At 45.5% G+C, this 72,089-nt stretch overlaps 1 protein-coding gene across 2 annotated transcripts; it reads left to right on the top strand.

The window, feature by feature from the left end:
- Positions 1-8,829: 8,829 nt before the first annotated feature.
- LHX3 (LIM homeobox 3) lies at positions 8,830-30,784 on the top strand. Of its 2 annotated transcripts, none has more exons than XM_077835975.1 (6): positions 8,830-8,899; positions 21,044-21,215; positions 23,552-23,754; positions 26,891-27,042; positions 27,965-28,136; positions 30,366-30,784. In XM_077835975.1, exons 1-6 carry the CDS (start codon positions 8,830-8,832, stop codon positions 30,782-30,784), a joined length of 1,188 nt encoding a protein of 395 aa, XP_077692101.1. The 2 variants fall into 2 exon arrangements, with proteins under 2 accessions (XP_077692101.1, XP_077692100.1); XM_077835974.1 differs by lacking the exon at positions 8,830-8,899 and adding an exon at positions 14,283-14,376.
- Positions 30,785-72,089: the final 41,305 nt, after the last annotated feature.

The following is a 72,089-nucleotide window of genomic DNA, read 5'->3' on the forward strand; positions in this document are numbered from 1 at the left end:
ACTCTAATATTTGAGGCCCAATTTTCGTTTACAGAAGCTGAGCTGGTTTGTCCCTATGGTAACAAATACGTAACACTAGGTTTTAGAACTGTTTTAAATTTAAAGTTCTTGGAGCATGTCCACAAAACAGCAAAGGAGACTATCTTGACAAAATTGATTTGGACTTATAAAAGCCTTTGACAAAATACATAAGAGAATTAAGGAAACTAAATTCTCCTGGATCAGAAAACAGGAATAGGTGGTCAATTTTCATCAGGGTAGAAAATTAACAGTGGGTTGTCCCAAGGGACTTGTTTCATATGGACAGTGAGGTGGCTAAAATCACAAATACGATGTAAGTTAATCAAAACAAGAGAAGACTACGAGGACCTCCCAAAAGTGCTGTTATGGCTGAGGTGGGGTTGAGAGTGAGCTCCCACCACCTATTAAATGCCTCCAGAAAGCAGTAGGTGAGCGTATATTTGTATTGGACCAGCTTCTGTTGGCCAGAGCTCGGTGTAGCTCAAAAGCTTGTGTCTCTCTCACCCACCTCGTCTCTCTTGAATGTCCTGGGACAGACACGGCTACAGAAACCTGGCCTATAGTACGTGGGGGTCTAGAATAGCCTCTGACAGCCAAATTCCCCTTCACATGGCAGAGGTGGGGTATGAAAGGTGGGTTTCTGGCACGTTTCAAATCGCCAGATCGCTCAGAGTAGATGGGGCCCTTTAGCCCAGCAAGGATGGCCTAACTGGGAGAAGGAAAACTCTGATCGCAGACCCACCCCCATCCATGGGTTCAGTGAAAGCTGATGTTACCACCTGTTAGCAGTCCACTGGGTGCACATTTAATCTAACTGGGGAAAGGCCCTCTTCTTGCAGTGTGTCAGGGATGCCAACAAATACACTATAGTCCTTAGCATAAAGTGACGGTTGGAGCTAGCGCTTTCCTTCTTTTTCTAGCAAGTTACCAAAGGGCAGTAGTAGATACTGGTTATAAGGAGGGGTGAGGCTGGCCTGTATGCTTCTGCGCCAGCAACTACTGCTAACAGTGGGAGGGCATTTCAGCCCTAGCCCAGAAATTCACCCGCCTCAAGCAGGGCATCCCTGAGCCAGTAGGATTTCTGGCAGCCAGTGTCTGAACTGTCCTCTAGAGCAGCGGGTCTCAACCAGGGGTATGCAGAGGTCTTCCAAGGGGTACATCAGCTCATCTAGAGATTTGCCTAATTTTACAACAGGCCACATAAAAAGCATTAGCGAAGTCACTGAATCAATGTCATACAGACAATGAGAGAGTCAGCAATTTGTCAGTAAGGGTGTGCTGTGACACTTTTGTATTTTTATATCTGATTTTGTAAGCAAGTAGTTTTTAAGTGTGGTGAAACTTGGGGGTACGCAAGACAAATCAGACTCCTGAAAGGGGTACAGTCTTGAAAGCTTGAGACCCACTGCTCTAGTAGGGCAGGGGGACTAGCAGGCAGAGCAAAGCTAGATGAAAAGCAGTGCCCTTCACAGCCAAAAAAGCATCGTATCATGAAAGTAGCAACAGTGAATGTATCCAGTTTGTTGAATAAAAGTACCAAAATCACTGCTTCCCCATCCATCGGGTTTCCTGTACACCCACAACGCTGATCTGGAAAGGGCTGTTTTGGGGATCAGAGCACAGAGCTGGGAGTCGGGATCTGGCTTCTATTCTCCACCTTGGAACAAACTCACTGGATGACTTCAGGCAAGTTACTTCCCCGGTCTGGGCTTCAACTCCCCCCAGCACTAAGGTGTGAAATGATCCCTGGCTCCTGGGCTGGAAAGCGCAATGCAAGCAGCAGGGGTGTCTGAAGGCCTGTCTTCCCCACAGGTGTGGGGCGAGGACAGAGTTCCAGCCTCCGTCATGACCGTCTTGGTTGCTTTACTCTGCTCCACGCCAATTGCTGCTGAAGCCCCTTACTCAGAAAGCTCTGGCCCAGGGCAGAGTCATCGGTGTCATTCTTGGCCTGATTTGCTTGAGTAAGACCTGAAGTGCTCAGCATCTCTGAAAAACTCCCACAGATTGCAAGGAAACCAGCGAGCTACTCTCCAGTCCCATCACAGCAAACGCTGCTGGCCTTTGGGCTAATCGCTAGGCTGCCATGCAATCCTGTTCGCTCCTCCAGCCCTACATTAAAAACCCTTGGGGAGGAGGGCAGGAAGAGATGGTGGCAGGGGTTTAATGGACAAATGTAGGCCACTAGTGATGATGCTCTCAGTGCATCATGCCCTGGTTTGGTTGCCTTCTCTAAGGGAAGTAAGAGCCTAAAGGGCTTCACTGGCAAACTGTTGCAAAGAAGTTGGCACCCAGTTCCCCAAGCCTGGCATACAGCATGAGCACAGGGGGAGGGAGGGCACCGAACCAAGCAGTTCTTCCCACATGTGACTGTTCTCAAAGCTGCACGTGTGCTCAGGGCATTTCCCCGTGGCCACTTGCAGGGGCTCTAGCCTGCGGGACAGCTGGGCACACCACACTGCTCTTGCAAAGCCCCCTGGTGCCACTCCAGGTGGTACCCCCGCCACCAGTCCCTGAAGAGAAGCGGGTGCTTGTTACCTTTGGCATCTGCCCTTCTATCTCCAGTCTCCTCCTCACCCCCGAGAAGAAGAGGAGAGCAGCGATCCACAGGATCCCCGAGAGAGACAAAGCCAGCCAGCGGCTCGGCCGTCTCATTGCTCAAAAGTCCCACCTGGAGGCAAGGCACGGGGCAGAGGGGCTGGCACCCCCGTGGCGGGGGGAGCACTACCAGCGGGCTGCTTCCCTGCACGGGGCATGGCTGGAGCGGGGGCTGCTCCGAGCCTGGGCAGAGACAGAGAGCAGCAAGTCCCTGGCTGGTCGCTGCGCGGGGCGGGGGAGGAGGAGGAACTGGGGGTGGCGAAGGCTGGGGAGCAGGGAGGGAGAGGCTGGTTCAAAGCAGGAGCTTCAGCACCAGATGGTGTCAGACTCTCTGGGAGGCAGGAAGGTGTCGCTGTGTGTCTGGCTGTGTCACCCTAGGTGTTTCCCCTGCCGCTGCCAGCCACGGCGTCCCCCTGCCGGGAGCAACAGTGTAAAAAAAAATTGGGGGGCACTGCTTTTTGGCTCCCCCAAATCTTGGTGCCCTAGGTGGTTGCCTAGTGGTTACACCAGCCCTGGATGTTGGTGAGGAAATCCCAAAGTGCAGGATGGTAACTGCAACACAAACCCTTTGGGGCAAGGAGGGAACTAAGCTGAAATGAAACCAGATTAAAGTAGGGGAAGTTAAGGGGAAGTGCAGCAAAGAAGTTAGTGCAGTCAACACAGGATAAGTGCCTGGAAACAGATTTGGCACCGATTGAAGCGGAGCGGCACCACCTCAAAAGAATAGGGACTGTGGTGGCAGAAGAGATTTGTGGATGATGCAGGTAGGAAAAAACAAGTGAAAGAGAGAAGTGGAGGAGGACTGGCAAAGAGCAGGTATGCTGGGCCCTTCACTCACAGACTCAGCTAAGAGCCCTGGATGGATGCAGGGTTGGTAGAAATCCACTTTTACTTGAGCAGTAAGTAAGTGCACGAGGCCCAGCCTCCTTGTGTGTCTTGCAGGGTAAACTGCTAAAGATGGGCAGGATCACCCAAAAGGTATGTCAAGGGCCCTCCTTCGAGCCCTCTGATTTCTGCCCTGGGCACAAGAGCAGCACAGAGCATGTATCCTTTCAATCTTGTGAAGCTATTTACCAGGCAGTAATTTAATCAGCAAACATTTCCACCCCCAAGAATGACGGCTGGCCTTGAAGCATCTTTTCTGCTCAGCTCCTCACCTGCCTCATTACTCATCATTAATTTACTTACTAGGCTTCTGACTTACTAAACAGCTAATGTACTTTCACTGCCCAGGTTTTGTTCCTTAAATGGTGACATGCTGTACCACCGCTGAGGGCTGGGTTCCTTCCACCTGACCGCAGCAGAGCCGTTACCCACTCAGTTGCCCTCTACATCTTCTAGCCACCCTGCAAAGGCGGGGAGCCTTGCACCTGCCCGGCTGAGCGTGTTCTGTAGCGACCCACAGCCCAGTACTCAAAGCCACAATAAACATTTAAGACTGGGTTAGTGGAGGAGACAGCTGGAGTCAAAGTCAATGCAACCCTGACTTACTTTTGCAAGGGGGTGGGGAGAGGAGGGAAATAAATCTTCCTTAAGGTTGGGGGCTTCCCAGATTTGATATTTATCTGTGATCGTCCCAGGCACAAAAGCAGCTTGTTACTTTAAAAAAAAAATCTGATGTTTTCTTGGGGAAAAAAATCAACAAACCAATACAATGGAGATGTCCAAATTAAATCCAACCGTCATGATTCCTGGCCTCAAGACAAAGGCATGCAAACCTACAAGTCAGTTCGCTTTATGTTTCTGTTAGCTGTAATTTACCAAGGAATCATCACACTCCAGGTGCCTTTACATAGGTGCTGGAACTAGGGGCGTCGCTGCAGCCTCTGGCTTGCAGTGGTTTTCAGCATATGCAGGGTTTACAGTCTTGTTCGGTGGCTCTCAGCCCCCCCTGGGCCTTTACCTGACAAATTGTGAGCCAGCCTCCCCATTAGCTGGAGAAACACCTTCTCTTTGCTCGTCCTAGGTATCACCCTCAGAGCTTGTCTCGCTTCTATTTCCCCCCCCACACACACACACCCACACCCAGGTTACCCACCGCATCTGTGCATGACTCATTCATGTGACTAGAGCACCACTTGAGCGCAGCGGTTAGCTAGTGAATATTAACTCGGGGGCTGCTCGAAAAAAATTCTGAGCTTGACTTTTTTTTTTCTCCCCTATTAGCCTCTTTCCACTGGAAATCTAAACTGACCTGCCTCGTCTCTAATCTGTTTCCCGTGGGAATTATATTCACTATTTATTAGTTTATGTGGCGGGGTGGAAAACTGGAAGAAATTTGAGTCCTGCTCAGGGGAAGGCTGGACAGGCTGTTTAAAATGGAAAGTTGCCTACAGAAAAGCAGGCTGCAAACAAAGCAAGTGTCTGGTTTCGTAATGAATAATGAATGATAAAGGCCGGGAAAGTCTTTTTTATCCACTGAAATATGCACAGGGAGGGTGGCACGTCCCCGGAGGAGCTTTACCTGGTGAATTGCACCCAAGATGGAAGAGCCTCCGTGCAAAACCAGCCCTCTGCTGTGCGAACCTGCAAACGGACACGTGCCTCAGCCACAGGGCTCGCCGGGCAGCGTTTTCCGGCGGCGAATGCAGATTGGTCAAACCCCAAAGCTCGCGGGAAAGGATCCGGTTTGATTCAGTTCCCATTTAAAAAAATGTGACTATCTCGAAGCGGTCAGAACACACCCCTTGAGGAGCGACACTCCCTCAGCAAACACAGACAGACAGACAGGGTCATTTCTTCAGCTCAGGGCGACATTGTGGCGATTTTTAACAAATTCTGAAACCCACCTTTGAAAAGCTGGAATAGAAACTAAACGGGCTGCCATTAGCGGCCGTTCGAAGGCTCCCTTTTCGATTCGGATTCGATTTCGTTTCCCGCACACGACAAAGTTCAGGATTTCGGTTTTTTCTTCACGCTTTGGGAAACAATAAAAGGCCAAAAAGTCTCCCAGGACGGGAAACGTGTTTTTAATTAGCGGCCTGGCAGGTTCCTGGAGCTCGTGGGATACCTGTCCTGAGGCACCATGAAAAATGCCGAGACGTCCCTAACTAGCCCCTTTCTCTTTAAAAAAAACTTGCTTTCCTGTTGGTTGGTTTGGTGAGGAAAAGCAACATCCGCAGGGAAATGGCCCCTGCCCATCAGCCTTTTGGGGAACAAACTATTAATTTTAACTAGATTTGAGCACAACAGGGAATATCCCTTGCCACCTGGAACTTAAAACCCAGGGGCCAGCGCTGGGCCAGCAGCGTGTTCACATTCTTTGGGGCAGGTCTGGGGTTTGTCTACACAGCGCACAGAGCAGACCTGGCCGTGGGGGGGCTTTTCCCAGGGCAGTGCCCCTCTCTCTCGCTCAGGGACTGCCCCCCTCGGCGGTTGATCCCTGATTCCCTGAGAACAAATGTATCCACCTTTTGGCCTTCCTAACTGTGGGCAACTTCGGTGCCGTGAAACCCGGGCAGCCCAGCAGAGCCGCTCCCTTAGTCAAGGTGAATTCACTTTGATCCCTTTCTATTTCATTCGCTCTCCCCAGCTAATTAAAGCGGAACCCCGGGGGTGTTGATTTGCTGGGCTCGGCGGATGGGTTACAGCAACAGGGAAACTGGCCGCTTTGTCCCAGAAGATGAACTCGGTGGCTTTTTAGGCTGGATTTTCGCGACCCTTTGGATATTCGGAACCTTTCCGCGACTATAGAGCGAGACACCGAGAGCTCCTCCGCGTTTCCGATAATGGTTATTGCGCAGCTGGGGAGCGGGCTGTGGTCTCCCGCAAAGCTTCTTTCCTCCTTACAGCGGCCCCGCAGACCGCAAGCCCTCACCCAGCGCCCGACCTGGGCTTTTCATTTCCCCTCTGCCTGGGGGCACCTAGGAGAAACGAGATTCCTCGCGCGGGGGGCATCGCAGCGTGGTTCATCCTCGCCGACATACTTCGTGGGGGGAAATCGGAAATCTCTGGGGTTGGCCCCGCTCTTGTCCCCGGGTGTGACTTTGGAAAAGCAACGCGAACATATGCGCTTGCAGGCTGCCTGCCTCAAGCCGCTGTTATTAATTTGTAATCCTCTCAAAGCAGGAGGTAAAGGGATTCATTCAGATTAACTGGCTCACAGTAACAACCATAATTATCAGCCCCTGATGCTAGGGAGGAAACACACGCACACCAGGTGCTTGGGCTGCTTGTATTTTGGTTAAACACGACAGCCCAAGCGGAGAGGTGTGAAACACACCAGCCACGTGCCTGGGAAACCAGGGGAGATTCCCGAACAGAAGAGCACAGGCCAGGGGGGTCCCCATCGGTCCTGACCAGGCTCAGAGGAGCAGGAGAAATGCCTGTGACCTATATCCGCGGGGAGAGCAGAGTGACCCAGCTCCAGGCTGATGCTGGAAAACAAAACAAAAAACCCTCGAGTGAGCAGCGAGAGTCTCCTCGACCAAACTAAGGAAAGGGCGAGTCCACGGGGCTGTAGAATCGCCAGAAGAGCCATTTGCCCTGGGACCGATTTGCCTTGGACCCTTTGCAGCGTTTCCTTCCCGGATCTGTCCCCAGGGCCTTAGGCCTGTGCCGGCCTTGCGTGCTCACTTTCCTTCCCCGGGCCTCCGCTGGAAATTAAGCTAATTAAAGGGCCCCCAGCTCGAAAGCCCGAAGGGGGACTCAGGAGGGCCAGGCGCGAGTCTTCACACCAACACTTGGCTAAATCAGCGTTTCAAAGCGCATTAGCTTCCCAAATTCATTAACTAATTATAAAAACAAACCATCCACATTTAACCAGCAAAGCTGCGGCGGACTGCGGGGGAGGAGGGGAATTCCGGCTTCCGAGGGGGAAGGTTCGTCCAGGGAAATGGGAAAAGCAACTTTCCCTGGAGGCGGGGCAGATATTTTTGAATCAACCTTCGGAAAAGTAACGATTTTTTTTTTGGGGGGGGGGGGGTAAATAGCAGCTGGCCTGCGCTACTTAACGCGACGCTGGATTTCCTCTCGGTTTATAGATTCCTCCTGGCAAAGCCAGAGAAGGTCAGAAAGCGGGAAAGAGTGGGAGAAAAGAGTCTCTTTGATTTCTGTAGCCCAGTCAACCAAAAAACCCAGCATTTGCCCGCTCCTTACCCGCGCTACTTTTTGGCCTGGATGGTTACTGATGGCTCTTCCTTGAATGAATGTGGCTATTAACTTTGTCAAGGGATTATTTAGCCTCTTAATGTACAAGAAACATTTGCTTTTAAGCTGTTTGCCTTTAAAAATACATCTTTGATGGCTAGCTCGGAGGCCTGGCCCTGTAGCTGTCTCCGGGTGTCGTTAGGGAACAGAAGGAAATTGCACCCGAGCGGGTTTGAAGTTCCAAGGTGTGTTTTTAAAATGCAGCAAAGTGGGGTTTTGAAACCAACCAAATAACGCTTTGTATTTATGTGGCGTCGCGTTTCTGCTCGGGAAATGATTTATTTCAGGGCGCACGTGTGTGAAAATACAATAGATTCCCTCGGGTCGCACAGCGGGTTTCTTGGGTAGGAATCAGTTCGGAAAACCAGCCTCCCCACCCCTTTAAAACACGCTCGGATGCTGACATCTGACAACCAGCCCCCACCACAACCCCAGAGGAAGGAATCGCTCCTCCAGCGTGCCCCTGTGATCCGAGCAGGGGCGGAAACACCCGCAACCCAACAAATTCATGGCATGATGGACCGAGGGGGAGACTTTTGTGGCGGGACAAAGGCGATGCGTCTTAACGAAAAGGGAGATCTGCATAAAGACAATGAGCCGACGCTGGGGTCCGCCCAGCCCCTATTGTGTGGGCTGAAAGCTGGACACGTGTATGGGTATGTCGGGGGGGGGAGCGGGGGGGAGACCACACGCCTGGCTGGCTGGGCGTCCTGTGTCAGCACCATGGACAGCTCCCCCTCCCTTGCCAGTCGCTCGCTGGGCTTTGTTATGCTAAGCAGCACACCGGTGGCAACCGAGGGTCAACTGACGCCAGCCACTGCGAGGTGGGAAGCCAGCGCTGAGCCGGGCCCCCTTTCCCCAAGCCATTAGATTGAAGCTGCAGCATCTCCCAAGTGCGGGGAGGTGGCCGCCGGGCGCAGCGCTCCCGGGCAGGGCTCCCGCAGGAGAGGGAAGGCAGCTCAGTGCCAGGGGGTGAGAGAGAGTTGGCCTGTTTCTGCCCAGGCGACCCTAGCCCACCAAGTTCTGAAGTTAGCCCAGGTCGCTCCTTCCTCGCCCAGCCCCGAGATGCTGCTGGAAAGAGTCCGAGCTAGTTCAGAGAAGGCAGCTGAGATCTGCCCCTTCAGCAGGAGCCCAGGTAAGAGTCTCTCTCTTTCTCTCTCTCTTTGTTTTCTCTTCCCAATACTGGACAGCAACAACACCCCAGCTGTTCGTGGCGCGGGCGCGGGGGTCAGGAATTCCCACCCCACTCCGCATGGAATGGGTCCCCGGCCCAGCAAATGTCACCCTGGTCTCAGGAGGATCTAGTTAAGATACATTGCAGAGAGGAGGTCTCAGCTTGAACTAGCAGAGTGCTGGGGGGCGAGGGGGGGGGAAGACCCCCCCCTTTACATGTAACCGGGAAAGCAGGTGTTGGTAACATGTGGCTCGCCGATCTCTGGGGTGGCTACACCCCACTGTCAGTGACTTTCGGGGCTTGGGTCCCCGGCGCCTGGCTGCTGCAGGGTGGTAATATTTGGCGTGGCGTTTACATCATCTAGTTAGCAGATTTTCCCGTGCCTGGAGCTGTGTTCCCACGTGTTACTGTCCGAGCTGGGGAGGGGCTGGATCCATTGCAGGAGGCCTCTCCTGCTGGCTTTCTGCAAACAACGTTTAAAAAGGAAACAAAACGAAAAGAAAAGAAAACGTGTGCTGGGGGGGCCGGGGGGGAGCCTCGCTCGCTGTGTGGGGCTTTGCCTGCCACAGGCGTTGGGGACGGCTAATGAGCGGTATTGTTAGTGGCTGATCTGGACAGCTGTAGAGCGCGTGTCTGACCTGGGCTGTCCCAGCTCCTCCATCACTCGCGGCTGCCATCCCGCTCCCCTCCCGCAGCCCCCCACGCCTCGCCTAAGCCTCAGGCCCTTCTCCGGCCGGGCTCTGCCAGAGGGGTCCACAGGCGAGCTCCCTGTGCCCGCTCCTCGGGGATGTCAGCGCGCTCAGAGCAGCATCCTGTGTGTTGTTCCCCAGTCCGTGCCCCAAGCTGCGGGCAATCCACCAGCATGCGGGGGCTATTTCCGGGTACACTCCCCACCCGGGATAGGCTGGATCCCGTCTCATTGCAGTCCGCAGGAGAGGTCTGATATTGACTCACCCGGGAGCCGGATCGGGCCTTTCCGCTCCAAGGGCAGCGCTGGCGAGAAAGAGCCGCGTGTTAAGAGAAACTCGATTTATTAACACACCTTGCTTTGATAATAGGGCTTCTCATCCGCTTGTTGTGACCCAGCTGATGCTGTTAATCAGGTGGCAGCTCTGCCCTGGGATGACTCGAATATCTATTAACTGGGGGAGGGGGGGTGGGAAACCCTATTCTTCTGGAGTGAGAGAAATCAGACCACATTTGCCTTTAAATTAACTAGCCTGCCCGCTCTGAATAAGCAGCACAGGATTCGAGATACCGGATGCAGTGAATTATTATTCATTATTATTGACATTTTAGCTGGGGAGAATTTAATATAATAAGTAAGCAGCTAAAATTATGAAACAAGCAGCTGAACGCTGTCTAGATAGATCTCTCCTCTCCCCTCTTTACACATACCCCGCACACCAGCAGCCAATATGGCCTTCAGTCTATTTCACATGCTTCAGTTCTTTATCTATTCGGTTAAAAACTGTCTCACCCTTTAATAAATACCCAGCCCAGCTCCGATGCGTCCCGCTGCAGCCATCTCCCTTTGAATGGATTATCATCACCAGGGCACCGAGACAGAAGTCTAGCAGAGCCCCAACCGCTTAGCTCATTCAAATGCACATTGGCTCTGAGTTTTAACGAAAGGGTTTGGATATTTGTTCTGGTCCTTTTCTGTTGGAAGAAGCGTTCCCCAATGGGAGAAGTGGAATTCGAAGGGAAATCTTGTCAGACCTAAGGATTGGGTTTTTTAACTGTAGACACTTCAATACATCCCCGTCCCTGGACATGTGTGGACATAGCAAGAAGAAATCCCGCTTGATTGAGGAGTAAATAATCCAGGGAAATCCAGCTGATTTTTGCCGATTCCTCATCTGTTCGTTTGCTTGATTAACTCTTAGACTCGGGGGGATCTCTCTAGTTTTGTAACCTTTAAAACTCCTTCTTCCACTATGTCTAACGGATATTTGACTCCAAATAGTCTGATAGCTGCAATGTCCTTCCCGAAGAAGTGAATGTAGGTTAGCTAGCCTGGATGGTTAGGGACTGAAAGGGAAGCTTGGGTGAAATCCAGCAGGAATGTACTTGTTTAAAGGAACAGACTAAGATCTCGATATTACTTTCCTTTCTGCTTTCAGGGAATATACTTGGCTCTCTCCCGCCACCCTGGACTCTTTAGTCTGTTTCAGCAAGGAAAGAAAAATAATCTGGAATTTTAATCCTAAAAAAATGTACTTTATTATTTAGGGGTAGAAAAAATCACAGCTGCACAGGAGAGTGGAGATGTTAAGAAATCAATTGCTCAAACGTTCCTTGATGGTGCTTTATTAATAGAGAAGCCCTTTTAGACAAGAAATAAAATAGGGGTTTCCTGTATAAACAGAGACAAATAATGTACCGGTTCAGGAGAGCATCTAGAGTAAACCGCTAGCGGATTAAAATAGCATTTGCAGCCCTTCAGAACAGCTGTCACCCTGCAAAACCACTCGACTGGGTTTGGTTATTCGGTGTAAATCAAGCTGATGCCGCTGATCGAAAGCGCGAAGCCGCATTCATGGATGCCGGGGGATTGTCTGGGCTGGCGCCCGGCTGCCCTCTGAGCGGGCAGGTTGTTACACCCGCGGAAGAGCAATGGAGTTCCCGGGCTGGGGCTTTGTCAGAGGCTAGAAAATCAGAGACCCCGGGCAAAAAAGAATCGGAGCCTTTCCTTCCAGAGTAACCCATAAACCAGGAGCACAGGGTGCCCTCCCTGCGACAATTCCAGACCCCTGCATTGGTAGGAGATGTTAGTGCAACGCAAGATCCTAACAATGAAAAGTACAGCCCTCATCCCTCCCAGGTAACCCCCACGCCTGGGAGACAGAAAGCCCAACGAATACAGCTCCAGAGCCTGCAGTTAGCCGAAGGGGAAATGCTGCTCATGCAACACCAGATGCTCCAGACCTAAAAGTCTGTCCCTTGCAGCACATGCCTTGGCTCCACGATGGTGAATATAATTCCACACCAGTGTCCCTAGTTTAGGCATGAAAAGAATCACAACGCACTGCTTTGTGTAGATGTGAATTGTGCTTTAGAAGTTGGGTGGGTGCAAAAGCAGATCACACCCACCCACACCTTATACCCCTGCTCTTTGATAAAGCGTCATGGCTATCTGCAGCTATAGAGAGTATCACATGCCCTTTCTATCACGCCTCGGTCATAAGTGTTTCTCATTTGATACCATTAGTGTCGCCTGGCTCCTTCAGAGAAGGCGATCAATAGGACATAAAATTATTATTAAAGCTTAAAAGTTGGAAGTAACATTGAAGCATCGCACACCTTTCACCAAAATGCGTTTCATATCCTCGGAAAATGCAGGCAAATGGGGCATTGATTTTGAATTCATCTGCAGGGTACAGCAGGATCACTACGCCTGATTTCCCCAGACACCTTTTGCCTCTAAAGATCAGTGTCAATAAAATTTATCAGGGTGTTGTCGCACTTAACATTTGATTGAGCTGCCGATCTCGCCCAAAGTAAACAGTTGTCTTAAAAAAAACATAAAACTGGGGGGACGGGACTGGACACCCTTATTAGAAAGGCTTCTTCTGTTCCCCACGCCCGGGAAATGTTAGACTGGCTTGGCCAAGTCCTGCGATCCTGTGACACGGCGGGAAGTGGGAGGAGAAAGAGACAGGTTTCTCCAGCAGGTCTGCCTCCAGCTGCTCCCAAAATTCCGAGCGTGGCAGGCAACTTTGCAAGCTCAGAGTCAAGGGAGCTGTTCCGTGCAATTCCTGAAGAGCTTGGTTTGCCACGGAAGCCAATGGGAGCCTTTCCATAGGACTTTGGAAAGGGCTCGGATTTAAAGGGGGGGGGGGGAATAGATGAATAGAAATAATGATAAAAATCAGATTCCCATTGACTCAACTTCCCCCCCCCCATCCCCACTTGTCCCTCTGAGACCAACGTGGTCCAAAAGAAGAGGCGATGTAATCCTCCCAAAAGATCTTTTATCATTTTGCAGGTAGTTCCTATGAATTAATGATCTGGCCCATTTACTTTCAACTTTGGGACTTGATTCCCCCCTCCCCCCGCCGCCTTCCTGGGCAAAACCCTCTTCCTTAAAAAGAGAGGTTGTTTCACAGAGAGGGAGGGCGGTGGGATGCTCATGGATAAGAAGCTTTCCCAATATTTCGGCATTACTGAGGACAGTCCATCCAAACACGACCCTGCCCTTGGTTCTAGGGCTGATTGAAGAGTTCAACCCAGTTTGCAGCGCGCGTTGATCTGATTTTCCTGACCCCTGCGTGGGAGCGCAGACTGCAGGAGTCCATGCTCCAGCGTGGGCTCGGCCGCAGAGTCTGCGCGCTGTGCTAGGGCATGATCCTTCCCGGGGGAAATGTGAGCTTTTCGATCGGACAAGTAGACATTTAGCTCTCCCCCCTCACACGAGGCCGGTTTCCTCAGCTGAGGACGGTAGAAATATCTTCCACCTGTGGCCACAGTGGGACAGGAGAGGAACTTCAGGGGGGTGTCACTAGTGTATTTGCCAAATGAGGGGGGGTAAATACATGAAATGCAAAGCAATTTCCTGGGGGGTCTTAATTTTATACTTCCAGATTCGATGGGACCTCGCCCCCCAGCCAAATCCCAGCTTCACCTGGAAAGTAGGCCCCGGGCTTTGCTTTCACTAGTGATTTTGCAAGGAAAGTGATGCCCCTTGTGCTAACAAACTGCAGGAGGCTGCAAATTACTTTCTGAGAAATAGAATCAAACAATCTCAGCGCCGCTCCCCCTTCTCCAGCTGCTCTCCGCTTCCCTCTTCCGCCTGGCCTCCCTCTGCCCGCAAACCCACTGGGACAACCACAGGGCCCAGCAAAGCCAGCCTCAGATAAAACAATCCCTGGGAAGCCCCATTAAAGTATTTTCAGCGACGATCAGGCCGTATTCATTCCCCCCCACACACACATAAAAAATGACGAATGGTTCCCCTTGCCTCCGCCGGCCCCCCGAGCCCAGTCGAGACCTGCAGCCTCCCACTCGCCGGCGGTGATGCTATTCCACCCTCCTTTGCATGGGGTGAACTTTAAGGCAGCAGGGTTACTCCTCAGCCCTGTTTGCTCCTGTGTGCAACTCCCTCTTCTGCACTGCAAGCGCACGACACCTCCAGCGGGGTGTGGGTGTGTGTTGTGTGGACCCTGGATGGACTGGGGGGGGGGGTTCTGTGCCGAGCAGGCGTGTGGTCCGCTTGCTCGGGGAGGCCAGGGAGCGCCGGAGGGGAGAGGGCGGGCAGACCAGGGCCACATTTGGCTCTGAGACCCCGGAGCGGGCTGCAGCGCCCCATTTGTGCGGAGTTTGTGGCGGAAGGCGACGCAAGATGGATGCTCTTAAGGAACTGAGCGCGGGCAAGGACTGCTCCAATACAGAGATGCTCTTCGCTTTGCTGGCGCAGAATGAGGACGTGCGCAAAGGTACTGGGATTTTTTGGGGGTGGGGGTGGGGGTGGGGGGAAGCCGGCTTCTCAATGGGTCTGCAGACAGGGGATGGTTCTGGGGGGTCTTAGGACAGGTGCAGCTGGCACGAGCTCAGAGCATGGCGCAGGGTAGGAAGAGGAGTCAGGGCAAATGCGCACCCCTGGATTTGTACGATTAATTATAACTAATTATTACCTCGTTTATTTGAATGCACTTTTTTTTTTTTTGAGCCTCTGAACTTCTGACAACTGTAGGAGCCGGAGAAATGGAGAGCAGCCCCTCCGCCATTTATTTATTACAGATCGAGTTAATTGTACGTCTGTCGTCATAAATCAGGGGAGATCTTTTGCTGAAAAACGCAAAACAGCCTAAGGCGAATTAATGGTAGAAAGAGCTGCATGAAAATGTCATTTATCTGTAGTCCCGGGCGACCATGAATAATATTTCGGCTGCCCTGGACCAACTCCTTGCAAATGACGCCGGCGCCCTCGGTAGACGTATGTCCCTTGCCTCTGCTGATCATCGTTCCTCCGGGCAGGGATCGGTCTGAAACTTCTCGGGGTGCTCTGCTGGGAGACGCGCATCTACAGCGGAGCTCTGCAAAATCCAACCCGGGGAGGCAAACGAAATCTTCCCCTGCGAGTTCGCCCCAAAGGAGGCGCGATCGGCCCTGCTGCCATCAGTCAGGGGGCTGGGGGATCATACTGTCCCCCTCAGGGTGGGGAGTTCCTGCTCCCTGAAATGGTTTGATCGTTTCTCTCGGGTGCCCTGTGGTTTCTGATCGCAGTAATGCATTGGCTTATCGCTCAGAGGGCAAGGGATTAGGCGGGGCAGGAGAAGAGACAGGGAGGCATCGCCGACATATGTTTTAGCTGCTGCTTCTTTATAAAAGCAAGACATGCGTGAGGCCTTCCCTACCGCCTAGAGACTGGTCTATTTCCTTATCTGTTTCACCAGCTATTCGGAGTCACCGCGGCCCCCTCTCCGGTAGCCCTGCGCATCTTTTATGTCTGAACAGGCCCAATCTTCCCTTCCGTCCTTCTCTAGGCAAAAATTTCCAGGCAGCTTGACTGAGGGTTTTGCCTGAGAAAAGATTGCAGGATCGGGTCCAAAGTCTCGGGACCTTGAAATTAACTAGCCCCGAGAGGGTGAACTCATTGGGTCCGTGTTTTCAGCCTGCCTTGCAGCTTTGATAGGTTTTTCTGCTTGATTGTTAAATAGCAACGAACCTTTTACGCGCTGGATGTTGAAGTTTCATGCACTTTATTCAAAGTCTTATTGATACCCTGAGGGGAAAAGACGAGAATTGGGTACCAGGTCCTGGGACACAAGTACAGGGAGTAGCAGTCGCCACAGGAGCAGTTTGAAGAGGGGGCTTAAAATAAATCGGAGCGAGAAGCCTCAGATTTAAATTTTCTTTTTTTTTTTTTAAAAAGTCGGGTCTCAAGAATGAATTGAGCCTTTCCCAGCAGCAGATCAGAGAAATATTTTGTCCCTGAACAAAGTCAGAATGCAGGACACCTGCCTGCCCAGAGCACTGAGAAGAGGGCCCTGCATTATTTTTGAGCTTGGACTAGATGACCTCCTGAGGGCTCTTCCAACCCTAATCTTCCATGATTCTATGATTGCCTAAAACAGTTGATTGTAAAGGTATAATTCGGTTCCCTGGCCAGAAGGCTGCTGGCTGAGATCAGGGGAGTACAAGAAGCAGGATCAGAAGCTTGCAGGCTTGTTTCACTCGGGGGGTTGTTCGCATAACCTGTGCAATTCTGTTCCTTACCCAGATCGTTTTTGAAACACCCTCTAAAAGCCGTCCAGGGCACTAGTGCTTTGCGTTAGAGCCCTAACTCTAATGCACATTGAGAAGGGAAACAGCACCTCTGGCCTTTTCAGGATGCGGGCTAAACAGTGTTTTATTCCCCGGGCTAGTGATAGCTAGGTAAAGGAAGGTCTTTTTGCGCCGCCCCTGTTTCCTTGATTTGACCCTCTTCCGAACTAAAACACACTGGCACAGATGTATAAAGTTAGATCATTGGTTATTAGAGGCAACGGCCCAGCACTGGATTGTGCAGTTCAGACATGAAAAGGAGAGATCTCGGTGTTAATACAGCCCCAGAACAAAGGGGGGGGGGAAAGGCAGCCCCCCCACCCGACCCCCTTTACTCCTGCACCCTGCTCAGGTCTAAACCAGAGGAACCCCTCTTTTCTCTCTCCCGCCGCCGAGGAGAGGATCCGTATCGAGGCAGGACATTAAAGTTTTAGCAGAGGCTCACAATGCAAACAAAAGCTGAATGCCGCTTCAAGCGCAGGGCTGGGGCGTGGGGCGAGGCTGGCGGATAAATAATTGAGCAGCGAGCTCTCTACCTGGGCTTCCTGAGCAACCAGCTGGGCAAGCGCCGCGCTCAGCCCACCCCAGCTCCGTGCCGGGTTCGCCCGGGGACCTGCCTTGGTCACCGAGAAGGAGCGAAAATCTCCTCTTCGCTTTCTAGTCACTTGGGCACCACCTTGGGGAGGCCTTGCTAGTTCTTCAAATGTCACCCCCCTGCGCAGGTTCCAGGTGCCCACCCCTGAGTGCAGCCAGACCCTCAGACCTAAGCTGACCGGAAAGAGTCCGCGCAGAAACCCATAGTCACCCCCCGCCCCCCAGCCTCCGGCTCCAGTCTCTTTAGACTTTGAGCAAACTGCCCTGAACCGGCCCCCGAGCCGGGGGGGGGAGGTTGCACTTACACTTTATTTTCTCACCAAATTCATTCCCCGATTAATGGTTTAATGCCCAGCCTGGCTCTTGTCTGAGGCTAAAGGAAAGACACCTATTTCCTCGCCCTGGGTTCTGGGCAATAATGGCCGGGAGAGGGGCACTATGCAAACCTGATCGAGCAACAGCTCTTCGCCATGGGCCGCCCGGCTAGCACCAGGGAGCGTCGGTTGCGCCCAGCCCCGGGTGCAGGTCTGTACGGCCCCCACAGCTTGCCATGTTGGCAGCGTCGCAAGCAAAACACCCAGGATATGGCCTACGGGCAGCGTTCGCCACCTGCCAGCACCTGCTCGCGGCGCGTGTCCCTGCTGGAAAGCGGCGAACTTCAGTAGGCTCGGGTGATGCCTCGCTGGTTTCGGGCGGCCGGGCACGGGCACCCCCGGAGCAGGACCTGTCCGAAGCAGTAGGGGTCGCTGCACCCTGGCGGGGGAGAGATTTGCATACATCGAATTATCCTTCTGATCAGAAGACAAAGGTTTATTGCCAGTTTCAAGACGTGGGTCGGTGACTGTGGAGACCAAACTGCCCGTGGCTGCCGAGGTGTCAGGTACGAGAGATCGTCCCCGGTGCAGGATCACTGGACGGACCATGAAAACATTCGGCTATCGATGGCAAATACAGCGCAACCTTTGCTCACCCTGTCTGTAAAACAGGGGTCACAGAGCCATTGCACTGAATCTCGCATAAAACAGACCTCCCTCCCCCCCACCATTGGGAAGAAGTCGTTTGAATAAACAACGTGTGTACCTTTCCCTGTGTGTATTTATTGCACAGGCTGTTCTGTGACTTGGGCGGCTGGCAGGCCTGCACACACAAACACTGAGTGCATCCGATGAAGTGAGCCGTAGCTCACGAAAGCTTACTCTCTAATAAATGTGTTAGTCTCTAAGGAGCCACGAGTCCTCCTGTTCTTTTTACACAAATACTTGTTTCTCTGGAATACACGCAACACTTTACAGACAAATATTGGCTTGTGCAGGAGGTCAGAGGAGATGGTGGTCAGTTCTGGCCTTCAGTCTCAGGCTCTGGCAGGTACATCCCATGGCCGAGGTATTTGTACTTCGGATATCTGTTTGTACAACGGCCCGGGCAGCCCAGCTTTCAGTGCACTGGATCTTTACCCAGAACAGGTTGCCAGCCTGTGAATTAATTTATTTCTTTTGACGAAGTGCTTCAGATTCCCCAAGAAAATTAAGACCCGAGATAAACACAGAATAAAACCCAACGGTCAGGACACGGACTAGTGTTGGCTGTCTCAGGAACCCCAGGGATTTTTCACTGAGGCGGCTGCCTAGCCCGTTTATTCCTAAAAAGTTCAAGCAGCAGCATCCCTCCTGCGTGAAGCCTTGCAGCTAGTCACTGGGCTCCAGCAATTTCCTGGGGCTGAAATTAACCACAGTGCCCACGTGATCGCCCCCTCCAGGCTCTTAAAACTGACACCAGTGAGAGAAGCCGAAGTGACCCAGGTCTAAAAATAAACTGATTTAGTGAATTAAATCTCCTCTCTCTCCCCGCTTAGTTTACAGCGGCCTTTACCGTTTTAATTGTCAGGTGTGATTTGGAGAGAGATCCAGGGTGGGGTGGGGGATTCCTGATTGGTGCGGGGAAGGCTGTGACCAGGAATATTTGACTCAGGCCTAATTATAGAATTGGTAGCAGTGAGGGAGAGAGAGAGGAGATGTGTGTAAAGATGGCAAACCCAGGGCTCCCGGGGTCAAAAGCAGTTTAGATGTTTTTTTTTCCGGGGGGGGGGAGAAGGAAGGGTCGACCAGAAGGGCTACAAAGAACAATAAAAATGGGGGATCTGCTCCCGCATGTAAACCCAGGGAGGATGCTGAACCCTGAAGACACGTTTTAAGGACGTTTCCTCTGTCTGCTGGACTCACAATGCAACGTAAGGGTCTAGTCACTTAATAGGTGTGTGTGTGTGTGTACACACCCTGCAAGGCAGGAAATTAATTTCCATGAGGGTTTATATTAATTTAAGAGATTGTATTTTGTTTTGGAAAATCAGATTAGACGGCAAGGAGCAGAAGGAAGCAATATTCTTTGGTTATGAGACGGTGATTTGGGAGTCTTAAGCTTCCCCCCCTCATCCCTCCCCCCCCCCCAGCTGGGGTCTTGGGGGTTAGACAGCAGCACCTTCTGTCTGACCTGAGCAGCGTGTGCGGAGGAGCTTAATTGGGGCTGGACAGTTGCTAAGACTATGGGATGCCAACCTTGGAGTCTAACGTTAGCTGGCAAGTTGTTTCTCTCTACTTGCAATGTCTTTGCTGTATTTTTTTTTCCGGGAGGGGGGGTTCAGATGATCAATAATTGTGTGTTTGTTTCAGGACATTTTAGCACATGGCTTGTTTTGCAGGGGGGCGATATATTAGACAACACAACGAGCCTGTCAAATTATTGTTGTTGTTACTGTGAATATTTCCCTGGGAATTTATACAAAAAAAAACAGAACTTTTTTTTTGGCCAGTGTAATTTGTACTGGTCGGTTTTGTGGATGGTGGAAATGATATTCTCTGGGTAGAAACAGAATCAAAAATCTAATGAAGATAAAACTCTGTTTGCGGCTCTTCTGTTTAAAGGACCAGGAGAGGACTCCTCCAGGAGCGCCAACAATTGGTTTCGGTTGCGGTAACATTTGTTTGTATGTTTATTTGCTGGCAATCCAGGAGCCTCCAAAAGCTAGCCGCAATGGGGAATCAAAGAAGCGATGAAATCGGGCTCCGGCGTGAACCGTTTGCCTTGAAAATGTTTCTCTTTTTCGACTGGCACCTGTGAGTGTGTTCGGCTCCCACCAGGTGCGCCTGGGCGGGCTGGAGAAACCCACTTCGGACGCGTTTGCGTCCAACCCGCAGATTTGCAATTTAGCGGCGTTTCTCTTCTGCAATTTTGCAATGGACAGGCTTCGGGGGCTGGTTGGTTTTTAATTATTTTACCGGATGCGGAAAGTATACCTCCAAAATACGCCTTCTCCAGCAGAGATCTACAGCAACCGTTCATTCAAGGACATCACTAGAAATAATCCGGCGCCTCTTTCCCCTCCTGAAATAGGAAATCAGAATCAATTGCAGCTCCCCAGAGGCATTTGAACCCGTTTCTTTTCTGACCTCCCCCGGTATTTACTCTTAAAAGGCACTTTCAGCATCTTTGGCTCTTGAATAATAAATCCCCGAATTTTATACACATCCCCACGCACGTGTTGCATTTGCAATTTTAAAAAGAACAGCGTGGGAGATCACGTGATCTAACGTGGCGGCTTCCCCGTGTCTATTTTTAATATTGATGACCTGTGATGTGCTTTTGGGATGTATCGTTTCAATGTGTGACCGGCGCGAAATTGTTGCTGTCGTTCTGGGCCCCAGGATGCGAGGGAGACAAGGTGGGTGAGGTGCTCTCTCTGATTGCACCAGGCCTGAAGAACAGCTCGGGGGACGCTCCAAAGCTCGTCTCCTTCCCGAGCAGAAGTTGGCCCTTGTCTCTCTCACATCCTGCAGTTGCACTGTGGGCTCTGGACCTGCCGTGGCTCTTGCAATGTAGGCGAATCCAAGCCTGGACACGCTGTGAAGTGTCTCCCCATCGAGCCAGTTTGTGCCTGTGTCTGAGAGAGCTGAATTCCTGCTCGCTAACGTGCGCCCGATGCCCGAGCCCGAGCCACCGATCCAGGAAACGTGTGTGGACACAGAACGTGTGTGGACATAGAACGTGTGTGGACATAGAACGATGAGTCGGAGCTCCTTCCAGCAACTGGAGCTTCATCTATGTGCAGACGTTGCCCCCAGATCTGATCCAATCCTGTTCCAACTGAAGCCTTCCCATTGCAAGGGTGGGATCGGGCCCCTACTTGCTTTAGAAGTGAGAAATTAAACCGCATAATTATGTCCTTTATCCCTCTCTCCCCCCTCCCAGAAATCCCGCTCTGTGCAGGCTGCAACCAACACATTGTGGACCGGTTCATCTTGAAGGTGCTGGAGAGACACTGGCACAGCAAATGCCTGAAATGCAGCGATTGCCAGACCCAGCTGGCTGAGAAATGCTTCAGCAGAGGGGACAGCGTGTATTGCAAAGAAGACTTCTTCAAGTGAGTAAAACCAAACCAAACCCAGCACCCTTGGAGGAAGGGGACGGGGACGGGGCAGAGATTTTAGGGCAAGGATATGGGGGGAGAGGGGAAGGGAAGTGACTAGTCACCGGGATTCTGTCCATTCTAAACAAATAACTCGGCAATGATTAATCTTAGCAGGGCCCTACATGGAGGGTGAATGCAGAAGCAGGGTGAGGGGGGTTGTGGCGCCGGGTCACTGTTCTGCCCTCCTAGGGGATGCTGGGAACTGCTCTGATTTGAACTGGGCTCCAGCCCGTCCGCACATGCCACCGGCTTGCGCTCTCTCTCCCTTCAAAACATACGGCTTCCCCGGAGATCACGGTTGCATCTGAGAACTGTCTGCATGCAGAAAAGGACCCTGCGAATAAAGAGGCTGATAAAAGAAGTTCTGTAGGGGAGCGGGGGGAAGAGCCCGATTTGCCTTTCTGCACCTCACCCCGCAAACGGCTTTCGGGGCAGCGGATGCAGGTAGCCGGGGAAATCTGCATCCCCGCCTGACTTGCGTTGCAGCCGCTGCTCAGCCTCCGGTGGCGGGGGTGCGAGCACATAGCCACCCGCGGTACCCCGGGGCCTGCGCTGAGCTCCCAGCGGAGCTTTGCCTGGCCAAGAACCCCCCCGAGACACACGCCGGGTACTGACACGCGACCTCCGCACCAGAGCTTAAACCATCCCCCCACAGAAAGGGGTCAGTCCCCAGATAGCCCGGGGGGAAACCCCCACCCACAGAAGGCTACGTCCTAAACCTGGAGGGTTACATTTTGATTCCAGCCACGATTTTATGTATTTGGTAGCAGTAAATGGGGGGGAGGGATAGCTCAGTGGTTTGAGCATTGGCCTGCTAAACCCAGAGATGTGAGTTCAATCCTCCAGGGGGCCATTTCGGGATATGGGGTAAAAATTGGGGATTGGTCCTGCTTTGAGCAGGGGGTTGGACTAGATGACCTCCTGAGGTCCCTTCCAACCCTGATATTCTATGATTCTATGAAAAGCAACTCCCCCCCCCTCTTTCCGGTCTTATCTCAGTGGTAATAGGTAAATCAGGGCGCAAATGTAAGAGTCCACACGCCCTTCCCGTAGGGCAGAGCTCACCCAGCGTTTGGGGCCGCGCTGGTTTTTCTTCCAGATTTTGCATCCAGGGCAAAAAAGAAAGCGAGCCCTTTCCTTTGTGACCCTGCAATAGAAACCATCCGCAGTAAAAACCAAATAGGGAATGACCGTCGAGTCTGGAAAGCCCCCTGCTCGATACAGAATTAAACTCCCTGGACACTTGGGCGGTAGACACGACTGAAAGTGTATTTGGGGCCATTCGTTAAAATGGTGTTGATGTAAAAGGGGGGCGGGGGGGAGAATCCAACGCTAGTGTCCCCAGACAGGGTCCTTGCAGGATCGGGCCCGAAGGAGCTGGCTGGTTGGCGGGGATGCTGCGTTCCGGGGGTGCTGGCCTCTGGGAGGGGCGGGCGCTCAGCACCTCGGAAGAACCAGGCCCTCAGCCTTCAGCCTGGTCTGCCGGGGCTAGGAATAAACAGAAACCCAGAGCAGGCCAATGCTCTGGCCGCTTCTCTGGGGCGGGGCTGGGACCCCCCCAGCGCTGGCGAGCAGCAAGGGGGGCGTTCAGACCCGCTTCCATGGACGTTTTACCGAGCCAGGAGACCAGGGGGACCAGGCGCGCAGCGTGGCCGGGGCTGGAACGCGTGGGGGGCGGTGCAGCCGACCCCCCCCCCCCAGGGATCTTTCCTGGGCCCAGATCTGTGTCTTGCTAAACGCCAATGATCCAGCCCCCGTTCCCCCCCTTCCCTTCTGAGCTAAGAGCCCCCCCCCCCCAGCAAATCCTGCCGGTCGCTTCTCGCACCGCGCAAGCTCCACCGGGGCCCAGGCAAGGCGCTGAGATGCGCCTCCTTGGAAGACAACTACACGCCCACCAGCTGCGCTGCAGACCCCTCTCAACGGCGGGCAGCGGCCTGGCAGGCTCTGGTTCAGGCATCCCCCTTCCTCCAAGCAGATGCCTCGCTTCAAGCACCCCATGAGGCCTCGGAGCGTCCTGCCCTTCAGGCCGGCTACACATCCCATGCTCAGGCGCAGCGTCCTTCCCGGGCCGGCCCCTGGGATTCCGGTGAGCGGCCAGCCCCGCCGGAGGGCAGGAGTTGGCTGTGATGCGACCAAGGATTCACTCAGAAAGAAAGTGAACCCGGTAGGAATCGAGCAGGTCCGAAGCCTCCCGTGACCCAGAACCAGCATCTGCCCCTGCCCTAGGGAATCTTTCTTTGCAGTTCAATAAATAGCAACTTTCTGTTGGATTTTTTTTTTTTAAATAGGAGGTTTGGGACCAAATGTGCCGCCTGTCAACAGGGGATCCCCCCGACCCAGGTGGTGAGAAGGGCCCAAGATTTTGTCTACCACCTGCACTGCTTCTCTTGCATCGTGTGTAAAAGGCAGCTGGCCACGGGGGACGAGTTCTACCTCATGGAGGACAGCCGGCTGGTCTGTAAAGGAGACTATGAGACCGCCAAGCAGAGAGGTAACGGGGCAAGTCAGCCTGGGATCGCCCTAGCTAGCACAGTGCTCCGGGGAAGCTAGAGAGACGGGGGATTGCTCCTGGCCACCCACCGACCCACCCACATTCCTTCCCATACAAGCTGGTATATCAAGCAAGATTCCCTAACAGAGATGAAGGGAACTAGATACAACGGAGTGATCTGCAGCTTAGGGTGTCTCCTTCAAAACATAGGCTCAAGAAGACAAAGGGTTCCACCCTTACACTGCTCGGAGAGATTTATTTTATTTTCCAAAATATAAAATCAGTGAGAGAACTAAGAACATAAGAAGGGCCACACTGGGTCAGACCAAAGACCCATCTCGCCCAGTGTCCTGTCCTCCGACAATGGCCAGTGCCAGGTGCCTCCCAGGGAATGAACAGAACTGGTAATCACCAAGTGATCCATCCCTTCTCGCTCATTCCCAGCTTCTGGCAAACAGAGGCTAGGGACACCATCCCTGTCCATCCTGGCTAATAGCCACTGATGGATCTATCCTCTATTAATTTATCTAGTTCTTTTCTGAACCCTGTTTTATCCTGGCCTTCACAACATCTCCTGGCAAGGAGTTCCACAGGTTGACTGTGCCTTGTGTGAAAAAAATACTTCCTTTTGGTTGTTTTAAACCTGCTGCCTACTAATTTCATTTGGTGACCTGGAGTTCTTGTGTTATGAGAACTAGGGGTCACCAAATCAGGGGTCACTATTAGCCAATTATTAATTACTTTCATCCCTCTCCTACCATATAACAAGTAAAACCTACTTGAGAATGCCCAGCAGCGAAATAACCCATATTTCAGCTTGAAAGGGGTCTGTATTTTTGTATCTGGGCTTAGGATAGTTTTTTTTGGGGGGGGGGCCATCCTGAGGCAAAACTTCTATTGACTTTATTGAGTTTTGGCTGATGCTTTGACATGGACGCTTGTGTTGCCATTGACTCCAATGGGGCAGCAAGAGGATTGAGAAATTGTTCTTCTAGGGGTCTCCTTCCGAGTTGGGAGCTCTCGGGGACCACACGCTAAAGCGATATCTTGATTTTGAAATTCATACTAAGCACCAACCTCTTCCAGACACGTGATCTTGTAAAGTCAGGTGAATTCATAGGACGATCATGGAAAACGCCTAAAATCTTCCCAGCTTAGTAGTGTTCCAGATTTCCAACGGGAAAGGATAACCAGCTATTTCAGCCTTCACTGGTTTAAAGTGAGCAACGTTCCATTTTCTGTAGGAGTGGTCATGTAAATTGGACAGCTCTCTGCTGTGGTAACTATCCATCTACATATCCTTCCATGCGTCCAAAATTCAAACCCCATTCAAATTCAGACATTGCTGAGTACTAGCTATTTATAGAGCGCACACCATTGCTGAAAGAGAACATACAGTGGGGACACACCCCCACACACACAGTTTTGAGGTGGTTATTAGAGTTTCAGGTGCAGATTTTTAAGACCGGATGTTTGCTGATGCCCTAGGCAAGCAGTCGGGCAGAGATCTGGGTGGCACAAAGCAACGTTAAAAGTCTCTCCCTTTCTAAGTATAGTTGAGACTAATTGTGAACACTTTGGTTCTAGAACAAGAGGGTTTATTTAGCCACCGAGTTAACGCTTCAGCCCTAGTGTGTTCTACACACACATCGCAGGTCGAGGGCCCAAGATAATGTGATTCCCAACTAATAAGACAGACCCCAAGGTGTTCGATAGGTGGTTTTCCATTCAGTCCTCCCTAAACTTGACTAGCAGATTAACCCGTTGGACTTTTCTCCCATTGCCCCAGGCTGGGTGTCTTCTGTGAGCCACTGAGGTCCTGGGTCTCTCACCCATCCTCCAGCAGGGGGGGTTGAATGAACTGCACCGCGGCTACTTCCAGGGGTTTGATCTGATGTTGCCTGGAATTTGGGATTTCAGGGGGAATGCATTGCCCGTAGTGGTGCCCGCTGGTCTGGGCGTTAGGACAGTCAGAACACACGCAATTTTGCACTGTGAACTCCAGCGCCACTTCGGTTTTGCGTACCACAGACACACTCCCCAGGCTCGGCTCTGGGGGCCCTATTCATAGTCTGCTGCCGGTAGAGGGGCTAGAGGCGAAGAAAGCAGAACAGTGGGGGGGTGGGGGGTGGGGAACCGGTGGGAATAATTCTCACGCGGGGAGCGGACCACGGTGGAGCCTTCGAGAATTATTGTGAATTTCCACTCTCACTTTTAGAACGCGCATCCATTCAGTCTAATCGGCGGCCCAATATTTGTACCCCATTTAAGTAGGTCAGAGTTGCCGCTCAGGGGATAGTTCATAGCCTTGCTCATTCAAAAAACCAAAAAACCCAAACCCAGAGCACACATCGATTAGTTTGTATCCCAGGAGAAGTTTTAATACTAATGAAGATTTGCTTCAACACAGGAGCACTGACATGAAAAACGGGCTTTCTATGTATAGCACTCCGCACACGATTGCATACCCAAGTCAAAACTTTATTCAATAATTGTGTCTCGGCTTAATCGGCATCACTTGCAGCTCCTTTCTTTATGGTTGTCTTTTATTTGTGTAATCTGAAGAAGATCTATTTAAATATCTCTAGATCGACATTATGGCTTATTAAATGGCTACTTTCCCCTCCCTCCCTAAATTAACACCGGAGAATAACGAAAAGGAGGACTTGTGGCACCTTAGAGACTAACCAATTTATTTGAGCATGAGCTTTCCTGAGCTACAGCATCCGATGAAGTGAGCTGTAGCTCAGGAAAGCTTATGCTGAAATAAATTGGTTAGTCTCCAAGGTGCCACAAGTCCTCCTTTTCTTTTTGCGAATACAGACTAACACGGCTGCTACTCTGAAACCGGAGAATAACGATATTATCACCCCATGAAACCATAGTGATTTTCGTTCTCATTTTATACACTGCTTGTCCCTTAAATGTTAGCAAAGTGAGCACAGATTTGTTTTCCCCTGGATTCCCCCCACCTCCCGTTCCAGACTAGCTTTAACGCGAGCAAAGCCAACCAGTGCATGAAACTCCAGGTCCAGCTTTTCACTCCTCGTCCCGAGCCATTCTTCAGGCGACTGTGACTCAAATTGGGCTCTCTGCTTGGGCAATAATGCGCGTTATTTCTTGCCAACGTTTGCAGAGGCGGAGTCCACGGCAAAAAGACCCCGAACCACGATCACAGCCAAGCAGCTGGAAACCCTGAAGAACGCTTATAACAACTCCCCCAAACCTGCCAGGCACGTGAGAGAGCAGCTGTCCTCAGAGACCGGGCTGGATATGAGAGTCGTACAGGTGAGATGGGGCAGCGCAAGCATCCCACGCGGAGATCCCTGCCTCCTTGGAAAGCCAAGGGAGTCCACGCCCCACTGAATCGCTCTTATTTGGGAGGGTTCGTTTTACAAACAGGTATTGACTCAACAATGCATTTTAGTTGGTCAGACTGGATCCAGAAAACAGTCTTTTGTAATTATTAAACATCTATCTTGTGGTGGTCATCTCTGTACAGACCCAGAGTAATGGCCAGTCCTTGTGCTTTCACAATGGTTTCAACACACACACACACAGAGAGATTTGCCCGAGCGTATTTGCTACAGCTGGGTGAAATGCTCCGAATTTGGATTTTTATAGTGTTGGTCAAAATTTGAAATGTTGACCAAAAAACGGGAACGGGGGCGGGGGGAGAATCACAATTTTCACAGATCCGCGCCCTCCACCCCCTTCACTCTCGTTTTCTTAAAAAGACCGGTTCTAAAGCGGGCAAAAAATTTACTCATCTTTTGCAGCGTAAACAACACACACATCGGCGGTTTGAATTTTGACAAAGAAAACCAAACCTTGAAATAATTGTTCAGTGAAAGTTTCGCAATTTCCTTCCATTTTTGGTGCGCAGCTAATATTTGTGCCTGATCTCTGTGTTCCCGGCTCGCCCAAGGCTCTGGTCCTCCAATGCACCCTACGCCCGGGGGCTCCCTTGTCTCCGGGGGGACTCTGGGCCGGCGCAGTGGTACCCCCGTGCGCGATGAATAGCTCGAAGAGCGGGCTGAAAGTTTTTGTCATTGAAAAAAGTCATTTCCTTGAAAACCAATTTTTATATGAAAACATTTTATTTGATGCAAATATTAAAATTGTTGCCATGCCTCCCCCCCCCCCCCGCTTTTAGAAAACTAGAGACTTCTCAAGTTGTTCCTTTAACCCCCTTTGTTTCCTTGGGCAGGTGTGGTTCCAGAACCGAAGGGCTAAGGAAAAAAGACTAAAGAAAGATGCTGGGAGGCAGAGATGGGGCCAGTACTTTAGGAATATGAAAAGATCCCGGGGGAATTCAAAATCGGACAAGGACAGTATCCAGGAGGAGGGCCCAGATAGTGATGCTGAGGTCTCCTTTACAGGTAAGAGGAAGAAGGTGCATGCTCTGGCTGGCACGGCTGGTATGCTGCGGAGATCACAAGCGTGTAATCAAGGCTTGAGCGAGATTTCAGGGTGCATAGGCCTCATGCTAACCCCCTGGACAGGGGTCAATTTCACCCCAAGGGCATTTTTCACCCAGCCTTCTTCCAAGCACAGCTGCCGGTTTTGCATCACAGTTTCATTTCGTTCTTTAAATACCATTTGCTTGCTCAGCATTTCCTGCCATAAAATAATCAAAGAAAACAAATGCCCAATACAGGTGAATTAAACTGGGAACATAAACACAAATACGTGCCGGCAAGAACTGGAGCAAGCCATGACTGAGTCAGCGTTCTGCTAAGTAACTTCTCTCCACTGTGACCGCAGTGAGTGATTTAGATCTCCTCGGGGCAGGAGACAATTTGGACTCAATTGCATTTGAGAAACTAAAGGTGGAAGTTATATATATTTTTAAATGGTGTCACATTTGAAACCATCAAAGGAAAAACATGAAGAATGTCACTCCGGATTTGTCTGGGCAAGTGACCTCTGACATTAAAGAAATACTTCTCTTTGAGGAACTTTATAAATGACAAAGATGTAAAAGCAAAAAAGTCCAGAATGATTGATCAGAATGTTTATATTGCAAATATTGATAGGGGAGTCTCTGCAACCCATTGGATTGTTTCTGGGGTGTTCATATTCCATGAGTTATGTTCTGGAAGTGTTTTTATTTCAACGATTTTTGGGGAGTGGGGGTTATTCCACTGAATTATTATGGGGGTATTTTTTATTTCATCTCCTTGTTTTGGGCTGTTGCTCTCATAGGATTTCAAGCTTCTTTGGAGGAGAGATGTCACTCTGTCATCTGTTTTGACAGACATTCCCTCAAGCTTTGATGCAATAGAGCACTTAACCACATGCTTAACTTTAAGCAAGAGTAGTTGCCCTTGACTTCAAAAGTGTTCTCCTGTTGCTCAGTGCTTGCTCAGTGCCACAGACACCTCCTCTTCATGGCATTTCTTAGCACAGCCGTCAGTTAACTGCTCCTTCCTGTGATCTAGTACCTTCTGCCAATATAAGGCACGGATATGGGCCCATTACCATAGTGTTCAAGAACCTCGCAATGCCAAAAGTAGTTTTGAGCCCAAAACATCAAGACCTTCCATTCTGAAAACGTTGAAACCTGAGGTTTTGACATTTTCAAAATGTTTTTTCCAATTTTTCAAAATGAAATTTTGTTGAGTCTATGTAGTTTTGGGGAAATTTTTGGTTTTGTCAAAACAGCATTTTCCCATGGAAAACTCTTTAGATGAAAAATGTTCATGCAGCTTTATGTATACATCTATTTTAAATTTCAGCTTGTCTATTGATTCCCTAACGTATTAAATTTTCATGCCTGCTCCCATATGATCTTATGCAGCATCATTATTCTATATGAATAGCCCATTACACAGTAACTAAAAGTATTAAACACAATTATTGATAAGTTGAAGATATGCACCAGGTTGATATCCTAGATAAGAAAGTCATTCTCAGTTTTTATGAAGGGTCCAATAAATGCAGATATAATTTTGCTGGTAACTAGAAAATATGTTTCATTTTCAATAATGTTTTTAAGTGATCCAAATATACTCCATTAACTATTTCTAATCACCCCAAAACCATTGCAATTTTAATTCCTTTTCCTAAGTAATGAATGGTTTTCCTTTAGATCATTCCCTTCTATCAGTGAGTATCACGGTAGCTCCTGAAATGATAGCGAAAATAGAGATAAATATAACTAATGAGGCCATAATAATAATTAATAAAAGGAACACAGAACAATAGAAAGAGGCAGATCTCAAGAGCCTAGACTCACATCTCCCTTAAAAGATATTTTTTTAAAATAAGGTTATTTCTTAGTATCTACATTTCATACATGTTTTTAAAAGCCCAAGTGAATTAGACTCTTGCCCCCAGGATTAAAAACAAAATCCCATTGACTTGGCTGAGATCCAGCCAGAGATAGAAAACAGAGGTAATAAGGAATTAAGAAATGACAAGACCAACATAGCATTGAAAAGCTGTGAAAAACATGCAAGTCCTCTCTCTCTCTCTCTCACCATTCACACCCATCTAATCTATCTGTCCATCTGTGGGTTTTACAGTTCCACAGCATTCAAGGTTTCTGATCAGATTGTCTCCAGCTAGTTTGCTTTCCCAATAAATCAAGCCCGTTTCCCTTTCAGATGAGCCCTCTATGTCAGAAATGAGTCACTCCAATGGGATTTACAGCAACCTAAATGAAGCTTCTCCTGCTTTGGGGAGACAAGCTGGGACCAACGGGAGCTTCTCTTTGGAACACAGTGGCATTCCCGCTCAGGACCAGTACCACGACCTCAGATCCAACAGCCCCTACGGGATACCCCAATCGCCAGCTTCTTTGCAGGCCTTGCCAGGCCACCAGCCTTTAATCTCAAGCTTGGTTTATCCAGACAATGGTTTAGGCATCATAGCTCAAGGTGGACAAGGCGTGCCCCAGCCAATGAGAGTCTTAGGTGGGAATGGACCCAGTTCTGATCTCTCCACAGGGAGCAGTGGAGGGTATCCAGACTTCCCTGCAAGTCCTGCCTCTTGGCTAGATGAAGTTGATCACGGCCAGTTTTGATACAGGACCCACCACAATGTGGGGAAAAGACTTCAGGCTACTAAGCATCATCTACTGTTGAGAATATAATGTGGGGCAAAAAATGACCTCTGAGGAAAAAGTAAGATAGTTACATGGAGAAAGAAAGGCAAATGTGCTCAAGAGGCTGGCCAGCTGTGGGTTAGCAAAAGACAGTTGACCAAGGAATCATGTCAGAGTGACTGGCTTAAGAAAAGTCCAAGTGAAACTGCTCATAGTGTCTTTACAGAACAGTATTGACCACCAAGACTCGTGCTTTACAGAGCTGATAACGTATTTTGTTTTCTGTTGTCAGTTCATTCTCCAAAGCAATGACTTGCTTCATCACTTACTTACCCCTCAAGCTTTTTTAAAAATAAAAATCTCAGCCATTGTAAAAGAAGCAACAATGTCTATATTTCTACAGGAGAAATGTGAACAATGAATAATCTCTTCACAAATTCATGGTAGAAAACCATGTACTTATTTCTCTGTTCTTCCAACAGGTTCAAAAAAAAGCAGTGACAGAATAAGGCTTTTTTGTTTTATTTTTGAATTTATATTAGCTTTTCTAAATTTAAATGGGCTTTAATATGCCAATCATTTATTAATAATCACATTTTCCTTTATACTATGAGGACTCTATGTTAACTTTGCTTTTCACCTTTTTAATTTGTAGATGCTAGCTTTATTCTTTCCACATCAATGTTAAACTGTGAATAGATGTATTTATTATCAAATAACCACTGTTTTCCAACAGGGTCAAGAAAACTCTTGACCCAAGAATATTGGTCTTTCTGGATTGTTAAACTAATGTTTTTCTTTACTGATTCCTCTATGACAACTTTATTGCAAAGCTTTTTAAAGTTGCACCTCATGTCTTGTTGCCAAATACTGTCTCAACATTTTGTTAGACTTGGTTTAGTTACAACTGTTCTTCATATGTTGTTGGGGAGGCATTCCAATGAGCATACTTATGTTCACCACCACTACACTTTCTCCATTCTATGCATTTGTGTATTTCACAGCAGATATAGTGAAAACTGATTGTGAAGAAAGGCAAAACAATATGTATACTGTTACCTGTAAAATTGAATATTGAATTAACTGTAGATTGTGTATGTCCAGTGTCTTATTTATATTCTCTCTCTCTCTCTCTGATGATCAAATACTTTATGACTTCAAATAAATTTGTCAGTTAAAGTTTAAATAAGTCTTTTGCTAAATTCACAGTAAAAGCACCAATCTGGGTAAATACCATCTTTAAAATAAATAAAATAGCCCCTCAAGACTTGAGGCCCTGATTCAGCAAAGCACTTAAACACATGCTTCACTTTAAGCACATGAGAAGTCCCATTAACTTCAAAGTACTTTGCTGAACTGAGGCTAAAAAAGATGGTCTCCCTGGTAACCTTTGGGAGCTATAAGCAATATTGTTAAATGATTGCATAGTCTTTGATGACTGACAGCCATTTTCGATGACCTAGGATTATTTCTTAGCACTTGAGATATGGGAAGAAATACCCAATAACGCAGATGGTTTCCAGTTAGTCTGTGGCAACACATTCTGCATCTTTAGACTGTAAAGTCCATACATTAAACAACAGAGGCCACAGGAGTTTAATGGAGTGAACTGAAAAAAGGGGAAGGAGAGTTAACCTGTTTTTCCCTCCCCTAGGCCATAGTTTTCAAACGTAGCTGACTAAATGCAGATCAAGGCACCTTTTATTTAGATTTAAATAAAGATTTAAGGCCCAAAGGGGGAGATTTTCAAAGGGAAAAATGGGATTTGAATGCCCATCTCCCATTGAAAATCAGCGAGAACTGGGGGCCTAACTGCCCTTTGTGCCATTGTCAATCTCCCCCAAAGTGTTCAGACTTGAATGTCTAAGTTTAGGCATCCACGTCCGCCTGTAGGCAAGTAAATAAGACTTGCTGTTTCGAGATTCTGCAGAGATGGTCTTCAGCAAGCACTGTATGCTCAACCCTCTACGATCAGACCCCGCATCCAGCAAAGCACCTGAACACATGCTTACCTTTATGCTTGAGGTGAATCCCATTGACATCACAGCTTTTAAGTGCTTTTCTCAACAGGGTTGGGCAACTGCCCTGGAGGCTAAGGTCCCAGTCCTACCTAGATGTGTACACATGCCTAACTTTACTCATGGAGAGTAGTTGATTTGACATCAGCATGCAAATCACCAGAGGATCAGGGCTCATGGGCCTCACTATAGGTGACTACATTTAAAAAAAATCTAGGCCTTAATTTTTACCTGGGATCAGCTATTTAAACATACACGTTCCTGTTACTAGCATATGGGTGAGTATTTTCTTCTGGACCCTCTGGCCTAGGAGCAGCATTGTTAACTTATGAGTTAAGACAAAAGCATGAATGTTAAAATGTTCAAGGCTATTTACTCCTGGCCTACCAGTACACATTTCTTTCACATGGGGGTGGGAACAATGGCTATTCAGAAAGTGGGCATCTTTTATCAATAGGTACTGGTAATATTTGAGACTCTGTCAAACGACTTCTCTTGAACTCGACGCCTCACACTGGAGTCAGTTCTACACACAGAGTAGTTGCAGGATTGGGGCTTTGGGGAATAAAATTAAAGAAAGGAGGACGATAACTGCTTGTGTTTCTGGAGTCAGAAAAGCTTTTTGGTTCTATCCTCTGCTGCAAGAGGCATCAGCTAATGGTTTCAACATGATCTGGGAGCCAAGTTTTCCTGAATTCTAATTCTGACTGACAGAGTCCTGCTGTGAACATAACTGCTTTTCCTCAGTTTCCCAATGTGTAAAATGGGACTAGTACTCATTTCCCTCACAGGGATGTTGCAAGGGTTAGTTAATGTTAGTAAAGCAGTTTGGAGGTGGAAAAAAATTCCAAAATGTGATTAGCGAAACCTTTGTGTATCCTGCCTGGTGGGGAAGTGGGGGATGGGATGCTACATCACAGGCCAGCCCTAGATTGAACGGGTGCCCTTACATCAATTCTGTAAAGAAAGTACATGAGGATGCGCCCACCATGAAGTCTCCTTCATGACCAATCCATAAAGGAAAGGGAAGAATAATACGTAGTGACACCCCGGGAGCACATGCAGATAGTGCATATAGAAGTACTAGGCTGGACCAGTTAGAGGTGTATATCTGCCTTAGGTACTTATATGCCCCCCATTACTGGTGTATTGGAGCACTCCCAATCTTTTTAATGTATTTATCCTCCCAACACCCCAGTGAGGGCAGGGTACTGTTATTATCTCCATTGTACAGATGGGTAACTGAGGCACACAGAGGCTAAGTGAGTTTCCCAAAGTCACACAGGAAGTCTGTGGCAGAGCAGAAACTTGAACCCAGGTCTCAGGCCAGCACACTGACTCTGGGGCCATCTATCCTTGCTCTTCAGAGCCCTACACCTACAAATGCATGTGGAAATGCAGGATTAAAGACAGCAGCACATTTTAACCTCCCTTTTAAAATCACATGCAACTCGTTAAGACTTGCCCACCAACAGGGGGTTGGATTCTGCAGTCATAACTCAGACACTGGGCCGACTTCATTGCTGGCGTAAACAGGCAGAACCCTACTGAAGGCCGCGTGCCAGTGAGCTCCAGTCCTGAAGCTCTTACTCAAGCAAGACACTCAAGCTAGACTTCTTTCAGAGTAACAGCCGTGTTAGTCTGTATTCGCAAAAAGAAAAGGAGGACTTGTGGCACCTTAGAGACTAACCAATTTATTTGAGCATAAGCTTTCGTGAGCTGTAGCTCACTTCATCGGATGCATAGGCCTGGAGGCAAAGCCCATTGAAGTGAACAGAATGACATGCTAGATATTGTAAAACGGGTTCTTCCAGCCATCACTACAAAGACTGACAGGAAATCTACCATGATGCAAATATTTCAGGTATTTCTTGGTTTCCCTGACATGTAGCAGTTCAACTCTTTAAGGGTTTACTTCCACTGTGAAATCGGCAGGGCCAGCCAGGAGAGAAATATTCCATTCCTCATGAAAAGTTTCAAGGGTTCAAAACTTGTTTTCATTTGAGTGTGGAAGGAAACAACCCCTTTATTTTTTACGAAAAAACAACCACCCATGCACACACTCACTCTCTCTCCCAGGACAGCAGATAGCTTGGTGGCTAGGGCCTACACGTGGGGTATAGGAGTCTCAGCTTCCAGTCACTGCTCTGGCTCAAGAGTGCTGTAACTACCAGGCTATCGAGTTATAGATCTGATGTCTCCCGTTGGTGTTGAGCCATTTTGTATAAATAATTAAATGCTCATTAAGCCAGAGAGAGAAGCAAAAAGTTTGTTGAAAATTTTGACCAGCTCTAGAAATCAGTTCTAAGAGCCACCTCTAATAAGCAACCTACTATCATAAAATTCTACTGTAAGATACGCCTAATTTTCTCAGGTTTCAGAGTAACAGCCGTGTTAGTCTGTATTCGCAAAAAGAAAAGGAGGACTTGTGGCACCTTAGAGACTAACCAATTTATTTGAGCATAAGCTTTCGTGAGCTACAGCTCACTTCTTCGGATGCATACTGTGGAAACTGCAGAAGACATTATATACACAGAGACCATGAAACAATACCTCCTCCCATCCCACTCTCCTGCTGGTAATAGCTTATCTAAAGTGATCACTCTCCTTACAAATTGTATGATAACCAAGTTGGGCCATTTCCAGCACAAATCCAGGTTTTCTCACCCTCCGCCCCCCCTCGCCCCAAACTCACTCTCCTGCTGGTAATAGCCCATCCAAAGTGACCACTTTCTTTACAATGTGTATGATAATCAAGGTGAGCCATTTCCAGCACAAATCCAGGTTTTCTCACCCCCCACCCTCCCTCCAAAAAACACACACAGAAACTGGGGGGATGAGAAAACCTGGATTTGTGCTGGAAATGGCCCACCTTGATTATCATACACATTGTAAAGAGACTGGTCACTTTGGATGGGTTATTACCAGCAGGAGAGTGAGTTTGGGGGGGGTGGGGGGGTGGGGAGGGTGAGAAAACCTGGATTTGTGCTGGAAATGGCCCAACTTGATTATCATACACATTGTAAGGAGGGTGATCACTTTAGATAAGCGATTACCAGCAGGAGAGTGGGGTGGGAGGAGGTATTGTTTCATGGTCTCTGTGTATATAATGTCTTCTGCAGTTTCCACAGTATGCATCCGATGAAGTGAGCTGTAGCTCACGAAAGCTTATGGTCAAATAAATTGGTTAGTCTCTAAGGTGCCACAAGTACTCCTTTTCTTTTTGCTAATTTTCTCAGTTCACCCTAGAGTAAATGTATTGACCAGGAGACAGGAAGTATTTTCAATGGGGAAAACCTTATTTTAAAAGATATCACACACTCACCTTTGTGGCCTTATGTTGTGCTTCTTGCACAACCCGGGAATCACTGGGAGTTCTGGGTGTGTAAAATGGCAGGAGTACCCCCCCCCCCAATCTGTTTCTCTCCCCCCCCCTTTCAAAATTCTAAAGTCACACTTTCTGCTCCAAGATCTATGAGGGAAATACACTTGTGCTATTAAAAATTATAAACAGATTACAGACCTTAGCTGACTCCGGTTTAGGAACTAACCAGAAACTGTTTAACAGTAAGACTATTTATTTCAGCCGAAAGAGCTGGAACGGCATGACCCTGCATCTCCAAGGAGCAGGTGGGTAACCTGATGCATGTGGAAAACTACTGAAGAAAACTGGTGACTGATGTGTCAGAAATGCTGTTAATCCCCCCAGATCTCCCATCAGGTAGTTTCTAAGGGAGGTAGATCTTGACAACCCAACCAAATGTAAACAAAGCAACAGAAACAGTTCCACGTGGACATGCAGATTCTGCGGGAAACAGTAGGCAAGAGCGTAGGTGCTGGAACTAGGGGTGCTGCCGCACACTCTGGCTTGAAGTGGTTTCCATCATACACAGGATTTACAGGTTTGGGTTCAATGGCTCTCAGCACCCCCGCTATACAAATTGTCCCAGCACCCCTGGGCAAGGGGGTGGTTTCATGTCACACAATGCAGACCTCTAAGTGAACTCCAGAGCTCATCAGCTAGTGCTGCTAGAATCCCAGGTTTGTACCCTGAATGGCCAGTTTCTTCTCTAGGGGCTGGATTTCAGGACATTCATTCCTCTTTATGATTGGAATACGCATATGGTTTACACCCTGATCTCCCCTGCACCCCGCGAACACTGAGGCGCCATTCCATTGTGCGAGGGGGGGGCAGAATTTGGGAATCTGTGCAGGAAGTGCACTGCGTGGTGTGGGCTGCCCTCCCATGGGACCATCGCAAGGGGATGCCAGGAGAGAGCCATCCCATGGATGCTCTGATCCTCCACCCAGTGTGTGGGGGCTACTTTAACAAGCTAAAGAAGCCCCCACAGATCAGCACTTCAGCCACGCAGGAGCCTGCAGGGGGAGAATTTCCTCCATTGCCCTGGACCGGCACAAGGGTTGGCCATTGTCACAGGGATTTTGTCCATAGGGCCCATCCCTGCTGGATTTACTCATTCAAAACCACCACTAGCAAGAGAGGAGTCCAGGGCAGTTTGGTCTGAGAAAGTAGCACAGGATGGGGCCTATCATTTGGATTTTAATCTAAACCCCAAATTCTGGAGATGAATGTATTCTGCATGTAGCATGTGGGTGCACATACATTTGTATGCATATTAATATTATATAGAGGGGAGGAAGTATGGTCCTATATATCTCAATACAGGACCATACACCCTCCCCTCTATATAATACTAACTGTGCACACAAACACACGTGTGTATGTATACATGTGTGTGTGCATTATATGCAGAATACATTAATCTCTGTATAAATAGATACTCTTCATTTTTATAATGTTTTTAAATCCTTTGTTTTTCTCTGAAGAATCCCTCGTGCCTTTTGTTAGCTCGTTAATCAGTCAAACGAAATATTGCCTCGATTTCAACATATAAGTAAACTCTGCAGATTGCCATTCTGTTCTCTTCCTTACATGCGCAGATATTGACCTGTTCTCTGCCTGCAGGGAAAGCAACATTTTAGCCTGCAGAGAGAGAGAGAGAGAGAGAGAGAGAGAGCACGAGCGAGCGTGTGTGTCTATATATACATATAGAGGGGCGGGAGCATGGATAACACCCTGGATTAGGACACTGGAAGACCTGTCTCTGTCACTGACTTATGTTAATCAGCATTTTGTGATCTATGGATGAAAAGTACTTTATAAGAGCCAAGTATATCTCTTATATATATAATATATGTACAGCTATGTCTGTGTACATATTTTACACAGAGAGAGAGAGAGAGAGTTGCGTAGACATAGTGTACAGATATCTATTCTGTCCCACCATGAAATAGTTCATTTAAGAACTTGAACCATGCAAACTCACAGAACTTGCTATTTAAATGGTCCTTATTGGATTCTAACCAGAAAGGCATTTAGACTGTTTATTGACATTCTTGTTTTAATTTCCTTTTTAAAATGGAACCACTTTCAAAGGAAAATAAAAAATAAAGACCAAATTAGCCTGGCTTGGCACTTACATAGGAATGGATTCTGATGGTGGCATACATCACTGAGCTGGCAAGCCAGCAATACGAAAGCACAAGCTTTAAATTAACTCAGAGACTCTGAAAATAATGGGGTTTCTAGGAAGGGTAGGTAATACAATAATGTGGAAAAGGGATCTGGCAATTTTTTGTCGTCACTGGTGGTTTGAACAATTTGTTGTGTTTGTGGCATTAAAATCTTTGCTCTCTCTCTAAAGCTTCACCTTGCAGCAACGATCAACTAAAAAGACATTTTGGAGAAAATATATTTGAGAACTAACAAATTGCCCCCTTAATCATGGGTAACCAGGGATGTTTTCTCACACTTAAATTAAATGGATTCTCCTTCCTATGCAGCATCAGCAAAAAAGGACTTGCCTCATACAGTGAGGATGGTGAGATCATGTGAAATTCAAGATGGGCAGTTCACCAAGCGTTATAGAAAATAGTCTGTATTTTAACTGGCAGTTCTTATGGTGACTTGTAATACAGAGCCCACAATATAAATACACTTTTATCTAAGCAGTTATTATTTTTCCCCAGCGGGCTAGAAAGTTCCCCATCTCTAAGGGGAGGTTAAAGCCACTTGCTCCTGTCACCAGACTGAATACTCTAATACAAATGACCACACCTGCCCATGCCATGGTCTCTTCCAGCTCGGACTGAGAAGCTTGTAAAAGTCTTCCAGTCAGCTGGAAGGGAGTAAATCATTCTTGACAGTTACATCTCTACAGAGCAGTTAGAATTAATGTAACAATTTGGTGCTTAATGAAGCAGCAACATGCTGAGCTGCAGAGAATGGCTGGGACCTGCTGCAGTCATGTTATAATCCCCACGGGCCCCAAATGGCAGAGATTTAATCAGATGGTGACTTGTTGGGTTGAGAGAATTGCCATGTGGAAAGAAACCCAGCAGAGAGTGTGTAGCAAAAAAACAACAACAAACAGGCCCCAGCTAAGCCTGAAACAATCTCAATGGGCTAGATCATTGATTTCAGTAGGGGTTCAGTTTAAAAAGATCAATGGCATAATATGGTGTTTCCGAGACTATGGTGAGGTGTGTCAACCTAGAGAGATAGAATAGCCCAGCGGATGTAGACATATTTCAGTTACACAGCCCCCTTTGAATGGTCTGATAGCCTGGATGCAGTACAGATTAGATCCCCGACTGGTGCAAATCAGCAACACTCCATTGACTTCAGTGGGATTTCTGAACTTGGAAGACTCACAAGATCAGATCCTTGCTTTTTGAAACCCTTTATTTTGGGGTTATCACCACTTTGTGGCTGTCTTATTTGTTGCACACTCTTTGGGTATTTATTATTATTAATTTTAATCATCTATTGTGCTATAAGGATTGATCCTATTCCCACCATTGTGCTTTGTGCTGGACAAACCTATTATCATTTTATTGTCTGTATTGCAGCAGAGCCCAAATGTCCCAGTTACAGACCAGGGCCCCATTGTGCTAGGCACCATCTAGACAATCACTTACAGCAGGTCTTCAAACATAATCACAGAACACTTCACAGCTGATTGCAGTCTGTATAGACAAGCAGCCGGTGTGTGTGCACTGTACAGTCGGTTAGAGAAGGGGTTTGTAGCAAAGCAGTTCTAATATATGATGAATCAGCATAATTCACATGAAAAATACGTTGTGAAAATAAATTAGCATTTCATACATATGTGGGTGGGCAAAAAACAAACAATCTGCGGAACAACGTGTTTGGGGAATGAAAGACAACCTGATCAGGTGCCAAGCACTAGAGAGTCTCTGATTGTCACAGGAGTTGCTGGTACTCAGCACCTCTCCAGATAAGGGCTTGTAAACATACCGAATATTTTGGGTAGGGAAAAAGTGCAGATGGGTTTAGAGACAATCCTCTGTTTACCATGCACACAAATATGTTTCCAAAGCACTGCAGTTTGCAGCAGCTTGGATGCTTTAAAATAAATCATGCAGAACTGGCTTTTTTTTTTTTTTTTTTTTGGTTCCTAAATGAAACTGCAGCACAAAACAACACCCCCTCACTTGCAAAAAACATGAATGCTGGATTTTAGGGGTGTGAGTGTAGGCACAAAACTAAAAGCGTTTGGTTGCAAAGCCTCATGGTCATCAGCTTTAAGGTCCTGACAGGTTTATAAAGTGCTAAGTGTCCCTGTGGGACCCTAGAACTGTTCACAGATAAGATCAAGCTTGCCATATCCAGCTGGTATACAAGGCAGAGGGATGTCTAAATTAATTCAGGAATCACTTCTGTTTTTCTGATGGAGGATATCATCTTCAATCTATGAAAATAGCACATCAAGAGAATACTTATTAAAACGAGGTTTAGGGTACACCAGGCCTGATTCTCCTCACTTATACTGGTGCAAATCAGGAGTGAATCCATGGAAGGTAGGGTCACATTGCAATGAGGTAAAAGTGGCATAAATTATAGGAGAATCAGCCCATAGTCTTGTAAACCACATTAAAGACTTTCCCCTCCTCTCAGTGTAGTCAAGAGGGAAAGGATCAGGCTCCTGTTAATATAAATTATATTATGGTATCCCAAAAGGACTAAATCAGGACCCATTGTGCTAGGTGAAGTACTAACACAGATGAAGAGACAGTCCCTGTCCTGGTGAGCGGAATATGTGAAATTGTTAAAATATAGGGCCGATACTTAGGCTTCAAAGCCAGGGTAGCATTTTCAAAGGCATCTAAGTCCCATTGACTTTCAATGAGATGCAGGCTCCTAAATTGCACTGGAAAGTGTGACCCTTAGTCTATTCACATTGATTTTAATCCAGTTTTAAATGCAACCATCCAACAAGAAACCTGGTGGTCCAAAAGTGTACGTTTAAAAAGATGAACTTTGTGACACAGTTCCATAAATTACAAATTTTGGGGAAACTGTGGAGTCCTGCTCTAACATATTAAATGTATGAGTCTTGGTCTTGCAATTATTATGCACACAAAACTCCCACTGACACCAGTGTCGGCAGCTAGTTTTTATAAAGACTTACCATAAACTGAAAGCACTTTACAAATACGGGGTTGTTTTCTAATTAAATGCAGGTGCCTGAAGTTTGCTAAAACCACATCTCACAGGCTGGATACAAGTTTTGGTGCTTAACTTCAGGTGATCACATATTAGGGCCTTTTATAAAAGGTTCACTTTACTCAGTGCATGCATCTCTGGGGTGGAGCCGCTCCAGCCATGTTAAATATCTAGAAGCTTTCGGGGCCTGATTTTCAAAATTTGGCACCCAGTTATGTGCATAATTAATTTGCAGAATTATCACGAATTCACAACAGTAATCACAGTGCAGTTGTACGTTTAACTGGCCATGAGTTCAGGCCAATATCCAACCAGCGTGTGTCAATACCCAGTTTGGTACTTAGTGGTGCATACATGTAGTTTTGGAAATCAGGCTATTTGGGGTCTAAACGACTCAAGCGTGGTTTTAAAATAAATTCATGAGGTGCTGTAAGTACTGGAATGACATGCTAGTATTGGGGTATTTATCTGCATCTGTAATACAAATAAGATTACTGAATGTTGCTTACTCTGTGCATGAATTAGATTGAAAAGGACACACTCCATATTTTTCATGTGGTGGCTGACACCTTAAATAACAAGCCCCATGCTGCACCAAAAATCCCAGGGCACTTTTCCTAAGACCATTCACCTTCCTGCCCTTGACCTTGTATGTATTTGGCAAAACACTTTGGGATTATTAGATAAGTCTAAGGCAACATTATTGTTTAACTGCCAAGGCAGATAACTGATTCTCTGATTTGTATTTATTTATGGAATTTATTTTTGGTAAATTAACCATGACGATAAAAACCTCACTACATTATATTCCAAGATGGGGACCATGCTAAGGTAGACTCTGGCTTATTCCCTCCTCTGCCCAATGGAGGAGTGATTCAGTAAGATACATGTGTATTTCAGTGTGAACGAGCTGGGGGCTTTAGTGAGATTTCCATTCTAATTAAACTTTCTGGGTAGGCATCTCCCTCTGCCCCACATTCATACATACATTTTTCTCTTCTTTCCTGCTGAGGATTCCCCTTTTGCTCACACTCAACTCTGGCAGGTGAGGCAAATGGTAAATTAAACTGACAAGATTGTAAGGGTTATCCGGGCCTGCTCACCAACACACCACCACAAATAGAGGAAATTGCCAGTTAATGAAGACATCTGATATCCTGCCAATCTTCATTTCCTGCAGCCTGGTGAAGAGGGACCCATCAGCCGCAGCTGAATAGATGGGATTTGGGTGCACCTTTTCCCAGGTTGCTGTTATTTACTGGCAGCTGGCCTCCCTTACGCAACAAAGGCCTTATCCTACATCTGTAGAAAGACTCCCATTGAATTCAATGGACTCTGGATGAACTTGAGTGTATATTATATAAACTGCGGCTGGAGGAGCTGAGGGTGGTGCTTTTCCAAGACAAGACTACGGTGATGAATTTTCTCAAATTATAAGGAGTACATTGATTTGACCCCTGCAAAATTTGATGCTTTGACTGCTCCAGGAGTTTGTCTTAACAGTTTATTTGGTTTCAATCTCTGTGAGGCTTACGTCCAAGCTTATGATTTTAGGTTCCCATGAAGAAAAAAATCTTGGCATGACCCATGGTGGGAACAGATTTGTTTCCAGCTGGTTGAGTTTGTTTGTTTATTGCATAGCCATGTGAAACTGAACTCTTTTTCTGCTTGATTTTGACAGAAAACCACACTTTGATCCAAGGTTGTATTCAAAACTGAGCCAGGTTCATTCAGAAGGTTGTAATATTTTCAGCAATCATGTGGTCAAATCCTGCTCATGTTGCGCCCAGAAATAGTCCAAGTGACATCCCAACAGTAATATACGTACTTACAGACATTATTCAGCTGACAGAAGTCTCTGTGGGCTGTATGAAGTTGCCGACGAGGCATGGTCCCTGGTAAACATGGGAAACAAAGCTGGAACTTGAGCTGTGTGGAAAGGCATGTGTGTCTCTGCCAATAGTTTTTTTTTTCTCTTTTAAATAAACTCCTCCTATTTAAGTAGGTCAGAGATGCCATATATCATGACACCAAAGGGACTATTGCGTGAGTGAGCTGAGCAGCATGGGGTTCTATGTCCAACTGTCAAATTGTAATAAGATCTGAAACCAGGTGACTTCCAAATGTGTTTGATTTATGGCTAATTGATCAGAATAGGGATATGTGCAATGAGAAGACTAAAGAATGCTTTGTCCAGAAAATGGGGGAAGAAGGAAAAGAAGGTAAGATAGTGGAGCTTTTGCAACTGACCAATTAATTTAAATAAAATTCAGTTGAATCCTTCCATGACTTGCTTGGCTGCAAACATGTTGTACAGTTCTGATCCAAAGCCAAGGGGCGGTTTTGGCTAAACTAGGGAAGATTTAGAAGGCAGATCTTCCTGATCGGGGAAAAAGCTACCAGCTGGTTGAGTTTATCATTTTGAATTGGCTCCATATTTAATGGGGCATTTTGAGACTCATTTAGAAGGATTGGAGCCAGGGGTCTGCTACCGTTCTCTGCCACCAGAAGCACTTAGTGCGGCCTTATCATTTTCATTTTCTGAACGTGACCTGCTCACTGTGGTCTGTTTCTAATGGGAGGCTGCCATGATCTCCCAAATGAATTACTGTGGATGCTCCTAATTATTCTAGTTAAAACATCCCCTTGTTACTACACATTGGGATTGGCTCTTGGGGATAACTGCTTGGTGATGAAACTGTGGATGTGGGGAAGTTAGAAGTTATTCTGGTTTTAATTTGTACTAATCCAATTATCATCACACATTTAGAAATAAAGAATTGTTCCCCCAAGCACTTTTCTGGCTCATTTATTTACACATGGATTAAAATGCAGGACACTAATTGTGTGCCTGGAATGTTGATATTAGCCATTCCACAGCAAATAGTACTACAGTATAATAATGATGTTCTGCCCCATATACGTCCCAGTATTGAGACTTATCTTTTTTGCCTTCAAAGAGTCATTCTTTCCAGTTTTTTTCTTATTGTTTTAAGCATCTTATCTTAAAGAGGCATTTGGGATTATTATATGCATTTCCCCCCAAAGATATAATGCTTTCTTTTTTTTTTTTAATAAAAGGAAAAAAATGAATGGCCTGCACTCAAGTACAACCCTGTGTAAACAAACCAATATGCACAGCTCAGTGCTCCTAAACAACCCTACAATAAACAAACCAGTGTGCTCAGGTTTAGCTCTCATGAGCAAAGTTATAACTAGGCTAGGAAGGATCAGAGGTTTTTTGGTAAATGTTGGAAAATGTCAATTTCACCATACACACAAACCAAAGCAAAAATACTACCATAGCTGATGATAAAAATTTACAAAGAGTCAAAGTAAGAAAAATGCTCCCTGAGACATAGTGGAGTTGGATTTACTTTGTGTATTTTGACATGTGATACTGATTATTTGTGTTCTAACTGTTGTAAAGCTTTAACTTTTTGAATCTCAATGGCTATTGTCATGAAATCTTTGTTGTCTGACCCACCTATTGTCTAACCCCTTTATAATTTCCCATAACTGAAAATTTAAACTGATAAAAATAAAAAGCTTAACAAGAAAACATTATTTGTTGGAATTATTGGGGAAAAAATAATCAAATTCTTCCAAGCCTATGTCTAACAAAAAAACCCACAGTGCCAGCCACTTGTTTAAAAGCAAAGCTACAACAATAACACGCCACCTCACCCAGCCCAGTGTCCATAAGCAACCCTAAAATAAAAGAGCTGTATGTGTGTATGGACACCTGGGAAAATATTGAAGTGAAAACACATTTCAGCTTCAAACTTTTAAGAGTTAAATGTAATGAACAAGGGTGAAGGCAGGAAAACAGCTTTGGACCAGACCTTGAACTGTATTAAGTTGAAGTGTCAAAAGCATGCAAATACTCTGGAAACTTGAAAGTCCTCTGTTTTCCTCTAGGATGAGTATGTGGCCAAGATCGCTACAACGATCTGAAAATGAGTCCCATTCAGCTGAATGGAAGGACTCACTCCCTAAAACGTAAGCACATATCTGTGTCTGTGTGGCATTGTGGTGCAGGTGCAAAGGAGCATGAGCTTCCCCAACACAAACATACACTTACTGCACCCATGTGCCTCAGTCCTGAGCCAGAGGAATCCCTTTATAGTGATCAACGGAGGTTGGATTTGAACGTTGGACCCAACTGATGAAAGGTTCCATTAATAATCCTGAGTTCCTGGTCCTCAGTCCCAGTAGGCTTAATTATATTATCCCTTAACCTATTTGTATAAATAGATCCCTTCCTAATAGCACCACCAGCAAAGGGAGAGGGTACAGGGGTATTGGCAAAACCCAATGACTGGCCTCTGCAGTACTGTGTGTGGCTTTATCATACAGATTCTTGGAGCTGTCGAGGTTCCTCCCAGTCCCAGACACAGGCTGATTCAGTCAGAGCAGAAAGCAGTTGGAATCTGATCTCTTTTGTGGCTATGCAGACAAGCACAATGTTTGCCATTAATATTATACTAAGCCAAATGCAGATCACATTTCAACACATGGAGTCTAGCTGCAGCCTTGTGTTTTTATTACTGTGATACGAGGATCCAAAAGTGGGGGAGGGGGTGCACTGTGTAAATGAAGGTAGAATTTGGCTCTGCAGCTAGAATTTCTTTAGCAAATCTGTTGATGATACATGAGCCAGAATGGAATCCAACACAGTCTCCTGTAGCTCTGCTGGCTGTGCAGGACACCAGAAAGTCCAGAGGAAGTCCAGAGAAGAACAACAAAAATGACTAAAGATCTAGAAAACATGACCTATAAGAGAAGATTGAAAAAATTGGAGTTGTTTAGTCTGGAGAAGAGACGACAGAGGGAACATGAGAACAGTTTTCAAGTACATAAAAAAGTTGTTACAAGAAAGGAGAAAAATTATTTTCCTTAACCTCTGAGGATAGGACAAGAAGCAATGGGCTTAAACTGCAGCAAGGGTGGTTTAGGTTGGACATTAGGAAAAACTTCCTGTCAGGGTGGTTAAGCACTGGATTAAATTGCCTAGGGAGGTGGTGGAATCTCCATCACTGGAGACTTTTACGAGCAGGTTGGACAAACACCTGTCAGGGATGGTCTAGATCAGAGCTTCTCAAACTATCTGATGTGGGGGACCGGCAGTTTTTTTTTTCCAATGTGTGCACAGACCGGCAGCCGATGGCTCGCGGACCGGCACCAGTTCGTGGACCACCACTTTGAGTAGCATTGGTCTAGATAATACTTAGTCCTGCCATGAGTGCAGGGGACTGGACTAGATGACCTCTCGAGGTCCCTTCCAGTCCTATGATTCTATGAGGTGACCTATTAACACCTTTCCCCTATAGTCAGCAGAAATTACTCTGAATGGCACACCATGGGGGCCAGATTCTTAGCTGAGAACGGGGAGACTATAGTAGCCCTCTTAATGGAGCTGGATCAATGCCAGCCCTGGTGCCACCATAGATTGGAGCAGCAGGGTGAGCTGCTCTAAATTGTGCCTGCTGATTATGGTCCTAAGGAGCCATCTGCCATCCAGGGAATGACAGAGTAAGGAGCCATCTGCCATCCAGGGAATGACAGTGCACTCTCACCACACCTCCTCCCCCTGACCATGTTTCTCCCCACCCTCCAATGTGGCAAGGGATGGGGGCTGGGAGGCTAGAACAGGATTTGGATATGACAGATCTACACCCACGAGGAGTTTCTAGTTCCTTTCTACACCTGGAGCAGGCAAGGGGAGTGGCTCAGAGAACCTGACATAAAACATATACATTATGCATAGATTATATGTATTATATGATACCTGTATGTGTATACTATGGTACACTTATACAACTCTCCATTCTATCAATACATTGGCAGTGTTTATGCACCATAGAGTAACAGGTAGTTATGTAAATATGCCAGAAGCTTTATCAATATTTTTCTAACTTTATTTTTCATCTTCCACTGACTCATAGCTCCAGAACTTGAGGCTTCTGTCAGCTCTGAAAAGCAAAGGCAGAGATGCAAATGGTCAAGATGGAATATGTTCATAGTAAAAAATAACCGTAGCTTCCATTAGCTCCTTTTTGGGGGAGTTGTGTCACCTAACACAGATCATCGAGTCAAGCTAATGAGAACTCTCGGCATGAAGTCACTGCTCTGCCATTAATTAAAACCCCTTTGCATGAAAAGATGAAGAAGAATTGAGGAAGAGCTTTTGATGCAGTTACATTTTCCAGAGATGTTGCTGAGTATCCATTACGAGCAGTGAAAGCCTTGTCAACATTTTTCCAAGGAAGAATGAAAATGTAAATAACTTTAAAATTATTCAATGTCACTGTGGTATGGAAAAAGGTCATACTGCTGGATATCATTCATCTCTTTGCCGATTTAAAGAGCTTTTTTCCTATTACATTTCCTTAAATTAATGTTTTTTTAACATTACCCAAAGTAATGCTAACAATTATGGGGTTTAAGGAATTGATCATTATGCGGGCTAGGATTTAGATCTGAAAAGATTTGTTTTGGTTTTTTTAAATGCCTTTTGATTTTTGCTTTACTATTTGTCAAAAAATATTTATATGATCTAATGAAAAGACAAAAAGTCCAACTACATTTCTAAGCACATTTTAAAAGTGGAAGGTGATTTGGGAAGGAGCTGAGATTGGAGATTCAAGGTTGATGTACGTCAGGTTAAGCATGATTGTAAATGTTTGAAGGACCAGGGCCCTAGTGTATAGGGTATTTACTCAGAGGAACCAATTTGGGGCAGAATTCCTGTCTATTTTCTTGATTTTGTTGTTTTTTTTTAATTAGGGTGTGGAAAACTGAAAATGGAAAGTGGCACATTATTTAATAGGGTGAAATTCACCCCAGTGCAGAGGGGCCAGCACAAGACCTTTGAAACCTCATTTAACACTTCTCAATGGAGTTTAGAGGGGACTCAGGAGTGAACATGGCTTTGTGCTCACCCTGCACAGGGCTGACTTTCACCCAGACCCAGAACATTAAATATAATAGACTATAATGCTGCTCTGCAAATACTGGCTTACAGGCAGAAAGAATTTACCAGTTCATAGGCTCAGTGGAGTCCATGTCTTCTAGAAGCACAATGCGATGACTCAGAATCCTTCCAGGTGGCCCAGGGTGGTGGATAATTAATAATTCTGTTATTATTAAATCTAGCAAACAGATGCACAAGTTGCTTTACTGGCATGTGGGAGACAAGGTTCCTGCTCCAAAGCACAAAAAGAGGAGAGAGAGATAGGGAGGAGTTAGGCCTTGAAAACAAGGACCAAGACTTTCAATCCAGACTTTGGCTTGTCACTCTCTCCTTGAAAGGCTTTTTTACACACCTGGGGTGGAAAACAATTTCTCCTGCCAAGGGCAAAGATCTGGATGAGGGATTCAGTATCTTTCAACCACAGGTTTGAAAGAGTGATAAGTTTTAATTGGTCCTGACCCTCTCCCTGCATCAGAGCTGAACTCCTGGCAACACAGAGGTCAGTTCTTACGCTTGGATCCAGCCATACTGCAGGGTACAATCCTTATCCAAGTTAATGTGTATTACAATTGTTTGTGGTTATGAAGGAAAAGTTGGATTTTTTAATAGGCCTTCATCTGTTTTGCATAGAAGAGGACTCCGCGTTTCAGTAATCTGAAACCTCAGCTCCAACATCAATTTGGAAAAAGGAGGTCTGTTCTTACCAGGAATGCTTGGCGTTGTGAAACATGCTTGCGTTTGTCATCTCCACGCCCCCTTCTATATCAAGTATAAGATAGTGTAGCGGGGAATGCCACAGCTGGTGCTTTGCATGTAATTTTCACCCTCTTGTTAATGACCTTGTAGGGATTAGCATGGCCTTCTCCATATGCCAGTAGATTATGTCTGTTGGCAGCTGGTAGTGCTGGAGCAAAATGGGATAGTTTTCATTAGGAGTGCTTGACATTCGGTTGCCCTGGATGTCGTCAATCCTAAACTGTCAGGGCCTTTGAATAAAGCAGCATACAGATGTGATTTATTAAATGTGCTGCCGGTTTGCTGAAAATGTGGCATTTTCAAGTCAGCAAGGTCTGGCAGAAGAAGTGTAAAGGGGAGCCTCCGAATGACAGTCTCACCCCTTAAACACGCCAGATCTGTCCAGCAATGTCAGATAGACACACAGCTCTGAAAGGAATGAACGGGGACCTTGTCTGAAAGATGCAAATTGTGCAAGGAACATGTTAAAATATAAAACATTGTGAGAAGTAGCTGCAATGACTCTGTGTGTGTGTGTGAATACACACTCGGGTGTGGATGTCCAGTGCAGCCATTCTCTAGCGAGTACTTGTGTGTGTACAGTTTAGGGCTGGTGACATGGTGGTAAACCCATGGTGGGTTTGGTTATTCCTAGGGCTGGGATCTGGATGAATCCTGGAGCCTTTGCCTCAGAGTCTTGGGGACATTTTAAAAAGGGTCCCAAATATACATCTTAGTTACATTAGCGAAAACAGCTCATCTCTCACACTGAAAATATAAGTCTCCTAGGAAACATATGGCTTATTGAGAAATAATAACTATGACCCACATCCTTCCCCACAGATCCATTAACTGGGAGGGGAGGAAGAGGGTGCTGCATGGGTCAGGGGTTCACATTGCAGGGGAGGGGTGGGGGAAGGATAGATACAATATCGTCTCGCCCTCTAGCCCAGTGGAGGTTAACCAGGCGAGATAATACACCCAGAAGCTGCCATGAAGTCAGAGGTTCCCAGGGCAGCTGCAGCCATGGGCAGTCTTGTTGCCGGGGCGATGGGTTGAGAAGCGCGGCATCATGGGCCAGAGGCAGTGAAGCAGCAAGGCTGGGGGGTGGAGGGGATATGCCAGTCCTGTGGTGGGGAGGCAAACCCTGCCCCCTGCCACAGAACGAGTGGGTCAGACTCCATGAGGGGATCTCAAAGAGATTTCCTCCCCCCCACACTGAGTTTTGCTGTGGAGTGGAGAGAGAGAGGGGATGATCCCGGCCCCTGTAAGTAGATTCTCTGTATTTTATAAAGTTATTAATTCTCTCCTAATCCTGTTTTAAAGTAATCAGTTTAAAGATGATAGGCTCCAAATCTATGTCGCTCTTTCTGTATGTTACAGCACAACTAAAATGTCCAGTGCCTTTCCCTCTTGAAAAATAAAGGTCTCCCCCACTCACAAGTGCCCTCCGGTAACAAGCCAGCCTGCTGAATGACGGGGGATGCACTCTGGGGAAAGGAACATTTCATTCTGAGGGGCCAAATTCTGCATTTCACTCACGCTGGTGGAAATCCATAGAGTCCAGTGGACTTTGGATTGACACCCATATGACTCAGAGCAAAATGGAGCCCCTATGGTTCCAGTGTGCAGCTGTGAAGCAAAACCAAGAAAGAAATGTTTTAAATACTCATTGAGCCTGATCCTCATCTACACTAAGGCCACTGTGCAAGGTTCTGGCAGCGTGAAGGGATGGGAAAATGAGCGTAAAGTACATTTGGACACCTTTGAGACCCTGCTTCATTGCCAGAAGTAGCATGAAGTGGCCTTAGGGTACATAAGAATCTGTGCTATTAAATAGATCCTATGGAATACACATGTAACTCTGACTTCTCTGAGCAATCCTGATTGACTTCAAAAGGGTTACTCATGTGAGTAAAGACTGGGTCCTTAATGGCCTTCTAAACAATAAACAGCAGAGTAACTTCTATGCAAACTAACTATTCATATTTATTGGCACCTATTGCAAGTTCAATAACCACCAATTAATTATTTAAAACATGCCCGCAAAGGATTTACAGCTATGTAATACACTAGGTATGATTAATCCTCAATGAATATGTTCCTTATAATCAATGGATAATTATTTCACATGCAATAGCTCTTATTAAATTTAAATTAATTATATGTGTGAGGACTTTGATTTAAAATGTTAATATAACATTAAGTGAATTTGGTTAATCATTTATTGCAGTATAAAAACTGAGCATTTATAACAAAGTCACACAGCCAGAACAGTGTTGGCGTGCGATACCAAACAGGCACTGCCAAACATGGAAAACTGAAAAAACTCTCAAGTTTTAATCAAGTTGATTTATTGGTCTGTGAAATTCTGAAGCTATCCATAAACACCCTCTATGGGCAAAGCTCCCCCTGTGTGCACCAATGCCTAACCAGGCCTTATATTCTGATTACCTGCACAAAATCAGACACAGCAAAGCTCACTAATGCTTGTCTTGCAGATACACAGATTCCCAGCAGACCACCTGCCTAGCCCAGCTTTCAGTAAGGCCAGCAAGGTCAAGGCTTCTGATAGTTTTGTGGGCTTCTTAAGAGAAACTTGTCCTGACCCCATGTGTCCTAGTGATCTAACTGGAAGAGGCCATTTAGAAGGAGAAAGGGGGAGGAATGAGGAAGATGAAGAAAGAAGCCAAAAGAGGAGAATGCAAAAAGCAATGGGGGGTGGATTCAGCCCTGGTTTCTCTCTGTTTCCTTCAGTGGAGTTACACCAGAGATGAATTTGACCCAACAGGTTCAGTCTTAGACATGGAACGGCCACCTCAAAGGTAGAGGCAGAATGAATGTAGTTGGATCTTGGAAGGAAGGTCAATTAGCAATGCTGGCTTTTTAAAAATGTAATGGGATAATTAAAAGTGTGCCTGCCAGATACCTAGAAAACCAGCCTGCCTCGATTAGTTTTTCATAGAGCCAGTACATTTAAAAAAAAGCACATCTTACTCTCTGAGGATTCTCTTTGACTCATGTTTATACAGTAGCTAGTGCTTTGGGGCCCCAACATGGATAAACCCTCTAGCCATTACCAGAATATACACGGTGAATAATGCTAATAAGAATCCTAGCAAGAGAGCTTTAGGCTCTATGTAGCTGTGGAGTTTTTGGTCTGTAGGGATTTGATAAAATTCTTCTTACAAAATTTGTACCATTTCATAATTTATGTATGTTCAGTTACAAAAGCCAGTTCAGATTGGCTCTAGGTTGGATGTAGGAGTGACTGTCACCACTTGAATTCACCAGTCACTGTCCAATTACAAGTGTCCGCATAAAAATACACCACCATGGCATCTGTACTGACAAGCCCACCAGTTGGGAGTCTTAGAGAGGCCAAGGACTGAATGGGTTATGTGGTTTAAACAACCCTCAATTTCTTGAGATGGTCCTTCCCAGTCAGGGTTGAGGCACATTGATAGGGGGCAGGAAGGGGGAAGGCTGCACTTTTACTGCCAATCCTTTACCTGATCTGTGGCTCGCCTGACAACAGTCCCCAGGTCTGTCAATCTGAAATCTTCTCTGAATTAGATATCTAAATATTTTGGGCATATAGTCAGAATAGGGCCCTTTTGACAGTTTTATGAGGAAGATTAGATTTATTTTTCCCCCCAAGAGACACGTTGCAAGAAATTCCAGGGACCAAAATCATGCAAATATGGTCATTAAATGCTATGAAAATGACCTGTTTCACAAATGGCCATGCTGTTACCTGGATCAGATTCTCTCCCCCTGAGCTGGCTTCTTTGTACCAAAGGAGCTGGAATGTGGCCCCAGTTGGCTGGATGAGAATTCCCCTGGTAGAAGAGGAGGCATAAAGTTGATCTACCTGGCTTCTACACTAACCCCTTCCCAAGCGGGAGTGTGTTGGGGACCTGAAGTGGAATGCAGCTGCACTCCACAAATTCTCAGCTGGTTTATGATCCTCTGTGCTGCTCAGACTTGAAACTGGCACAGATCAGACCCCCCAACACACCTGCTTCTGCACACAGTAGATCTCAGGGCAGGAGAAAATCTGGCAAGGTAATCCTTGATCTTACTGTTTACACCTTGGGCTTGTTATGGATTTTCTAGGCATGTGAATGTTTCTCCTTTTTTCTCTTAAGGATGTGCTGAGAAGGGAGTTTCTCTATGCCTGGCATCAGGGTGAAAGCATTTTTTTTTAAATGAAATGTACCACAGTTTTGTGTCAAGACTTTCCCAGCATAAATCCCAGGATTCCTAGCACAGTGAATGGGCAAATATTTAGATAATCTGGAGTGTTTAAAAGTTCATTACATGGCTTCCTTTATTCAAACTTCTTTTTCATTAAACTAAGTGTCCTATTAGTTTAAATAAGGAGGATATTTATATATACATATAGATTTATATATATATACCTATATTGGTATTTGCAACTGCAATAAGACAATGAATAACCTTGATAGGGAAATTTTATTGCTTGCTTTCCCCTCTTTCATTTTGTGCTTCCCATTAGAAATAGCTTGTTCCAAAGTTAGTTAATTATTTAGACTACTAAGTTAAGCCTTGCTGAAAACCATTCACCTGACAACAGAAGTTTAAATTTGAAAGAAAATTGACATGAAAACAGCTTTGAAACATATTGGTTGTCATAGCCCATTAAATATATGATATGATTCTTGGCATATTTAATATACGAACTACTAGGGCTACCATCTCATGTGATATAACGTCAGCCCCAAAGAGAACTATTAGCAGGTCGACAAGATAGCTCCTACCGAAGAAAAAAATGGAAAGGAAAAATGATGCCCATGATCACAGGTTTTAAGCTAAAGTATGCAAAGAGCATTTGAAACTTATCACGCAGCCAGTAACAAACTGGGACAGTGTGTTTTCTGAGACCAGTAGCTATGGTGAGTAGGATACACCCACTTTAGATCATAACAGGAAGGAGAGAACCACTTGGATTATTAGAGGGTGTAAGTGACCAGAACCCTCAGCTCTTCTAAATATCTGATTCATGACCCATGACAATCTACACTAGTTACTGCTGTGAATCTTGAGAATACAGACATTATTGTAAAACAACAATAAACTGGCATGCAGCTCGTCACATCCGTAGATCTAAAAGCAGGGATGCTGAACATTGCTATCCCCAATTTACAGAGAGTAAGATACCCAGAGCTGAGATGATTTGCCCAAGATTACCCTGAAGGCTAGGGCAAAGCCAGGACTAGAACCCCACTTGCTTGGCTCCCAGTCCAGGACTCCGTCTACTGGTCCATACTGCTTTCTCTTTAGCAAATGTTTCCCACAATTGATATTTCTGAAAAAATAATGGGGGTGGGGCTGGAAGATGAAATTAGGCTCAAACCATTACATTGACTCTGGATATCACAATTTCATACATTTTAAGGCTGGAAGGGACCATTACCATAATCTAGTTGGATTTTCTGTATAACTCAGGACCTATAATTTTCCCAGTGATTCCTGCATCACCTCCAATATCTTGTGGCTGAATTAGAGCACGTCCATTAGAAAGACATCCAAACGCAATTTAAACACTTGGGATGATGAAAGAACTAGATCTGGCTCCTGATCTTGCAAACCAGAATGGATGTAAATTTAATGGGACTATTCTAATGGGAAAAGCTACCCACGTGGTAAGTGTTTTCAGGATCAATCCTTTGTACTCTGACTGCTCCAGTTATCTCTGTAATGGGCCAACCAAACCCCCAATAAAGTTTGGGAAAGTTTAGCTCCAGGCCTGAATTTTGAGCCAGAAAGTCAGAGACGAAACAGAGATATGGGCCTGTTTACAGAGCAAATTTGTGTTGGCCTTCCTTACCAAGTACCAAGATTTAGCCTCATGTCTCCTGACTCCCAGTCCCCTGCCTGATCCATTAGATCATGTGACTTCCCACATTTGTTTTGATAGATAGTAACAATGCACTCAGACTGTACAGTATTTCTATCCTCCCCCAGTACCTTTCCCCTTTGCAGTCAGTCTAAGCACAGTCACCCAACACAGCGTTGGATTTAACAGCTTGTCTCGGGTCTACTTAATGGTAGCTTTGGATGCCAGGCCTCTTCTGGGATGGGGGCGTCTGGCAGTTGGTCTGTACCCCCTCCTGTTGTCTTTTGTCACCTCCATGTCTGGGCTGCTATGCTAGTTCGGAGTGCTCTATGGGGTCACAACTGTCTTTTTCTTTTTGCTAGCTTGCCCTCCTGGGACAGCATTTTGTCCTTTGACTTATGTCACTGCGGAACTGGCCTCCTTCGGCAGCCTTTAGAAATAAAGCTCCAAACAATTGTGTTCCCCAAGGACCCTGTGCAAGACGCTTATGTTGCAACATTTAAAGGCATCCAGTTTTTTGTTTTGTTTTTTTTGGGGGTTTTTTTTTGCACGGGGCATTCTGTGCTGTAAGGGCTTGATGCTATTCCCAGTTAAAACAATGGTATTGGACCAGGAACTGGTGGTGTACTAGAGAAAAAGCCTGACAATCAAACAATAGAGTCTCCGTCCTAAGGAACTTACAGTTTAAGGGCCGGATCCAAATTCCATGGAAATCAATGGAAAGACTTCTTTTTACTTCAATGGGCTTCGAATCAGGATCTAAAGTTCTGCTGATTAGCAAGAGCATTTTTTTATTTTTATTTTTCCAGTTGATGCCATTGTCTGTGTTTAATGGAATCTTTAACAGTTACCTCTTAATTAAGCTTAATCATGAATGAGCTGAGAAACACCTTTGTGAATGTTTAGAATCAGTGGTTGAAAGAGTTCTTGCAAAACAAGCTGAAAATGAATCAGAGAAGGGAAGTTTGATTCCTGAATTTTTAAAAAATAATTAAGGTGCATGTCTGTAACCAGAAGACACTAAAAAGCAATTGCATTAAATCAAGAAATACATTTGACTTTATGGATTGTTTATGGGGATCTTTCATTTATTAATTCTTTATCCTTTAATATTATAAGGGATTTGTGTCCACAATAAATAATGCTAAGTTAAATTACATCCTCTTTGGCTTAAAATTTTAATATTCCTATTGCCCATCTCCATAAAGAAATTGTATTTGAGGTCGTTGCATATGTACAGCTGTAGTCATAACCCTAATGGAATTACTATTCAAGTGCAGACAAGATTAGTATGAACACCGAGAAACTACCCGTCTATCAGGGGAAAAGGTAAAAGTTCAGAGTTCAGCTTGCATCAAATTATTTATCTCCCTAATAACTTAATAGATTGAATATATTACTTGTCAGTGACCTTGATGTACAACAATAAAGACCCTTTAGTTATGTCAGAAAATATATGAGACTATAATAAGTAGTACTTATGTAGTGGAATAAAAACGAATTCTTTATGATAATGAAGACTCTGCCCACAAGGACATCACAAGGACATGTTGCCATGTAAATATAAACACAATGTAATATTCAACTGCAACCAGGTTGTGGTTCTATCCTGGAATCCGTGAAGAGGTTATCATTTTAAGGGCCCAATCCTACAGACATGCATACATGTGAGTCTTTGCTCATGAAAGTAGTCCATTTCCTTTCAACAAGACTGCTCATGTGAGTAAACGTACTCAGGCATGCAGGTGCGGGATCAACCCTTTCGCTGTTTGCTCAACCACACGCTGCGTCCCAGCAAAACAGATTCAGCACCCACTTCTACAAGCCCTTACTCAGAAGAGTCCCTTCCGCATGCAGATAGCCCCACTGACCCTGTGCTTACTTTTGGTTATTTCCACTCTGGATCTACTGGCATTTAAAGTAATCATTTCAATAAGTGTTTAAGATCAAATGTAATACTGTAAAGAGGCATGTTGTAAACAGATTTTAAAAATAGGCAGATAATTTCCCTGAGTGCGTCAGTCTCTTAGCAGTGCAACAATGCTGCTATTTCTCTGTATTTAAAATGTCTATTTTTCAAGGCTTCACATTACCTTTAAACCCCCCCAGCCCCACAGGGATATTGTTCTTTAATCATGCCTGTGATTATGGACTTTCTTTTCTTTCTCAGCATGCAGAGCATCACCATTAATAAGCTCAAATGGAGTAAGGCTCTCCTCTTTAATAAACCATTGTAAACACATATGTGAAGTTTCGCTCAGTGCAGCAGGGGAGGGAAGACAAAAAATAGGTACTTATTTTATTAAGCTAACATTTTCCAATTAACGTATGCTATGTGCAACCCCGCTGAGTATTAACCGAGTGGAGTAAAAGCAAAGTGGTTATTGAACTGTCTGGCTCTCCCCTGTGTGATGAGAATGGTTCTCTTAATTTGCTGGGAATAAAGCAGGTGCTGGGTAGTGTTTGGATTCGAAGGAATCCAGTGTTCAGAAGCTGACAGGCATCTTTGAAAATGATCCCGCACTTTCGAGCTGTCTTTGATGTCCCTCTCTCACCTGCATAATCCTGTCTCCTCTCCTGTTGGCAATCCTAGTCTTGTGGCAAAATGAACCTACAGCCCCCTCTTTGAAAATCCAGGACCCATGTCAGCATGCTGAGGCTATGCCTGTAGGCTACCCAAGCTTTCGGAATGTCTCCCTTCACCATCAGGTTCATTGTCACCTTCCTACTCCCCTCAACCACTTATCCTAGCAGCCTCATGGTTTTGATTGTATTTATGGCCACTTAATCTGTGCTAGCAGCCAGGATCAAATATATCTCCAAGTATTGATCAGTTTTAGGCTGATAGAAGTTCAAGCTCATGAGGTCTTGGTCTTTGACCCTCAAATAGGATATGAATCTCAATCCAATAGACTGATATTCACACACAGTGGCTGCCCAGAGTTGCAGACTGCAAGGGAAAAAAATCAATGAAGAGTGCTAATGATTCACAATTTATAGAGCAGCTGCCATTTTAATATTAGAATAAATGTTATATTGCAAAGGGATGGGAACATAGGTGGTGGCATGGAAAATATTTCTTTAGAGCCTTTTCTGCTCGAAAATGATGCACACAGAATTTTATTAAGTGTAATTTATTGGCCTCATTTAGACATATAATTTAAAACTCCTTATGAAAAAGATATTAACTAGAGTGGCTGGGGTAAAGAAATGGCAAGGACAGTACGGGCTGTCAGAGCACTACAGCCATGTGCTGGCTGGGAGCAGGAAGAAATATCACAATACAGAAGATTGTAAACTCCTTGAGGGCAAGGACAGTCTTTTTGCTTAAACATCTACACAGCACTTAGCACAATGGGGACCTGATCTGACTTGGGCCTCTAGGCACTGGTGTAATCCACATCATAATATCCAGTATACATGGAGTACATTACAATTAAATGATACATGATTTAGGAGTTGAGGATTATAGTGCGGAATTCTCCTCCAATGTCTTGTAACCTGATATAGAATTCTTAAGGCTAAAGACTGGAGACATGCTGGTGGATGCATTTCAAACCCTGGGGCAATAAGTTGTCTCTGTACACTTAAAATTCAAGTCACTAAGTTTTATTACACCTTTAAAAAACCCAATCAAGTTATGGTTTCCTTCTGCTGAGGTCTCTATACATAGCTCACGTGGCATGTGATTCTTCTAACCAATAGCAGAGAAGCAGGAGTAACAGCAGCAGCCATCTTGGATGAATGGAAGCGAAACCAGCCCTTGACGATTGCAGTTGCTGTCACTGAGATTTACCTGGAAATGTAGTTTTAAGTCTCTGCGTGTCCCCCTGGAGCCTTGGTCTTGGTCAAGGGCGATATTTATCTTCCTTGGCTTAGTTTTCTGCCACATAATTTGTAATTTACAGCAGAAGGAAAACATGCCCTAAATGGGGACAACATTTAGAATAAAGGTAATCCCAGCTCCAGGATGAATTTGGGCGTAAACTCTTCTATTTAGGTCAGGGGGCCACATGACTGGGGGTGGGGGGAGAACAAAACCCATCACCTGTTGACCAGCTAGCAGACCAAATACTGCAAAACCATTCACGCAGCAGTCTCTCATCTGACTGGATTGCCTTTAGCAAGCCAAGAGTCTAATAATGATATGCTCTATATTACACCTTTGCACTTGAAAGATCCCGCATACATTACCAACCCTGGCCCTGATTCAGAAAAATACTTGAGGATGTTCTCAAATGTCTTCCAGAGTAGGGATAGATTTAAGCGCATATTTACCTTTAAGCATGTGCTTAATCATCCTTCCTGAATAGAGCTACTTGCATGAATCAGGACCTTATAAAGGAAAGCAATACCGAAATGCAGCCACCTCTGGGGTAGAGAGTGGCAACCAGCTAGCATCCTGCACTCCACAAAACAGTGTTAGAAGGGGAAGTTTTGACCAAGGACACTTCTGAAATGTGGTATGGGAGTTTTAATGTCTATGCAGAAGAGACAGGAGGACAGTTTATCCACAGTATTTTGAAGGTTGAAAGACTGAGTCAGCCCTAGTAGATTTGAACCTTTGGTATACGCATTTAAAAACTTAGGTTTAAAACAACTAAGCCATCCAGCTTTCAAATATACCTATGGACCTTCCTTCTTGCCCATGTTGAGTCTCAAACCACTTCCTAAAACATATGGTAGCACAGCGTAGCTGGCAAGGTTCTTGTTCACAACAATACTTATTCCTACATGGATGCAAAGCATAAAAGACTATATATGCATGAAAATCTAGTCCTTTAGAACAGACATGAAGAAATGGAAACACTGCATCGAAAATACAATTTTGATGCTTTCCTTTTGGCTGTCCTTACATATAGTTTTTATAGAAATGAAAATAACTTAAATAATTCATCTACTGAGAGCTCATAATTCTCTATCCCTTATAGCATATCTTTCAAATATCTCATAACCTGGAGCCTATTGACAAACTGTATGAAAAATAATAGCCCTTTCAGTTGCAAAAGCAAAATCCAATTTATTGATTGTGATAGTCTAAATGATAGCATTTCTATTGACCAGACAGTATTGCCCAACCAGGATAAAGTTTATTTAACTCAGGGTATAAAGTGCTCCATGCATACAGTCATAAAACCAAAATGCACTTAATCCTTTTCCCATTTTGGTTAGATCTACAACCGTGAGCAAAATACTTTACAGAGGAACATGCAATAGAGACTTACTTAATGAAATTAAATCCTGGATTTATGGGGAAGAATTCCTAGAGTTTTGTAAATATACATTTGCTTTAATGTGATGAGATACAGCAAAGGTTTATACATATTAATATCCAGTGTAGTAATCAATAGGTGCTTTGAAATCTCCAGATTAGACGTGCTAGGTGTAATTATAGTCATATTGTATTTCATGGCATTGGAAGCCTCCATCCATCTCAGAGCTGAAATAGACGGGGTACAGATTGAAAGGAGGCAGCTGGAAACCCACCTGAGTCTGAGCTTCGAACTATTCCTTGGTGAGCAGTCCATCAAAATTCAGCTGTGTTGACCTTCCAAACATGCTACCATCCCATCTGCTTTTGTAGGCAGAGGGTGGAGGAGGGGGAAGACTGGGTGGGGAGGTTGCCAGAGCGATTTGGCAGGGTTTGATAATTTTGAAGATCCTACCCATATAGTTTGGGTCCATCCCTCTCGAGCTATTTATACCACGCTCATCCCCATGGTATCCAAGTGCATTACAGACTGAGTTCCAGATGTTGATCTGAACTTCCCCAATGGCCTCTCTTCAGACTGTATGCTCTCTGGGGGCAGGAGCCATCTTTTCTTTATGTCCAGCACATAAAACGGTGGGGTTCCGGTACCATGGCACCTAGAGCCCCCAATCAGGTAATACAAACAAATCAACAACAACAACAGGGTTCAGAGTTGGTTTCCTGGTTCCATTATGGAGAAGTGAGAGCTGTGATGTTTAGGATAGTTTGGTTCTGGGATTCTAAGTTTGGGCTCATCGCTTTCTGCTGCTCTTGGTAGTTTTCTTCCTTTCTCCCACTCTTCTCTTGATGGTCTCCCCTGCTTTGGCAAAAGGGACTCTTTCCAACTCAAAATCACAGAGCCCTCCCCCATCAACTGTTCCCATTTTAAAATGCCACTCTCTGTTCCCACTGTTTCATCCATTTTATCATTTAAATCATAAACATTAAACTAGTGGCCTAAAAGGTCCCAACTGTGTCTTTTTACATAATGAAATTAGAAGGAGTCATATGTTACTACCATCCATAACCTTATTGCACACTTTACATAAAATTCAGATCGGGGTAGCTCTGCATGCATGCATACATATTTTACATTTTCAGCTTTATTAAAGAAATGAGCAGAGTGCTGGAAAGGTTGCATTGCCTGGTCGGGCAATTCAGATCCTGTGGGCTATAAATCTAAAAGCCTATGATTTGTTATTCTTTGCTCACAATAAATTAAGCCTTTGTTGATGGAAAGGCTGGCTGCATCCATTCCAGCTTAGGTCACTGTATTTGGACAGATAAGTGGGCTGGGAGTGCAGAGAAGTGGGCCTGTAGTGGGTCCAGGAAACCAGAAAGAATAGCCTCCATTTTATCAAGCCATTGGAGTTGAGCTGGAACCCATAGCCAGTTTCATGATGGCTAGATTTCAAATCTGGGTAACTGAGTACAGCTGATCATTTAAAGATACAGGCTGATTGCATTTTAAAGACATTTGATGTACTTCCCTGGAGTTTATCCCAGTGGGTGGAGCAAAGGTTCAACCAATAGAGGAGAAATCAGTTAGTGCAGGTGTGTCAAGGTTCCTCCCCCACTCTGAACTCTAGGGTACAGATGTGGGGACCTGCATGAAAAACCTCCTAAGCTTATCTTTACCAGCTTAGGTCAAAACTTCCCCAAGGTACAAAGTATTCCACCCGTGGTCCTTGGAATGGCCGCTACCACCACCAAACTAATACTGGTTACTGGGGAAGAGCTGTTTGGACGCGTCTTTCCCCCCAAAATACTTCCCAAAACCCTGCACCCCACTTCCTGGACAAGGTTTGGTAAAAAGCCTCACCAATTTGCCTAGGTGACTACAGACCCAGACCCTTGGATCTTAAGAACAATGAACAATCCTCCCAACACTTGCACCCCCCCCTTTCCTGGGAAATGTTGGATAAAAAGCCTCACCAATTTGCATAGGTGACCACAGACCCAAACCCTTGGATCTGAGAACAATGAAAAAACATTCAGTTTTTTTACAAGAAGACTTTTAATAGAAAATAGAAGTAAATAGAAATGAAGAAATCCCCCCTGTAAAATCAGGATGGTAGATATCTTACAGGGTAATTAGATTCAAAAACATAGAGAACCCCTCTAGGCAAAACCTTAAGTTACAAAAAAGATACACAAACAGAAATAGTTATTCTATTCAGCACAATTCTTTTCTCAGCCATTTAAAGAAATCATAATCTAACACATACCTAGCTAGATTACTTACTAAAAGTTCTAAGACTCCATTCCTGGTCTATCCCTGGCCAAGCACAGCATACAGACAGACACAGACCCTTTGTTTCTCTCCCTCCTCCCAGCTTTTGAAAGTATCTTGTCCCCTCATTGGTCATTTTGGTCAGGTGCCAGCGAGGTTACCTTTAGCTTCTTAACCCTTTACAGGTGAGAGGAGCTTTCCCCTGGCCAGGAGGGATTTCAAAGGGGTTTACCCTTCCCTTTATATTTATGACACGCCCCCCAAATCTCAGCTAGGGTGAAACACTGGCTGGGATTTCTTCCTGGAGCTCTAGGAAAAACAGAGTTAATAAGACACATGCATCTCTAAATATACTACCAAGTACATAAAGACTAACAATATTTTCCACATCTCAAGGACGATTTTAACCAGTTGACTCTGGGAAACTTTCACGGGAGAGTGCATCAGCCACTTTGTTAGAAGCTCCTGAGATGTGTTGGATGTCGAAATCAAAATCTTGGAGAGCTAAACTCCACCGAAGAAGTTTTTTGTTAGTTTCCTTGACGGTGTGAAGCCACTTCAGTGCAGCATGGTCGGTTTGCAGGTGGAAACGCCGTCCCCAAACATATGGGCGTAGCTTTTCCAGAGCGTAGACAATGGCATAACATTCTTTTTCAGTGACTGACCAGTTGCTTTCCCTCTCAGACAGTTTTTTGCTGAGAAACACTACAGGGTGGAATTCTTGATCAGATCCTTTCTGCATTAAAACTGCTCCCACACCACGCTCGGATGCATCTGTGGTTACTAGGAACGGTTTGTCAAAGTCTGGGGCCCTTAGTACAGGGTCAGACATGAGTGTCGCTTTAAGCTTGTTAAAGGCCTTCTGACACTTTCCGGTCCACTGAACAGCATTTGGCTGTTTCTTTTTGGTTAGGTCTGTCAGTGGGGCAGCGATTTGGCTGTAGTGCGGTACAAATCGTCTGTAATAACCGGCCAAGCCTAAGAAGGATTGAACCTGTTTCTTTGACTTTGGGACAGGCCACTTTTGGATAGCATCCACTTTGGCCTGTAGGGGGCTGATAGTTCCTTGACCCACCTGGTGTCCAAGGTAAGTCACTCTGTTTAGGCCTATTTGACACTTCTTAGCCTTAACAGTTAGTCCTGCCTCCCTTATGCGCTCAAGGACTTTTTGTAGATGTTCCAGGTGGTCTGCCCAGGAATCCGAAAATATGGCCACATCGTCAAGGTAGGCGACTGCATATTCTCCTAATCCCGCTAGGAGACCATCTACAAGTCTTTGGAAAGTGGCGGGTGCATTTCGCAGCCCGAAAGGGAGTACATTAAATTCATACAGCCCGAGATGTGTGATGAAGGCTGACCTTTCCTTGGCAGATTCATCTAGCGGTACCTGCCAGTACCCCTTGGTTAAGTCCAAGGTAGAGATGAACTGGGCCCGTCCCAGTTTCTCTAACAGTTCATCTGTGCGTGGCATTGGATAGTTGTCTGGGCGAGTTACAGCATTTAGCTTACGGTAGTCCACGCAAAAACGTATTTCCCCATCTGGTTTGGGAACTAGAACCACTGGAGATGCCCATGCACTTTCAGAGGGGCGGATTACACCCATCTGTAACATATCCTGGATCTCCCGTTCTATAGCAGTTTTAGCTTGAGGAGACACCCGGTAAGGTTGGACCCTAATTGGGTGAGCATTACCTGTGTCAATGGAGTGGTATGCCCGTTCAGTCAGTCCTGGGGTGGCTGAGAACGTTGGCGCGTAGCTAGTGCACAGCTCCTGGATCTGCTGTCGCTGCATACGCCCAAGGGTCATGGAGAGGTTCACCTCTTCCACACCACGCTTTATATTTATGACAAGGTGCAAGGGAACTTGGGTTTATAGCAATTGCCAAAGGGATGCTGGAAACTGTGCTGACTAGTTCCGGGTTATTTATGGGGGCAGAACTAGCTGGGTCAGTGGGAAGTAAAATGTACTGAAAGCACATGGAAAAGGGAGACTTCAGACACCAATGCACACAGCATATATTGTCCCGATCATTCACTATGAGTTTGTACAGTGCCTAAAACAATAGGACCCTGACCTGGTTGAGGCCTGTAGGTACTATGGCAATACAAATATTGATAATTAACAAATAAATAATAATAATGTGTCCATAATCACTTCTTAAGAACATTTACTCTAGCTTAGCCTGTAGGATAAATGCATAGAAAATATAATTTTAATCATTCAAAGATTATAATATATCATTTAATGACACATTATTTTAAGGAAAAGTGAAAGTCTATTGGCCTTGACACCAGCAATGAATTTGGTCCAATTTCACAGAGAGAAGAACTGGGGGTTTTGGTCAAATAGTAATTTTTTTTCAAAAAGTAATTTCAGGGTGACCAAAATTATTTGTGAATGTGTATCAAATGTTTCAAGTAGTTTTGGACAAATAAAAATGAAAAAAAGTCAAAATGGCTAGTTTCAATATTTCTGAAATTAAACTTTCTGACTTTTTGTTTCAAATCATTTCATTTCAAAGTTTATCTAGATTTGTTTCATTTTTTAAAACGAATGAAAAAAAAACCGTGTGGAAACAAAACAAAAAATGGCGAAAAAATTAAAACAAAAAAATTGTGGATTTTTTTGTTTGTTTCAGTAAGAAAAATAAAAAAACTGTCAGTTTTGGTTCAAAATGAACCAATTTCCCCCTCTCCCCCAGATATTTTGGCTCAGCCATCAAACTCGAAAAATCAACTAGTCCTCAGCTCTAATAGTGTCCCATTAAAAATAAAGTTAACAATTATCATGGCTAAAAAACAAAAATTTCCCCTCCTGATCTTGGTAAAAACTTTGCAATCAGGAGGAAAATATCCTTGCCTCTAATAAGGCAATGGTTGTTTTATTGAAATATTATCTTGTCGAAACAGTCTCAAGTGTGGCTGCAAAATAATCATTCTGCAAAGTGGAACCCCAGAACGACACCTGAGCTCTTCATACTACAAATGTATTTTGGACCCAAAACTCTTTTTTCCCAAAACTGTGATGATTAGTGCATAATAAACCAGGCTGATTAGAGCAACTGTAAAAATACAGTGTAAGTGGAGAATTGTCTGCAAGCAGCAGCAGAAGTTACAATACAGTAAAGTGTCTGAGGTGATTTTTTTGTTTCTAAATTGTAACAAGATCAGATTTGGAAGAGGTTCAAGTGCTATACAAAACAATCTTTCCTCTGCTTAGTAGGCTGCAAGAGTAACCAAGCATACATAAAGCCAAACAAATCAACTGATGAATTTGCACTTATTTTGTCTCCCAAAGATATATTATTTGGAAGCAAAATAATGCAGGTAAATACAATGATAATTACGTAAATACTCTAAAGTATTAGTAGCTAATATTCCAACATCATTATACTTATTAGTGCATCTCAAATAAGTCACTAGTTAACCAGACATAACAGATGTTTGATATTGTACAAACAAGCTATTTATGGGTTGACTGTGGTTTTATTTCAGGGCTAGTACCTGTACATTTTCATATGCTGTAGCAAAAATAATTCAATAATTTTTTTTTAAACCAAACACTTTCTTCCTCTGAGCACAGCCTGGTAGTGACAATGAAATGTATGTTTCTTTACCCCTTAGATGGAAACTAAATTAAAGAAGATCAGAAGGCTAATAGTAGTTTTAGGGGAAAGGATTATCTTGTTTATTATTAGGAAGATACATTCTCCATGCATTGTGAGAACCCCTCAACTCGCAATGTACTAGTAAGATGACAGTGATCAGCATGAAGACAGGTTTCAGAGTAGCCGCCGTGTTAGTCTGTATCCGCAAAAAGAAAAGGAGGACTTGTGACACCTTAGAGACTAGCAAATTTATTTGAGCATAAGCTTTCATGATGAAGTGAGCATCGATTAAGTGAGCTGTAGCTCACGAAAGCTTGTGCTCAAACAAATTTGTTAGTCTCTAAGGTGCCACAAGTCCTCCTTTTCTTTTAGCATGAAGACAAAAGGTAAAACTCCTTGCTGAACAGAATTCATTCTGCAGAGGTATTACGCTGATGCATCAAATACTTCCAAAAGTGCACAGGGCATATTTGCTGATTGCAAGAATATATCATTTAACTCCCACAATTGCTCTGTTGAGAATCCACTTTTTTTGCATGTGGCTGCTTTCACTTTATTAAATCTCTGCATACATCAAATTCTCACTTCCATAGCTGTTTTTGAATGACCTGTGCACCGTGCTTGGTGATTCTGCAAATCTAGTGATCCAAAAATGTCCCTCAGCAAATTGTCAGTCTTCTCCTTAAAGATAGAAAGGATGGACCGGTGGTTACAGCACAGGGCTAGGAATCACAGGGCCTGATTCTGGCTCCCCCTGAAGTCAAAGGGACCTCTTCCACTAACTGAGAAGGATTGGGACTCAGAAGAGCTGGGTTCTACTGCCAGCTCCATCACAGTCTCTGTGTGACCTTCAGTTTAGTAATCACCTAATTTTGGGTGCCTAACTTGCAGCACCTTGGACCTGATTTTCAGAGATGCTGAGCAGTTACAGCTAGGGCTGGTTGAAAGTTTACCATTGAAACTGTTGTTCAGGTGTACTTCCATGCTGAATCTCCTCTCCTTGCCAAGAAGTGAGTTCAGTGTGCATCATGGGAGATGTAGTCTGACTAGGGAGACTGACCTCTGGAGTAGAATGGGAGCATGAGGCACCCAAACTACAGCTCCCATTAGGCACCTTTGTGGCATTTCTGAACCTAAATATTTCAGGCTTTGGCCAAAATAATTTGACTTTCCACCCTCTCAGTTGCCATTTTCCATGGAGAAAAAATCATTTTCCAATCAGCTCTACTCAGTGCACTTATTGACTTAAACTGGAGTTGTGAATTCTCAGCAACTCTGCAAATCAGGCCCTGGTATCTCGAGTTGAACACCCAGAGAATGAGGCATCTGCAATTAGAAGACATCCTTGAAAACATGGAGTATGAAGCTTTCTGGGTCTCATTCTCTTCAGCAATAAAATGGGGATACCGCCACTATGGGCTGTGCTGAAATGTAATTCGTACCTTACTTGGAAGGTGCTAGAGAAGTATTATTGGTAGTGTATTATGATGTAATTGCCCTTTGCTATTCTATTGTGCACTCTAATACGTGAAGTTATTTAAGCACCACTAAAAGAGCTCAGTACCTGTGTTAATTTGAACACAGTAAAACATAAGCACCTTACTTTTAATGTTTTGTCATAATACTAAAATATAAGAGTGGGAAGTGCAGTGGTTGTTGTCCAAGTCAGCTCTGACTCAGTGTTGAGTAAATAAAATACATTTTGTTAAAGCGAAGATCATTCCAGATTAATATTAAAGCTGCTAGAAAACATCCACTCTAGAGAGCTGAAATACCTCTGCCAAAAATGGCAGTACTGTCAAGTGTTAAACTGGATTAGCTCACGTTTCTTGAAGCTGCGTTTCTTTTGCAAGTGGAAGTCGAGGAAAATCCTGAAAATAAAATCAAATGTTTCCCACCAGAGTAAATCAGAGTAAAAGCAGAACAATGATACTTGCCTCCTTTGTAAAGTATTTTGAGATTGAGGGATGAAAAGTGGTGAAGAAGAGCCAAGGTATTAGTAATATTGTTCTCCTGTGTCTTACCTAGTTAGGGCAAGACTGTGATGCCTTTACTCTCACTGAATAGTTCCTTACACCGTGACTACTAGTGGAATAAGGAACTACTTGAGGTGTGAGAAGATACCACAATCTGGCTCTTAGATTGTAAACTCTTCAGGGCAGGGACTCTCTCTTACTATGTATCTGAACAGCACCCAGCACAACTGGGCCCTGGTTTCATTTAGGGACTCTAGGTGTAAATGTGAAACGACTCCTAATATTTGAAAAGTTAAATTGATTCCCACCTAAGCCAATGCTAAAATGAGGGAGAAAAAATACCAAACAAATTCAACTCTGCCAAAGCTGAAAAGGTTGCAAATTGGAAAGACAAACACATGCACAGATCACAGCCTCGTTGTGTGTCCTGTGACAACATTTCACACCAATAAGGAAAAAACATCTCTCCTCCCCATGTAGTTGGAATGAAATAATGATGGGATCATTAGGGGTTATTTGCAAGATCTCCCCAAGACAAGATCAAGAAAGAGGACTATACAAAGGCTATAGGCAGGCAAAACTGGTGTGTCCAAAATGACATGTAAACTACTGTCAAGGCTGCACAAGTGAGTATGGTGCTGAACTGGAATCAAACCCAGGGTTTCTTTCCCAACTCTGCCACTGAGCCTTGACAAATTACTTCAACTCTGTGCCTCCATCTCCAAACCCTCTCTCTTTCTGCCTTGTCTATGTCGATTGTAAGCTCTTTACTATGTATTTGTAGAGTGCCTGGCACAATGGGTTGGTGGCCCTAGGTGTTAATGTTATGCAAATAATAAATATTAGACCCTCTTTGGAAGTTAGGGGATAGATCAATGGACTGAAGTGTAGTAAATCCTGGCAATCAAGGAAGGGAGATAGAGAAGGCTCCATAAATCTATCAACCTCCAAGCTTGACATTAGCAGCGTAGAGTACATAGTCAACATTGTTCATGAATCTGCAAAGATTTACTTCCGTCAGGACGGCTCCACCAAAGGGAGACTGAGCTTTATAAATGTGGTCCCTGCTTAGACATTCAGTTCTTACTTTTGTTGTAGTTTGTAAGAACTAAAATATAGATATGGACAGGGTGGAAGTTATAAGGTAGGTTGCCCTCTTCTGCTCTGAGACTTCAGGAAACAACCAATTGAAAACCACTGGCAGACTGAAAATGCTGGAGTGTGTGGGGCTTCAGGACACTGAGTATTGATTAAAGAAGGAGCTTTCTGATTTAGAGTCAAGCTGCTAAAAGGTAGGAACTGGTGTTTCTGCCAGTTCTTTCCTTTCCTTCTGGTTGCTCAGAGCCTTTAATAAGACTGAAATAATAATCCTACACAAGTACATACCATCTTAAATCTTCAAAGAGCTGTAAGGACATTAATCCTCACACTTCATTCTGAGATAGGGACTATTACCCACTACAAATGGGGAAACTGAGGCAGGTAGAAGTGATGTGATTTGTCCAAACCACACAGTAACTAGCAGACTGGGGACTAAAATGTAGAAGGCCCCTGATTCTTGGTCCTACATTCATTCTCAGCAATGCACCTTTTCCAGACAATAGCCCAATTGTTTCAAAAGGATTCTGATTCTAGAAAGTTGCACTGTATACTCATTCCCTGCTTAGGGTCTGAAGCGCCGGGTGTGTAAAATTCTAGCCGGCAAGGATTTAGCTCATTCTCACACATTTGTTTCCCTTCCTTCCCTCTTGCAATGAACATCCCAACCAGAACAAACTTGGGGAAAAGCATGGGCTGAGGTATACTTGAGAATAGGCCTGATGCAGCGATCGGTGCAGCTGCAATGGAGCTGGCTGATAACTGGGCCTCATACAGCTTCATTGATGCAAACCCCTAATGGAACTGATGCAACTCTAGATTGGTTGGAACAATGGTCCAGTGTTTCGAGTGCTAGCCTGTGTAATAGAAGATCCAGGTTCAAAGTCCCTGCTCTACCACAGACTTTTGGTGTGACCTTGGGCTAATCATTTAGGCTCAGAGCCTCAAAGGGATTTCAGTGCCTAAATCCCACTGATTTCTGTGCCTCAATTCCCTATGAGTAAAATGACGGTAGTAACACCTCCCTACCTCACAGCGCTGTTGAGGAAAAATTTATTAAAATACATAAATCTGTTAGTCTTTAAGGTGCCACTGGACTCCTCGTTGTGTTTGTGGATACAGACTAACACGGCTACCCCTCTGATTAAAGTTTGAGTTACACTCAGATGCTGTGGTATGAGAGGCCATATAAGCACCAGACAGATTGGTAGCAACTAATTGCGAATTGGGGTACTCCCAAGCACACGTAAAGTGTGAAAGCATCCCAAATTGATAAGGATCTTTCTAAACGCCTTAACCAATGGTGCCCAACTGTGATGGTAGGATACAGACAAATGCCAGTTCTCTAGAGAATGAGTGATTTCACAACCCTGATCTGAACCCCATGCTAAGGGCCTAAGCTAATGTTGCCTATTCTTTGTAGGATGCTAATTATCCAGACAGGTGTGATCCTGTCTGCCACAGCAGATGTTACTGTTAACATTGCAAGAAGAATGGTGAAAAACAAAGAGGAGGAAAATGGGAAACCTGAGATGCTACCTGCAAAATGCCTGCACACATTATTGTATCCCCGTTCGAGGGAAACCTTCCCTGACCTTCGCTAACTGCATACCAGAGGTATTAGCATTTAAGCACTTGACAAACTCTTCCAAACATTGGCCTGAAGTATAGACGAATTGCTTTTGCTGAACAGCGATTATAATTCCCCCTGCAGATCCAGATTTTGACAAGTAAATCTCATATTTTAAACACAGGATTAAAAATTTTTATTACTACAGTGGGGATTAAGTAGAAAAGCCTCAAAATGTAAATCTGCAAAGTAGGAAACACAGGAGAATAAAGTGAAATCTATTGTTCAAAATAACTCACATTTAACCTCTTGTCACCTGGCACGGAAGCAGATCACAATCAGTATTGGCCCTAGTTATAATCAACCAGCATTTCTTGTTTTAAACTTTCACAGGGGTACACAGGCTTGGAATTTTTCCTTCTTGTTTTTGAAATCCCTCCAGTTCTAGATGGGGCTGTATTGCCACATCTCGGAATAGCGGCAGCAATGAATGCCATCTGAACAAGGAATCCAAGCCAGCCAAGCCCTTTTGCAGCACTAATTTTGTCTGATTGCTGTGCCATTCATTTCCTTGGCTCATTCTTTTTGAAAACAAGCCACTTTATTAAAAATTTTCACTGAAGAAGAATGTTAAGTATAACAGTTTATCAATGACACTTACCCAGAGACAACGTTCTAAGCCTGAGGGCTTGTGCTAAGGGGGGAAATTCTGGCCTCAGTTAAGTCAGTGGTGTCTTGGCCTTGACCTCAGTGCGGTTGGGACTTCACCCAAGCGGTGATGCCGATTCAGATATTTATTGGGGAGCAAATTCTGGTCCCCAGGCCCTGGATTGAGGCACAGCAGGGCCAAATTTGAGCATTGTGACCACACAGCCAAGCGCCATCCACACCACTCGGGCAGCAGCAGTACTGATTTAGTATGGGACTACTGCTTAAAAGTGGACAGGCCATGGCCCTGCTGTCTGAACGGCCTATGGAACTTTGAGCAAGTGCAAAATCCTTGGGGGGCAGGAAGAGGGTGTTTGCCCTAACTGGTGCCACTGCATTCAAAGTCCCTGAGTATGAACCTGGGCTAAAACTAATAAAAGGGAAGGATGATCTTGTGAATAAAGCACAGGCCTGGGAGTCAGGAAGCCTGGGTTTCTATTGCCAGAGGGACCATGGACTTCCTATGCAGTCCCGAGCCAGTCGCTTGTGCTCTGCCTATGAGACCCCCCCTTTTACAAAATGGTGGACAATATTTCTCTACCTGTGAGATGGAGGGTTAACTCATTAGTGTGCAGGAGGGCATTGGAAATCCTCAGATGAAAGCTGCTATGGAATTGGAAATAATAATTCTTATTTGCCGATTTGGACCAAGATAGAATTTGCCACCCTGAGACACCCCAAGTTTGAAAACTGGGCT

Source organism: Eretmochelys imbricata, chromosome 16, assembly GCF_965152235.1.
Source record: "Eretmochelys imbricata isolate rEreImb1 chromosome 16, rEreImb1.hap1, whole genome shotgun sequence".
Taxonomy (NCBI): Eukaryota; Metazoa; Chordata; order Testudines; family Cheloniidae; genus Eretmochelys; species Eretmochelys imbricata.

Coding starts and splice junctions, on each gene's coding strand:
- LHX3 (XM_077835974.1), top strand. CDS start 14,283: ATGGATGCTCTTAAGGAACTGAGCGCGGGCAAGGACTGCTCCAATACA. Junction 21,216..23,551: donor TGCAAAGAAGACTTCTTCAA/GTGAGTAAAACC, acceptor TTTTTTAAATAG/GAGGTTTGGGACCAAATGTG. Junction 23,755..26,890: donor TGAGACCGCCAAGCAGAGAG/GTAACGGGGCAA, acceptor CAACGTTTGCAG/AGGCGGAGTCCACGGCAAAA.